General features: G+C 39.7%; 3 protein-coding genes across 17 annotated transcripts in view; 1 reads left to right on the top strand and 2 right to left on the bottom strand.

Moving 5' to 3' along the window:
* Positions 1 to 12,937, bottom strand: part of LOC307179413 (uncharacterized protein) — a 22,800-nt gene extending 9,863 nt beyond the window's left edge. Inside the window, exons 1-6 of one of the 6 annotated variants that reach the window (XM_079908513.1) lie at positions 12,817 to 12,937; positions 10,960 to 11,122; positions 7,803 to 8,016; positions 7,382 to 7,440; positions 4,831 to 4,957; positions 3,682 to 3,777 (exon numbers count right to left, since the gene is read on the bottom strand). In XM_079908513.1, coding sequence (XP_079764639.1) covers positions 3,682 to 3,777; positions 4,831 to 4,957; positions 7,382 to 7,440; positions 7,803 to 8,016; positions 10,960 to 10,992 — 529 coding nt within the window. In that variant the 5' untranslated portion in view covers positions 10,993 to 11,122; positions 12,817 to 12,937. Of the gene's footprint in view, positions 1 to 3,681; positions 3,778 to 4,830; positions 4,958 to 7,381; positions 7,441 to 7,716; positions 8,017 to 10,959; positions 11,123 to 12,812 lie in introns of those variants that run through there. The other 5 variants (XM_079908515.1, XM_079908516.1, XM_079908517.1 and 2 more) reach the window with 5 other exon arrangements.
* Positions 12,938 to 17,578: 4,641 nt separating this feature from the next.
* Positions 17,579 to 32,927, bottom strand: ZNF383 (zinc finger protein 383). 4 transcript variants are annotated; one of them, XM_079907005.1, is made up of 6 exons: positions 32,635 to 32,927; positions 28,504 to 28,681; positions 27,220 to 27,308; positions 24,909 to 25,035; positions 24,505 to 24,600; positions 17,579 to 19,697 (listed from the first exon to the last, which is right to left on the bottom strand). In XM_079907005.1, exons 3-6 carry the CDS (start codon positions 27,226 to 27,228, stop codon positions 18,502 to 18,504), a joined length of 1,428 nt encoding a protein of 475 aa, XP_079763131.1. In that variant the 5' UTR covers positions 27,229 to 27,308; positions 28,504 to 28,681; positions 32,635 to 32,927; the 3' UTR covers positions 17,579 to 18,501. The 4 variants fall into 4 exon arrangements, with proteins under 4 accessions (XP_079763131.1, XP_079763132.1, XP_079763133.1 ...); XM_079907006.1 differs by having other exon boundaries at positions 27,220 to 27,276; XM_079907007.1 differs by lacking the exons at positions 27,220 to 27,308; positions 28,504 to 28,681.
* Positions 32,928 to 44,422: 11,495 nt separating this feature from the next.
* Positions 44,423 to 65,594, top strand: LOC307178593 (uncharacterized protein). 7 transcript variants are annotated; one of them, XM_079906866.1, is made up of 5 exons: positions 44,423 to 44,479; positions 44,735 to 47,849; positions 55,356 to 55,482; positions 59,480 to 59,572; positions 60,843 to 65,594. In XM_079906866.1, the coding sequence occupies exons 2-5, from the start codon at positions 47,772 to 47,774 to the stop codon at positions 63,170 to 63,172; spliced, it is 2,628 nt and encodes an 875-aa protein (XP_079762992.1). In that variant the 5' UTR covers positions 44,423 to 44,479; positions 44,735 to 47,771; the 3' UTR covers positions 63,173 to 65,594. The 7 variants fall into 7 exon arrangements, with proteins under 7 accessions (XP_079762992.1, XP_079762996.1, XP_079762993.1 ...); XM_079906870.1 differs by lacking the exon at positions 44,423 to 44,479 and having other exon boundaries at positions 44,651 to 45,046; positions 47,652 to 47,849; XM_079906867.1 differs by lacking the exon at positions 44,423 to 44,479 and having other exon boundaries at positions 44,651 to 45,046; positions 46,442 to 47,849.
* Positions 65,595 to 72,089: the final 6,495 nt, after the last annotated feature.

Raw genomic sequence — 72,089 nt, 5'->3', positions numbered from 1 at the left:
ATCATAAAGATCAGATCAGAAATAAATGAAAAAGAAATGAAGGAAACAAGGGCAAAGATCAATAAAACTAAAAGCTGGTTGTTTGAGAAGATAAACAAAATTGATAAACCACTAGCCAGACTCACCAAGAAAAAAAGGGAGAAGACTCAAATCAACAGAATTAGAAATGAAAAAGGAGAAGTAACAACTGACACTGCAGAAATACAAAGGATCATGAGAGATTACTACAAGCAACTCTATGCCAATAAAATGGACAACCTGGAAGAAATGGACAAATTCTTAGAAAAGCACAACCTCCAAGACTGAACCAGGAAGAAATGGAAAATATAAACAGACCAATCACAAGCACTGAAATTGAAACTGTGATTAAAAATCTTCCAAAAAACAAAAGCCCAGGACCAGATGGCTGCACAGGCAAATTCTATCAAACATTTAGAGAAGACCTAACATCTATCCTTCTCAAATTCTTCTAAAGTATAGCAGAGGGAGGAACACTCCCAAACTCATTCTGCGAGGCCACCATCACCCTGATACCAAAACCAGACAAAGACGTCACAAAAAAAGAAAACTACAGACCATTATCACTGAAGAACACAGATGCAAAAATCCTCAACAAAATACTAGCAAACAGAATCCAAGAGCACATTAAAAGGATCATACGCCATGATCAAGTGGGGTTTATCACAGGAATACAAGGATTCTTCAATATACACAAATCAGTCAATCAGTTTGTTAATACACCATATTAACAAACGGAAGGATAAAAAACATATGATAATCTCAATAGATGCAGAAAAAGCTTTCAACAAAATTCAACAACCATTTATGATAAAAACTCTCCAGAAAGTAGGCATAGAGGGAACTTACCTCAACGTAATAAAGACCATATATGACAAACCCACAGCCAACATCGTTCTCAATGGTGAAAAACTGAAACCATTTCTTCTAACATCAGGAAAAAGACAAGGATCCCCACTCTCACTACTATTATTCAACATAGTTTTGGAAGTTTTAGCCACAACAATCAGAGAAGAAAAAAAAATAAAAGGAATCTAAATCGGAAAAGAAGTACAACTGTCACTGTTTGCAGATGACATGACACCATATATAGAGAATCCTTAAGATGCCACCAGAAAACTAGAGCTAATCAATGAATTTGGTAAAGTAGCAGGATACAAAATTAATGCACAGAAATCTTTTGCATTCCTATACACTAATGATGAAAAATCTGAAAGAGAAATTAAGGAAACACTCCCATTTACCACTGCAACAAAAATAATAAAATATATAGGAATAAACCTACCCAAGGAGACAAAAGACCTTTATGCAGAAAACTATAAGACACTGATGAAAGAAATTAAAGATGATGCAAAGAGATGGAGAAACATACTATGTTCTTGGATTGGAAGAATCAACATTGTGAAAATGACTATACTACCCAAAGCAATCTACAGATTCAATGCAATCCCTATCAAACTACCAATGGCACTTTTCACAGAACTAGAACAAAAAATTTCACAATTTGTATGGAAACACAAAAGACCCTGAATAGCCAAAGCAATCTTGAGAAAGAAAAATGGAGCTGGAGGAATCAGGCTCCCTGACTTCAAACTATACTACAAAGCTACAGTAATCAAGACAGCATGGTACTGGCACAAAAACAGAAATATATATCAATGGAACAGGATAGAAAGCCCAGAGATAAACCCACACATATATGGCCACCTTATCTTTGATAAAGGATGCAAGAATATACAATGGAGAAAAGACAGCCTCTTCAATAATTGGTTCCGGGAAAACTGGACAGCTACATGTAAAGGAATGAAATTAAGACACTCCCTAACACCATACACAAAAATAAACTCAAAATGGATTAAAGACCTAAATATAAGGCCAGACACTATAAAACTTAGAGGAAAACATAGGAAGAACACTCTTTGACATAAATCACAGCAAGATCCTTTTTGACCCACCTCCTAGAGAAATGGAAATAAAAACAAAAATAAACAAATGGGACCTAATGAAACTTAAAAGCTTTTGCACAGCAAAGGAAACCATAAACAAGATGAAAAGAGAACCCCCAGAATGGGAGAAAATATTTGCAAATGAAGAAACTGACAAAGATTAATCTCCAAAATATACAAGCAGCTCATGCAGCTCAATATCAAAAAAACAAACAACTCAATCCAAAAATGGGTAGAAGATCTAAATAGACATTTCTCCAAAGAAGATATACAGACTGCCAACAAACACATGAAAGGATGCTCAACATCACTAACCATTAGAGAAATGCAAATCAAAACTACAATGAGGTACCACCTCATACCGGTCAGAATGGCTATCATCAAAAAATCTACAAACAATAACTGCTGGAGAGGGTGTGGAGAAAAGGGAACCCTTTTGCACTGTTGGTGGGAATGTAAATTGATACAGCCACTATGGAGAACAGTATGGATGTTCCTTAAGAAACTAAAAATAGAACTACCATATGACCCAGCAATCCCATTACTGGCATTTACCCTGAGAAAACCGTAATTCAAAAAGAGTCATGGGGCTTCCCTGGTGGCGCAGTGGTTAAGAATCTGCCTGCTAATGCAGGGGACACAGATCCAGGAAGATCCCACGTGCTGCAGAGCAACTAAGCCCATGCGCCACAACTACAAAGCCTGCCTTCTAGAGCCCGCAAGCCACAACTACTGAACCCATGTACCACAACTACTGAAGCCTGCGCACCTAGAGCCCGTGCTCCGCAACAAGAGAAGCCACCACAATGAGAAGCCTGTGCACGTCAACGAAGAGTAGCCCCCACTCACTGCAACTAGAGAAAGCCCACACGCAGCAACAAAGACCCAACACAGCCAAAAGTAAAGAAATAAAATAAATTTTTAAAAAAAGAATCATGTACCACAATGTTCATTGCAGCACTGTTTACAATAGCCATGACATGGAAGCAACCTAAGTGTCCACTGACAGATGAATGGATAAAGAAGACGTGGCACATGTATACAGTGGAATACTACTCAGCCATAAAAAAACAAAACTGAGTTATTTGTAGTTAGGTGGATGGACCTAGAGTCTGTCATACAGAGTGAAGTAAGTCAGAAAGAGAAAAACAAATACTGTATGCTAACACATATATATGGAATCTAAAAAAAAAAAAAATGGTTCTCATGAACCTAGGGGCAGGACAGGAATAAAGACACAGACATAGAGAATGGACCTGAGGACACAGGGAGAGGGAAGGGTAAGCTGGGACAAAGTGAGAGAGCAGCATTGACATATATACCCTACCAAATGTAAAATAGATAGCTAGTGGGAAGCAGCTGCATCACACAGGGAGATCAGCTCAGTGCTTTGTGACCACCTAGAGGGGTGGGATAGGGAGGGTGGGAGGGAGACACAAGAGGGAGGGACTATGGGGATATATGTATACATACAGCTGATTCACTTTGTTATATGGCAGAAACTAACACAACATTGTAATGCAATTACACTCCAATGAAGATGTTAAAAAAAAAAAGAAAAAAGATATTTGCCTCCAATCAAATAAATATTTAAATATTTTCAATTAAATTATCAGCATAAAAAGTCAAATAATATATATTTTTGAAGTTGCTACCCATCCCTTCATGGATTCATAGGGTTATTAATGGCATTTTCTCCTGGCTGACTGGTTCTCACCTGAATAGGAGCTTCTTGGTATTTTTTTCTCCATCCACACATCATCTTCTTGTTCAAAATGGGGAATCATTTCTGGTTTGGACAGCAGATGTCCTGCTTGAGGGGAAAGACTGGTGGATTAGGGCAATATGATGTGGACAAGGACCCTGCCACAAGTCAATCTTATCACTTGGTATTCGTGAAGGTCCTATGAAGACTGGGAAAGGTGAATAAAACCACTGCGCATCAAAATCACATTTTATATTTATATATATGTAGACACACACACACACAAACACACACACACACACACACACGCACATAAATAAAAAAACAAATATTTTCTTCCCCAGAGAAAAAAATGGTTCCAGGAATTTCAGTGAAGAGGCCTATTTGCAATATACAACAGTAATAATTCTCAGTGGGGTGAGCAGGCAGTAATGATTGTGTGTCCACCAGAGAAGCACTGCCCAAAGTGTGGTTTGAAGAGACTTATCAAAAATGCAGACTCCATCCCAAATCCACTGAATCAGCAGCCCTGGTGATAGAACGTAGGGACGTAGGCTTTTTGGATAACATTTTATTTTAGAGAAAGATAGCAAGAGTGATACACAGAACAGAATGCCTGTAGAACCCTAACCCATAGTCACCAATTGTTAATATTTGGCCCATTTACTTTGTTATTCTCTCTCACACAATTCTTTTTTAAACCACTTAAGAGAAAGTTACAGGCCCCATGGCTCTCTATGACTAAATTCTTTCAGTACACATTTCCTAAGAACAGGGACATTTTTTTCCATAACCACAGTACAGCCATCAAAATCAGGAAACTTAACATTGATGCAGTATTAGTATCTAGTTCACAGTTAATTTGTAAATGATGCCAATTGTCTCAAATATGTTCCGTTTAGCACTATTTTCCTAGATATTTTCTATCTAGAATAAGACACTGCATTTAGTTGTCTTATCTCTTTAGTCTCCTTTAATTTGGACAGGAACTGGCATTTCTTGCCTTCACCTCAGGTATTTCTATGCACTCTCAAATCTGATACCCACTACCATTAAGGGATCTGGAATATGTGGACCCCCAAATGCAAATCCCCTCAGGATTTACTCTATACAACTGAACCCGAGAGAAAGCAGGTGGGTTCAGGAAGATGCTGTTCTCACCCAAGGAGATGAGATTCCCATAGTTCTCCAACATCACTTCTCTGTACAGGTGCCTCTGAGAGGGATCCAGATGCTCCCACTCCTCCTGGGTAAAGTCCACAGCCACATCCTGGAACGTCACCAGCTCCTAAAACAACAAACAAAGTCACCCTCACACATACCCATTCCCACAGAGGAATGCAGCTGACAAGCAACAGTGACATCCATAAGTGGTCCTGAGAGTTTCCAGGGTCCTGAGTTAGACTAACTTAGGCACACATCCATGCACTTGATTGTGTCATATCATGTAGAAGATTGAAAAGATGCACGAGGTACATTTTTTTTTAACGCTTCAGCCCTTAAAGTCTCTTTGGGTGATAAGACTCAAACTTCAACCACAGTACACCAAAAGCTACACAATTTCAGAGGTGTCATCCACACAACATTCTATGAATCAGAATAAGCTTGAGATTTACTTGGGGAAGGGTCCAGAGAAGGACTCCAAGGTGGGTTGGGGCCATGAGGGCAGGTACCATGGAGAAAGCCAGGTACCAGCCTTGTGGGATGGTTAAAATGTGAATAGAGGGAAGGGAGGTGGGGAATTCCAGTTGGCAAGAAAAGTGAGTGGATAGTTGTGTGGGAAGGAACAAGACATAGATCAACAATAAGGACCCTGGTTAATAAGAAATGCTATATAGGAAACATCCCTCTGATAATTATATATTAACAATGTTTATTATGGGCCCCAAATCCCCACTCACACATTCACAATAGAAAGGATATATGAACACTGGCAGAATCACATGAAGGACTAATATTCAGTACCAATTCCCAAACTGTGGTTCAGGGACCCATGAGGTTCCCCAAGACCCTGTCAGGGGGGTCTGTAAAGTCAATATCATTTTCATAATAATTCTCAAGGCTTATACACTCTCATTCTCTTACAACAGTATGGAGGCTACATGTCGTGTGATCTTGCAACTGAGAAAATGTTGAAGCAGATGTGAGATTCCAGCTGTTTTCTATTAGGCCAGACATTAAAGAGATTAGCAAAAATATAAAACATTTCCATTCTTCTTTTTTATCTTTCTTTTGTTTTGGAAAATTAAGTATTTTTCATAAAATGTGACATTAACTGTAATGGATTAATTTTTGAATGGATTAATAAATATTTTAAATTTTTGTTAGCTTGAACCGCCAATCTGGTAATATTGATAACACACATAATGAAAGCCATTTTTTAAAGTGTAAAGGGGTCCTGAAACAAAAAGTTTTAGAAACTACTGCTATACTGAAATGAAAGTAAACAAACTACATATACATGAAACAATATACTTCAATCTCACAACATAATATTGAAAAAAAACAAGCACAAAAGAGTACTGTATGTACTCTTGATTCTATTTAAAAAGTTCAAAATCAGACTAAACTAATCTACAGTACTAGAAGTCAGAATAGTGGCTACCATTGTGGGGATGACGGGGTTCTCTACTAGGAGGGGTTTGTTCAGAGCTGAAGCGAGAGGAGAAGGCACAGAACAGCTATAGATTAATTTAGCCTGTTCTAGAGCTTCATATTAATGGAATTGATACCAACTGGGGTTCTTCCCCAATCAATAGAAATTGACTAGAGGCCAGATAAGAAATTCAGGCTAGGCTTTATTGGGGCCCCTGCTGCAGCAAGGAGGAGCAAAAACAAACAACAGTTTCCCTTGCTCCCAGAGCGGGGGAAGGCGAGCTGGTTCCTTATATGGGGTGAGGGTAAGGGTGTGTCCAGGGGTCGGGCCAGAGGGGTGGCTTAGGTGTTTTGCCCAACCCTTTGGTGGTGCTGAGTGCAGGGCACATGTGCAGTACCCAGCTTTTGCTCCCAGCTCTTCAGAAGTGGCAGATGAGTTTTTTTGGTCTTTTTGTATCTTTTGTCCAGAATTTGCCCCAACTGCACATGCATGCAGTTATTTTTAGTCCCTTATAGTTCTTTGTATTTTGTTGCTCAAGGAGACGTTTGTCCAGGTACAAGCACTGCAGCAAAAGGTCGAGGGCCCAGCCTGTCTCAGTCACATAGTATGTACTCTTTTGTGTCTGGCTTATTTTTTCTCAGCATAATGCTTTTGAGATTCATTCACGTTGTTATATGTATCAGCAGTTGTTTCCTTTTTTTTTTTTAATGAGTAGTTCTTAATTATATGGATTAACACATTTTATCCATTTATCAGTGGATGGACATTTGGGTTGTTTTTAGTTCAGGGCTATTATAAACAAAGCTGCTAATAGTCACATACAGATTTTTGTGTGGACATCTATTTTCATTTCTTCTGGGTAAATACAGTGGGATTTCTGGGTCAATGGTAAGTGTGTGCTTAATTATATAAGAAACTCTAAAACTGTTTTCCAAAGTATATTGCACCATTTTGTCACTCCTACCAGCAATGTTCAGACTTTGTTGAGAAACTGGAGTAACATATGTCTAGCCCAGGGCCAGCACAATATACATGTTATCTTGCTCTCCTTCCCCAATCCCCAAAATGAGGTATGTGGGTGATATTTTGAGGGAGAGAAGGTGGACTCTAATTTACCTGTAATTTGGGCATTTCCTCCTCTTCCTGAAGAAGGGCAGAAACCTCAGAAGGCAGTGCTGGGTAAGAAGAAAGAAGCAGTGAAAAATGAACTTGGCTCACTGAAGCAGACCAGTATCTTAGTTACCAAGAAGGGAGAAGGGGCACATTGTATTCAGCTGGTAACACTGGTCCTTGTTTACCATTACCTGACTTTTCTAGGCCCTCCCCTAGAAAGTCTTTTCCTCTCTTTCTACTTTTACAGATGGCCCTTCGACCCAGACACTTTCTCCCTCCCTCCTTGCAAAAACCTACTGAATACCTACTGTGTGCCTTGGTAATGATTTAACTCTCACCTTTCTCCTTACTCTTTGAGGTCACACCAGCTTCTACATGGTCCCACATCTTGCCCTCCCTGTTAGGAGGGGAATCCCCTCAGTACCAGCAGCTCTGCTGAGGGAATCTCTCTTCAGCCTCTCCAAACTCCACCTGGAACATCCAGAGGGAGTTTCAGGAGATGTTGTCTCCACCAAAGATGGAACTCCTGCATGTGGGGAACCTCCTGCAGCCTTCATGCTCAGGTAGCTGTTTTGTTCCTGTAGGCAGGAGAGGAGATGTCCCAGCAGCCCGGACTTCAGGCTGGGTCCTGGACTTCTCTATTTAAGTGAGAGCACAGTTAATAAACTAAAGCACAGTTAAGGTGATAAACGTTTACTAAGCATCCACTGTGTACAAGGTATAACCCTACTTCCTAGGGGTACCCAGCTCTGACTTTCTCAGGACTGTAGCTTCACAGGTTGATCAAGTCACAGGGCAGCAAATTCTGCCTCCTCTGTGAAGATTTCCTGGAAACCTCCCACTTTGGGGATACAAATCCACAATTCTCAAAAGGTGAACTGGTGAAATACTTGAATTTCTCTTTTTAGCTATCAGATCAGTAAATGTTTTAAAATTTGAAAACCTTAACACTAGTGAGGCTGTAGGAAAATGATCAGTCTCATATGCTGTTAGAACATAAATAGGTACAGTCTTCTGGGGGGGAGCAATTTGATTGTATCCTTCAAATTGAGGGGGCAGGGAGGGTCAGGAAGCAGGAGTTACAAAAGTGAACCAGGAAACTTTGGGAGGTGATAAGATACATTGATTATCTTGATTGAGATGATGGTTTTATGAGTGTATAAAAATGTCAAAATTGAATATATTCATATATATTCATGAATATATATATATGAATATAAAATTGAACACTTTATGTGCAGTTTATCATGCGTCAATTAATCCTCAATACAAAAAATTCAGTTCACTAAAAAAAAGTTTTTTAATGTACAGAACACCTTTGGTCCCACACTTGCAATTCTAAATGTCAGACTTGCACAAGAGCATGAAGATATGAGTGCAGAGATATTTATTGTAGTTACATTTGTAATATTGAAGAACTTTCAGTTATCTGAAAGTACACCCACACTGGACCACACAATACTGAATATCTGCTGAAGAATGACGCAGCTCTGTATATACTGACAAAGAAAGGCAACTTTAGTGTAACTTTACAGAGAAAGCAGCCAAACTGTGTTAAGATTTACTTTTGTAAATTTTTTTTTTAAAGTATGAGTATTTTACATCGATGTAAATGATTCTCAATGCATTGGATGGGAAATTGGACACAGGATAATTCCACGTTCAACTCTATATCCAATTGTACTCTTCTATTTACAACAAGCAATATGTTTAACAAGCAAAATATTAAGTTATTTTCTTTTTAAACAAATATAAACTACGGAATAAGAAGTGACATAACAAAATGTTAAGGTGACAGCTGGATGAATTTCAGAGATATTACGCTGAGTGAAGGGAGTACAAACTGTATTTATGCAGTTATAGAACTGGCAAAACTAATCAGAAATAGTGGTTGCCTATGGGGGAAACTGGGAGGGAGCACAAAGGGAACTTTATAAGGTGACAGACATATTCTGTATATTTACTTGGGTGGTGATTTCACTGCTGTGTATATATATATGTAAAAATTCACCAAGATGTACTTAAGATTTGTGCAATTTATTGCATGTAATTTACATCTCACTTTTTAAAGTTTTTGCAAAAATTTAATAAGGTATGGTGATTCTAAAAAACTCTAATTAGCAAAGTCATGCAATAACACCCAGTTTTTTGTTGTTTTTTTTTTTTTTTTGTGGTACGCGGGACTCTCACTGTTGCGGCCTCTCCCATTGTGGAGCACAGGCTCCAGACGCGCAGGCTCAGCGGCCATGGCTCACGGGCCTAGCCACTCTGCGGCATGTGGGATCTTCCAGGACCGGGGCACGAACCCGTGTCCCCTGCATCGGCAGGCAGACTCTCAACCACTGCACCACCAGGGAAGCCCTTGAATATTTTTGTTTCATTCCATCTTCACTGTGATCACCCCGATCCAGGACACAATCAGCTCTTATCTGGACCACTGTGGCCATCTTCTATATAAGATTCTATTCCCTCCCTGTCCCCATTTTGATATGCCTTCCACATGATAGTGACATCCAGCTTAAGAGATCTGTTCCCTTCCTCTCCAATCCTCAAATAGAAAAGTTACAGTGGAGAAACCTGGCAGACTCAATATTAATTAAGTGATCAAAGTTAGTATCATAATGAAACAAATCAATATTCTGTGCCAACTGATATGACAAATTGAGGACACATCACTTCTGTGTTACTCCTGCCAGAAGTGTGTAATCTTAATCTAATCATGAAGAACCAAAAGACAAATCCAATTTGAGGAACATTTAAAATAACAAGCCTGTACTTTTCAAAAATGTCAAGATCAATAAAGACAGAAATGTTAAGAAAGTATTCCAGATTAAAGAAGACTAAAGACATGTAAGGGCAGGGGGTGTGGGGCATAAAGAAACTTATTAGGACAACTGGCAAATGTTTATTATTATAAATTGGAGATTAGACAATGGTACTGTATCAATGTTAAATTCCCTGAATTATACTATGGCTATTTAAGGGACTGTCTTTGTCTTTAGGAGATGCATGCTGAAATAATTAGGGGTAAAAGACGATGTCTGCAACTTACTCTCAAATGATTCAGAAAATGACAAATACACATATAGAGATGGAATGATAAAGTAACTGGCAAAATGCTGACAATTGATGAATGTGAATGAAGGGTATACAGGTGTAATTTGTGCTATTCTTGCAATTCTTGTTAATTTAATACCACTTAAATTTTAAAATCCATTGCAGTAAGGAAAACAAACAAACCAATCACCTCAACAAGGCCTACAAGTCCTCAAGAAAAGACAATACTTCCCAATGTACACAGTGCACACCAGGGCATGTGGAAGAGAGGGTGAACCATTTGTGGACTAAATTAATGGAAAGTAGGGGCAAAGGTTAAGGTGTGCCAAGAGCTCTGATACCGATGGGGTCAAAGGGGGAGGTAAATTGAGGAGAGAGAGTGGGCTTTCCTCTAGAGTTTCCCAAAGCTGTGCCACGTTTCATGTTTGTCTTAGAGCCTTGGTGGGCACTTCGAGGCAGTGAACAAACATGTCATCTAACTGGGGACAGGGATTACTGCATGAAAGAGGTTAAAAATCACTCACTGAGGGTCTTGCTGCCAGGAATCCTGGGGCCATTTTCTCCTCTTTTCACAGATCTCTCAGGGCCAGCAGATTCCAAAGGGGGCAGAATGGGGAGCCAGGAGCAATGAGGACTGAGTCACATGCCAGAAATCTTCATACTTAGTCTCTGCAGATCCACCCTTACCTAAAGGAAAATAAAAGAGCCATGAGCCAACCTTGACCTGAAAGACCAAGGAAAATGTAGAGCATGTTCATCCCGCAACCTCTGCACTCAGAGAGGCTTTGCAGAGTTACAGCCAGGCCTGTAACGTACGAGTCACCTGTGATACCAAATGCACAACTGGGACACCTCCACCTTTAAAACCTGGAACTATAACTTCCAAAGAGACAACAAAGGAAATACAACTCCCCTACAGCCCTCACTGGCCAACAGTGTGGAGAATTCTCTTTTGCAGATAACTGTGGAGGTGATTATAGGTGTGATATTCCTGGCTTTGCTACCCCAGAGGCAAGTACCCAGGGGGAGGTCATTTAACTCCACAGCACCTGGGAAGCTTACAGAAGCTGCTGACCACTTTAAGCTCTGCGGTTTCTCAGATGCAAAGTGGCAGCAGGCCTTTGGCAATTCATAGAGGGCCTGGCTGGGGGAAGAGCCCACCCTGGTGGCTAGCACAATCTGTCCATCCCTCTGATAACACACCCCTTGGCTCACTTATAGAAAAAGCTCTCTGAGTCAGAGGTGACGGTGGCCTCACAGGAGCATCTACAACAAAAGGGGGGATCCAAGACTCTGGCCCCCCTCCTCAAAGTCCAAGTCACCTCCAAACTAAGGGATGTCAAAACATATTGTCACCATAAAGACCAAGACTCATGACCCTCACTATATCCCAAACCCAGGGGCACCCACTTCCTAATTCCTCCCCACATCTCCCAAACCCAAGCATGCACAGATCTAGTTGCCCAGACAAACACCTCAGAACATACAGCCCCAATATGCTCCCCCAGTGAACTAAGAATGCCGCCTGCCATATCAGTAAACAAAGGATGTTGTGGCCAGCAAGCCAGTACCCACTGCAGCCACCCCCAACTGTGAACCCTGAAGGGATTCAGGATGGAGAAAAGCAGGATACTGGCCCTAGATAGCTAAGGTGCATATCAAAGGAATGATTTCAATGAGCCCAGACTCTCGCATCTTCCCATACATAGAAAAGTGCTAAATTCATTAACTTGAGATGTCTGGTTTTTTCCTAATTAACAGTAATCTTTTGATGTTCCGACTGCCTGGTTTTTGTTGCAAACCTCCCCCCCTTACCTCTTCAGAGCAGTCCCTCAGAGCAGCGGTCCCCAACCTTTCTGGCACCAGGGACCACTTTCGTGGAAGACAATTTTTCCACGGGGTGGTGGGAGGGTACGGACATGGTTCGGGCGGTAATGCGAGTGATGGGGAGCGATGGGGAGCGGCATACAAAGCTTCTCTCCCTCGCCGGCTGTTCACCTCCTGCTGTGCGGCCTGGTTCCTAACAGGCTGCGGACCGGTACCCGGTGGCGGCCGGGGGGTTGGGGACCCCTGCCTTAGAGATAAGAGGCTGGGTCCTGGTCTTAAGTCCTCAGAAAGCTCACCAAATAAAACATAATTCTCAACTTTTAGGCTGTGCTTTTTTTTTTCAGTCGACACCCCCAAATCCCTGGACCCTGCCTCACTGTCCTGTCCCCACCAACCTGGGGTTGCAATGCACCAGAGGAGCCTCCCAAACCAAAATGCCCGTCATGGGCTGTCGGACCCCGCGACTCCCGGACCTTCGGTTTTCACGTTCCCCCTTCGCAGGACCCGGGGACCCCTGGCTATTCCTGCTGTCCTCAGCCAGCGAGGGGACTCACCTCTCTAGGCCCGGAGGTCTTGGGCATGGAGGTCGCCACAGGGTCTTCACGAGCCGCTGTTTCACGGAAGCAGCGTGACCTATCCGCGCCGCGCACCCAGAAGGCCCAGCCGTTGGTGCCCGTGCGCAAGCAGAAGACGCGGCCAGGCGGCGGAACCACATCTCCCAGAAGACCTTGCGCAGGTTGGGGCGCTCTCCAAGCCCCTCCCCAAGGCGCGATGGGGGCGTGGCGAGGCCGTCACAGGTGAACTGGAGGTCTCACGTGGAATCATCCACCTTGCTAGGACTGGACATGCAAAACCACATGGGTGCCTTCGCCCACCGTCTATAACCAGGAATGAATAAATAAATAAAGAAGCAAACAGTAATTTCTGTATTTAGGCATAGCTATATTTAAACTAATATCCTTTCACATAAATATTTGTATTTTCTTAACCTACTTTTTAAATCAGATGTATATTGAACATTAAGGGGTTTTCCAGAATATTCTGTAAATTCTACATGCCACTTATGTAATTAATGTTTCTCTTTATCGTTAGGTTGTTTCCAATGACTGGTATTACAGGCCACAGTCACTTGTGTTTGGCAGAGACTCAAAGGCAGGCAGGGGAGTGGCAAAACTTCATAGTGAAAAAAGAGAAGGCTTCAGGTATATTCTGAATGGAGGTTATTGGCATAGAGAAGCTGGAGGTGGGCCAACTACAAGCAGTGCAACTTATGTGATTGGTTTGGGGGTAATGGTTTGGCTTTCTCTGGTTGGTTCTGAGTTGGAAGCAGAGGCAAAAAATAGGGAAGCTGGTATTGACCAAGTTCTGACTGTTCTGGGCTGATTGCTGCCAAAGTTGTAGTTTGGTTTTCTGGTTGGAAACCAGTTGTTTACTGCAGAGTTTGTGGGTCAGAGTTCTGTTGTCGTATGCAATCTGGTATTGTTTTTGTATAACCAGTCTCTCAAGTGGTTTCAAACAACAGCAACCATTTATTATCTTTCATGGTTTCTCTGGGTCAGGAATTCAGAAACAGCCTATCTGGACAGCTCTGGCTCCACTGAACGTGGAACAGTGTGAAGTTCCAGGAGCAACTGGGAGCTGGCTGGACATCTCTTGTTTCATGTAATCTCAGGGTTTCTCCAGGTGGTATTTCTGTGTAGGCTATAGTTTAAGCTTCTTAATAGCATGGTAGCCTCAGACATCTTACATTGCAGCTCAAGGTTCTCAAGGCAAGAGTCCCAAGAAAGATCCAGATGGAAGTTGTAACACCTTTTATGTCTAGCCTCAGAATCACATAACATCATTTCCACTTACTCACAGTTTTAAAAGCCCATCCAGATTCAAAGGGAGGGGACATGGACTCCACTTCCTGATGGGAAAGTGGCAAGGTTCTGGAAGACCATGTGGAAACAAAAATATAGTCATAGCCATTTTTGGAAAATACGATTTGCCATAAACTGCAAGCAGATCAAAGCAGAAGAAGAAGTTTTAATTTTCAATCTGCCATGAAGACCGCATATTTATATTACTGAGCTGAAGCCATTTGTAGTAAGTAGGAGTGATCAGAAAAATCATGATCTCTCATGATTAAATTTTAAGAGGATCAAAGAAGATCTAGCTCCACTGAGCATGTTTAAAGAGACAATGAGAGACAAAAATGAAGCTGTTTTCTTTTTAGCCTCTTGAGTATTGGGTCCAAAGTGATAATAATTGATAAAGATTATTCTGCACAATTAGGGTATTATGGCTAACTGGGGTCAATCAAAAAAGCCACAAAGAACTTCCTTATGTTCTCCATGAAAAAGAGATCTGGGACTTCCCTGGTGGTCCAGTGGTTAAGACTCTGCACTCCCAATGCAGGGGGCCTGGATTCCATCCCTGGTCAGGGAACTAGATCCCTCATGCCACAACTAAAGATACCACATGCTACAACTAAAGATCCCGCATGTGGAAATGAAGATCCCGCGTACCGCAAATAAGACCAAGCACAGCCAAACAATAAATAAATTAATTAAAAAAAAAGAAATGTGAGAAAGTTGGTTTAAAACAACAAGCATTTATAGTCATTCACACATCTGCAGGTTGACTGGGGGTTAGCTTTTCCTCGCTGGGTTAAGCTGAGGTGATTTGACTGGGGCAGCTCTCATTGTCTCTGGACAGTAAGGTAGCCAGGGCACATATTTCTCATGGCAGTGGCTAAAAATGAAGAGGGAAAGTGGAAATATACAAAACCTCTTAAGGCCTAGGCTCAGAATGTGCACATTGTCCAAAGCAACTCACATGGCCAAATCCGAAATAAAGGGCAGGGAAACTATATCTCGCATATAGTGCACTCAAGGCAAGAGTGTTGTGACTGATTGGTTTTTTTTTTTTTCAAATAGTCGCAATAAGATCTCCCTATCTCACATATTCTTTCAATATGACTTTGAGAAGAAGGGAAATTCAGTGGTCCCTCTCCTTGAACTAGTTGAGCCTGTGGTTGGAAATGATAGTATATGACTTCCAAGGGTAGGTCACAAAAGGCAATATAGGTGGGCACCCACTCTGGAGCCCCTGAAGTGATATGGCCACTCTGCTGTGCCCAGGGCATGTGGATGGGGATTCAACATGAGAGACCAGTGCCAGACCCCAGGCCCATGTGCCTGGGCTGTGGCTGTGACCTAGAGACACTGCCAGTTCATGGGACCCTCCAGTTTTTGAAGCTGCTACTCTGCTTGAGTTAGATCTCACCCAGCACTCTATCTTTCTCTATGTACTTTGTGCGGATATGTTTTGGAGCATTAGTTAGGAGTCTATGGGTGAAATCTAGCTTTCATTCATCGATGAGGACTTATTCTTGACACAAGTATTTTAAAAGAAAAATCTTTACATTTTTGACACAAGTATTTTAAAAGAAAAGTCTTTTACAATAGCCTCAGTGGTAGTTAGTTCTGTTCCCACTACTGCTTCTTTTTGCGGTACGCGGGCCTCTCACTGCTGTGGTCTCTCCCGGTGCGGAGCACAAGCTCTGGACGCGCAGGCCCAGCGGCCATGGCTCACGCGCCCAGCCGCTCCGCGGCATGTGGGATCCTCCCCCGGGGCACGAACCCGTGTCCCCGGCATCGGCAGGCAGACTCTCAACCAATGCACCACCAGGGAAGGTCCTCCACTACTGCTTCTTGTTTTGCCCTGTTACAAGTAGAGAGTGACAGTGCTTCTAATTCTGAGCCTGGAAAAGGTAAAGATTGGAATACTAGAAAGGATCACCTCAATGTGGCAGGGAGAGCTCATGTATGGGTTGATCTGACCATGAGCTCTGTAAGTCCTGCACCGCATCTTGGGGGGCTTTGTTCACCTGGATGTGCTCAATGACCAGAGAATCTACATCTAAGCCCTTAAGTTCAGCATTACTCTCTGCATTTTTGAGCATGTGCAGTAAAAATTCAGCACTCTCTTTGGGCCACCGACCCTGCATTCAGCCCCAGTGTTGGGCCTGGGCACACCTACCACCTCCACCTTTGTAACGATGGAATAGCACACATTGCTTCTTTAAAGTGACATCCTTCAGATACTTGGTGGCTTTTCAGATATGCATACCCTTAATGGCCTGGGCAGTTTCACGAGTGTTCTTAAAGTGAACACAAGATTTGAACCTCTTGACTTGCATGATTTTGTGGCGTCTTCTGGGCCAAGTGAATAGTGAGCCATTTTTAGAGGCCAGGTCATCTCAGGCCACTTCCCGGAAAAGTCTAGTATTTTAATGTATGCATGCACACTGGGTTATAAAACTTCCAATACAACTTTGGCTGCCACTCACAGGTTTGTTTTTTTTTAATATTTATTTATTTTGGCTGGGCCAGGTCTTAGCTGTGGCACACAGGATCTTCATTGCGGCATGCGAGATCTTTAGTTGCGGCACACAGACTCTTAGTTGTGGCATGTGGACTCTTAGTTGCAGCATGCATGTGGGATCTAGTTCCCTGACCAGGAATTGAACCCTGGGCCCCTGCATTGGGAGCACGGAGTCTTACCCACTGGACACCAGGGAAGTCCCACAGGTTTTTCAATTGTGTTCTCATATTCATTCACGTTTAAATAATGTGTATATTAAAGTTTTAGTTCCTTAACCCATGTTAACCAAGAGGGGATACTAAATTAATATTCAGATATTTGCTGGCCATCCTTTTGTTACTGTCTCCCCCATTCTAGTCAAATAATGTGCCCTGTATATTTTCTTTTTTGGAAACTAATTATTAGGAAAAATACTCTTATCTCTTCCTGCTTATTTGACTGTGCTTTCAACTACCCATCATTGTATCCACAGGGTATTAGTCTTTGTGCAGCATAGAAAATAAAGTCTGAACGTAGATTACCCACGCAAACTTTTTTTTTCCCCTTTTGAAATTTCATGTAGAATAATGAGTGATGGGGAAAGCTTTCCTATGTTCATTACACTTATTTCTCTTTTTTCATTATTAATTCTTGGATTTAGACAAAAGTAAACAACATGGTTAAAATCCTTTCCACAAATAATAATGATGATAATTATGAAAATGGGTGTATCAATGATAATAGTGGACTTTTACTAAACATTTACTACATGATAGGAAAAGTTCTAAACACTTTATTAACGCATTGAATCCTCACAACAAACCAATACATAGAACGTGATTATATTTACTAATACATAAAAAATAAAATGTCACTAACATATATAAGTAAAAAGTTTAAAAAACCTGGAAGCATAAATAATACCAGTAACAGTAGTTAATTACCTTTCTAGTATGAGCTTAGGGTTAGGGTTGATGAAAAGGAACAAAACAGTTTATAAAGGAGAAAATATGGATAATTTCAGCAACTAAAATAGATGTTTTAAAAGGGAAAAAACAAGCATCCAAAGATAAATTTTGGGTCATATTAGTCAGGGAAGATTTTATAACTGAAAACAATTAGATGCAACCATAACATGAATAATAAATAAGGTCATTTAAAAAAGTCATTAAGTACATCAATAAAGATAAAAATCTATATTTACTGAAATGGCAATCATATTTTATAGCATTATAAAAGCCAACACATGTGTATCAGGTGAAGGTGCAACATGTGTACCATGACTACATTTTCTTTAAAAACAAAGTCTGGTAGGATTTGCTCTACCAACTTGAGAGTCATCATCTATAGTTTGTATAATTACAATTAATCTTGGCTTTTTTAATTTCTAGTTTTCTGATATTCTCTTTTATAATAAAAAATATAAATTTGTGAAATGAAACAAAAAGACTAACAGTGACTTCAAAAAAAGGTTATATTGTAATTAATTCTACAAGGAATTACAAAATACAAGGTCACACAATTTAAACAGTGTGATGTTGGTATAAGCACAAATATATATATCAGAGAAGAAAGCATAGCCTTAAGACTCAAGCAAATATAAACAGGAATATAATCTATCTCCAAGAAGGTAGAACAAAATAATAGGAAAGGAAAAAATTGTTGAACTGCTATTAGTACAAGATGGGGTTGGGGAAGTAAGGGGGAGAGACAGGCAAATGTCAATTTATAATCCAAATTCATAACTTAGAGTAAAATATATTTGGATTAAAAAGAAATATAAAATAAAATTAAGAAACAAAAAATAGTGAAAGAGGGTAACTATCACACATGAATTTTTGTTGTTGTTGTTTAAAATATCAGGAAGGTGACAAGAGCTTTAGTCTTTATTATTCATCAGTATGAATTCCCTGATGACGTATGAGATCTGAGCCACTACTAAATGCCTTTCCACATTCCTTACAGTTATAGGGCTTTTCACCAGTATGAATTCTGAGGTGTCGAGTAAGGTTTGAGCATTTATTAAAGGCCTTTCCACATTCATTACATTCATATGGTTTTTCATCTGTATGAATTCTCTGGTGTTGAAAAAGCTGTGAGTTCTGAGTAAAGGCCTTCCCACATTCAAGACATTCAAAAGGTTTCTCACCAGCATGAATTCTCTGATGCTGACGAAGTTGTGAGCTCTGAGTAAAAGCCTTCCCACATTCCTTACAATCATAGGGTTTCTCCCCAGTGTGAATTCTCTGATGATTAGTAAGTGCTGAGCCACTACTAAAGGCTTTGCCACATTCTTTGCACTCATAGGGTTTCTCACCTGTATGAATTCTCTGATGCTGTACAAGCTTTGAGCTCTGAGTAAAAGCTTTGCCACATTCCTTACATTCATAGGGTTTCTCACCTGTATGAATTCTCACATGTTGAAAAAGTTGTGAGCTCTTAGTAAAGGCTTTCCCACATACTTTACATTCATACGGTTTTTCACCAGTGTGAATTCTCTGATGGTCAATAAGATTTGAGCAATAACTAAAGGCCTTCCCACATTCCTTACATTCATAGGGTTTCTTACCGGTATGAATTCTCTGATGTTGAGAAAGGTATGAGCTACAGCTGAAGGCCTTTCCACATTCTTTACATTCAAAGGGTTTTTCACCAGTATGAATTTTCAGATGTCGAGTAACATGTGAGCCACAACTAAAGAATTTCCCACACTCCTTACATTCATAAGATTTTTCGCCAATATGAATTCTCTGATGTTGAAGAAATTGTGAATTCTGACTAAAGATCTTTCCACATTTCTTACATTCATATGGTTTCTCTTCACTGTTAATTATTTGATGTAGAGTAAAGAATGTCTGTTGAATAGATGTGGGCATGTATTCATGAGTGAATATTTCTTGGCTGAAATGCCCATTTTGATATCCCACTTGTCTTTCAAAGTGGTTTCTATATTCCAAAACATCTCTAAAACTGGAGTATTCAAGGCCATGCTTTGTAAGTCCCATCATCTCCCTCTGGCATGATTCTATTTCATAAACTTCCTTCTTTAGTGATAATAACTTGGTTTCACACATTGATTCCAGATCTGAAAGAAAATAAAATGGTAAATATTCTTCCCCCACCTCATTTGTGAAAAGTTAAACTTTTATAATAGAAGTGGAAAAACTAAAGTGAAAATAATATCTGGTAGTGAATGACATAGAGTTCTCAAGTATATCTGTTTAATCTGAAAAATGGACAAGAAATGCACAAAATTAAGGAGATATAATGCAGGAAGCAGCAGGAGGAGACTATGGAAATAGGAAACCACAATGATTCTCAAATACTGATGTGGATCAGAATCACCTGAAAAGTTGATAAATATACAATGCTTGGGCATATTAAAAGATGACTAGTTTTATATACATCTCTATAAGCTTGTATGTATGTGTATGTAAGAAACAGAGTACATCATCATACTATATATATTACAAAAAGTGGACAATTTGTTACCTCCATTAAAGGTCTACTGAGAGGAATAAACGCATATAGGGGGAGATTCTTGGGCTCTGTAGTATAATAAAGTATGAATTTGGTCTTTGTCCCCAGTTCCTAACACAGAGCTTGAAAAACCCTTTGAATTTCCTGAGTGATAGCAGTGTTTTCATTATGCTAATGAGGTGACTCATGGTGGACCCCTAGATAGTTTTAGGATGGGGAATGGTCACTAGAAAGACCCAGCATATGATTAGAGGATTGGGACTTTCAGCTGCTTGACCTCTGGGGTGGAGAGAGAGGCTAGAGATTGAGTGGCCAATGCCTTAATCAATCATGCCAATGTAATTAAGCCCTGATAAAAACTCTGGACACCGAAGCTCAATGGAGATTTTTGGTTGGCGAACACACTGAGGCGCTTCACCAGGAGGGTGACACACTTTGACTTCACAGGGAGAGGTTATGGAACCTCTGCCTCCAGAAGCCTACCCTAACTCATCTGATATGTATCCTTTACAGTAAAACTGCAATTGTAAGTACAGAGCTTTCCTAAGTTCTGTGAGTCATTCTAGCAAAGCCTGCAGGGGCCATGGAAATCCCAAATTTATAGCCAGTTGGTCAGAAGTGTGGGTGGTCTGAGGAACCCCTGAGACTTGCAGCTGGTGTCAGAAGTGAGGGCAGTCTTGTGTAAGACTGGCTGTTAACCTATGGGGTCTAAGCTAACTCTGGGTAGTTAGTGTCAGAATTAAACTGCAGTACACCCAGTTGGGGATAAAACAGAATAGGGTCCATAATAAAGGGCATACTAGATGCAACTTAAAAGCGATTACAGAGGGTCAGCCAGATGGGGGAACAGCCTAAGATAAGTCAATGAACTGATTTGATGTGAGTGGCAGATAGGGAAGACTCAGAGCATGCTATGTTCTGGGGATTCAGTGAAAATACTGTTTGCCTTGGAATTCTGTGATGCTGATCTTAGGACAAAGGAGAGACTTGCTCATGTACCACTGCAGTGACTGAGAGGGGAGACTCCTGAAGTTTAAGGCAGACAGAGAGAAAAAAGACAGTGCAACAGCAAAGGAAACAATAAACAAAATGAAAAGACAACCTATGGAATGGGTGAAAATATTTGCAAACAATGCCACCAACAAGAGCTTAATTTCCAAAATATACAAATAGCTCATACAGCTCAATATCAAAAAATCAACCCAATCGGGACTTCCTTCGTTGTCCAGTGGATAAGACTCTGTGCTCCCAATGCAGGGGGCCCGAGTTTGATCCCTGGTCAGGGAACTAGATCCCACATGCTGCAACTAAGAGTTCTCATGCAGCAATGAAGATCCCACATGCTGCAACTAAGACCCTGTGCAACCAAATAAATAGATAAATACTTTTTTAAAAAATCAACCCAATCAAAAAATGGGCAGAAGATCTAAATAGACATTTCTCCAAAGAAGACATTCAGGGGACTTCCCTGGTGGCGCAGTGGTTAAGAATCCGCCTGCCAATGCAGGGGACACAGGTTCGATTCCTGGTCCAGGAAGATCTCACATGCCATGGAGCAACTAAGCCTGTGCTCCACAACTACTGAGCCTGTGCTCTAGAGCTTGCAAGCCACAACTACTAAGCCTGTGCACCACAACTACTGAAGCCCGCACACCCTAGGGTCCGCATGCCACAACTACTGAGCCCATTAGCTGCGACTACTGAAGCCCACACGCCCCAGAGTCCATGTGCTGCAATACTGAGCCCGCATGCTACAACTGCTGAAACCGTGCACCTAGAGCTCTTGCTCTGCAACAAGAGAAGCCACTGCAATGAGAAGCCCGTGCACCTCAATGAAGAGTAGCCCCCACTCGCCATAACTAGAGAGAAAGCCCATACAGAGCAATGAAGACCCAACACAGCCAGAAAAAAAACAAAGAAGACATTCAGATGACCAACAGGCACATGAAAAGATGCTCAACATTGCTAATCATCAGGGAAATGCATATCAAAACCACAATAAGATATTACCTCACAACTGTCAGAATGGCCATCATCCAAAAGTCTACAAATAATAAATACTAGAGAGGGTGTGGAGAAAGGGAACCCTTATACACTATTGGTGGGAATGTAAATTGGTGCAGGCACTAGGGAGAATAGTATGGTGGTTCCTTAAAAAACTAAAAATAGAGTTACCATATGATCCAGCAATCCCACTCCAGGCATATATCCAGAAAAGATGAAAACTATAATTTGAAAAGATACATGCCCCCCAATGTTCATAACAGCACTATTTATAATAGCCAAGACATAGAAGCAAGCTAAATGTCCACTGATAGATGAATGGATAAAGAAGATGTGGTATATATATATATATACACACACACATACATACATACACACACAATGGAATATTACTCAGCCACAAAAAAGAATGAAACAATGCCATTTGCAGCAACATGGATGGACCCAGAGATGATCATACTAAGTGAAGTAAGTTAGACAAATACTGTATGATATCACTTATATGTGGAATTTAAAAAAATGATACAAATGAACTTATTTACAAAACAGAAACAGACTCACAGACCTAGAAAACAAACTTATGGTTACCAAAGAGGAAATATGGGGGGAAGAAGTTTGGGATTAGCAGATAGAAACTACTATACATTAAATAAACAACTAGGTCCTACTGTATAGCACAAGGAACTATATTCAATATCTTACAATAAACTATAATGAAAAAGAATCTGAAAAAATATATATATATGTATAACTGAATCACTTTGCTGTATACCAGAAACTAACACAACATTGTAAATCAACTATACTTCAATTTAAAAAAAGAACAATATAAGGGAAAAATAATTCTCAGGAGTTTCATACAAGGATTGTAAAAAATAATAATAATAAGACACAGTGCAAGATACTACCATGGAAAGATGACAGGAGTCAGAAGCAGATTGATGAGAGCTGAGTCCCATCACTGAGAGTTACTTACTATAGGTTCCTAGGCAATTATTTAACCTTTCTAGTCCCCATTTCACCTGTAAAAGGGAGATAATCCTTAATTCATGATTACTAAGAGTGTGAGGAAAAGTGTAAGTGAATGTCTTTGAGTAAAGTGTTCAGTATTTGATAACTATTATTATAAAGCAATTTCTTACCCAAAATGGAGATTTTAGGCAAATTAAACAGTGTGAAGATATCAAAATGGAGCCTATTAGAACATCTCAAGCCAGAAACAGGGAATTCATTTCAGCATGTTCTTCTTCCTCCTACCTCCATAGGATCTTTCAGCAACTTTCATCTAGTTAAGCTCTTCAGTAGCTTTTCTATCTCCACTGCCAATACCCTATCCCAAACCAGAATCATCTGTTACTCAGACCACTCAAGTAGCCTCCTAACCCAGATCCCCACCAAGTTTGCACAGTCTTTAATCTCTTCAGGCACAAAAATGACATTTGGCCTGGCCTTCCACTGCTCAAAATCCAAACTCCTCATAACCACTGGCAAAGGCTGAATAATGTGGTTCCTACTTGTCTCTCCAATCTCGACTCACACTCCACTCATGCTTGCTCTTGGGCCCCAACAACGCTAGCTTTCTTTCAGTTCTTCAAACACACCAAGTTTTCCCCTCCTAGAAGGGCCTTCACAGGGGTTCTTCCCTCTGCCTGGAGTTTTCTTCTTTATAAACACATTAAAGAGTAAGACCTAGCAGTGAGCCTAATACTATAGTAATTCTGAAATAGTGATGAGCATAAATGGCATTTCAATACGTCAAAGCAACAATAAAATGATATGAAAATATCTGATTTCCATTCATGTCAAAGTCACAGGAACTACTAACACTACTACGGTTTGTTGCATATACCATAACAGGAAGAAATGCTAAATTTCAATTAGAGGATACTAAATATAAAGATGCATTTTTTTCTTTTCATCCAAGTTCATGAACTCCCTCAATTCTATCCAAAGGAACCCAAATCATTGGCCAGCAGCTATAAGGAAGACTAGTACTTGGAAGGGAGGGGCAGTGCAGATACATGCAGACATGCGCCCACGCGCGCACACACACATATACTATTTTGGGAGTTGTAACAGAAAGTCTTTAGATGAGTCGAAGAGGAAGAAAAGCTAGCAAGGAACTGAATCTAAAATATGGGTAAAAGAGTTTTCTTTGTGGGGGATGTGAAGGGCACCTTCTACTTGAAATTAAGAGGGGGAGTGGAGAAGAGTAGTAGAAAGCAGTAAGTGAGGGAAGGAATGAAACAGGTCATTTGTAAACTCGTGCTAAAAAGACTTAGTTTTTCCCACAGGCCTATGGTTTTATGGGAGCTTCCAAGATAACATCTCAAAGGTGCTGTTTCTTCACTGATCAACTGAGTTATTGCCTGTAGTGCCCTGCTTCTGTCCAAGCAGTTCTCACTCACCTGAACACAGGCCTCTTGTCAGCTCTCTGCCAATCATCCAGGGCTCTTTCCCCTGTTCCAATAAGGAGATAACTTGAGGCTTAGGAATGTAAAGTCCTGCTCACAAGAAAAGATATGGAACATGGTTATGCTGTGGGTAAATCTGATCCAGAAGTCAGATCCAGTCCCTTGATGATCAAGGAAGAGATGCCACTACAGGAACAGTCAAACAAAGAGGATGAAGCTCAGCCACAGCCAATTGGAGCTGCCCATTTCCCACTCTTCCTTTTCATTTCAGTTCAAACCATTTACTTGGGAACAGGGAGCAGAAATTCAGCGGGTAGCTCGAAAAGCAGCTGAGAAATTCACTGTGGAAGAAACAGACATTCCAGAGAACTCAAAATTACTGGGATAGATGCCCTTACCCACTGACACCAGATTGCTATAGTTCTCCAACATCACATCTCTGTACAAGTCCCTCTGAGCAGGGTCCAGGAATTCCCACTCCTCTTGAGAGAAGTCTACAGACACATCACTGAACATCACTGATCCCTGAAACAACAGACACGTGTATTATTTGTATAACAAAAAGAAATATTTCAGAGACTACTGTGCTTATATTTGGGAGTAAAGCAAAGAGCAATTATATGGGTGTCACTAAGAACCAGAATCTTTAGATCCTAGAAAGAGGTGCAAGAGTTGTCAGTTTATTTTGTATTAAAAAAAAAATTCCTCACTCAGTCCATAGAAAAGGCCTAGAAACAATAATTAACCCAGTAGTGATGAGCATCCCTAGTGTCTAGATTGTAGTCTCTAAGTATCGTATTCAAATAAAAGTAACCAAAGTTGGGAAGGAGACAATTTCAGAATTGAGTCAAATGCACAGGATGAGTCTGAACATTCTGTTGTATCAGAAAACAAGAGAGCTATCAAAAACTACTAGAATCATGTTAAAAGGACGCAGGAGCCTACTTGAAAAGCCTCCCATTGGCCAAAGACAGCATAAATTGAGGATCAAATGTAATGGACTGATGAGATCAAAAATGTTTAAATCCATGAGCTCATAACAATATTGAACAAAAAATTACTAGCCATCTTTGTAGGATTCTAAGAAACCAACTCATTATTTTAAAAACTGGTAAATAAGGGGTAAGAATCAAACATTCTTTTCCATACAAACTGTCCTTTAGGGTAATCAAACAGTTGATGAGACATTTTACTTTACAGATAGTACTCTGCCTAATCTATGAAGAAGGAATGACAGAATTTAGATATCATTTTGCAACCTCTAATGAATTAATAAATCTAGACAATAATCATCACTGGTGGCTAACATTACAAAAGGAAAGAGAACCAGAAATAATACGCCCCCTAATGGAATCACACATCACCACCTAGGAAATATTCCTGACCAAAAAATCCCAACTGAACCTGACCATGTTTCTAGACCTAACTACTGACTCTCAGGAAACACTTAAATGATACCAGAGAGAAGAAATCAGCAAAATCTAAACAGTGGACAAATGAATCTGTTTTTCTTTCCCAACAAAAACTGCACAGAAAGAAAAGAGATGGAAGGGGTACCTACAAAGTAAGAGACTGGAGAGACATATTAACCAATTGCAGTGCACAGTCCTTCTCTGGATTCTAATTCAAATAAATGATTAAAAAAGTAGACAGTTATGAAAATTTGAACACTGACTGGATATTGATATTAACAAATGATTTTTAACTTTTTCAGATGCAATAATGGCATAATGATTGTTTTTTTTAAAAAAATAAACCTTATCCTTGAGAGATACATACCAATTTGAATTTGCTTCAAAAAAATCCTGTGTGTGGGAGTGAGGTTAAGGGAGTGTGCATGGAAGAAACAAGTAGAGGTATGGATGAAACAAGATTGACTGTGGGTTGATAATAATTGAAACTTAATGGTGAGCATATGGTAGTTCACAAGACTACTTTTTTGTGTCTGGAATTTATTATAACAAAGCTTTCTAAAGAAGGTTCTTCTGAGACCTCCGATCTCAACAATTTATGAAGTGGCTGAACTCACTATAATCATCCATCATCCTTATCCTTATTTCTGAGATAAAGAGAATTGGTGATTCATTTGGAAATTCCTCATGACTCACACTTCCTGTTCAAACTTAAATTCGACTTCTTCATGGATACCCTAAAAGAGTCATAGAGATCTGCCTGTATCAGCTACCAACCCAACAATCCTCCAAGCCCCATAAACCAGGAGGCCTTGCAACACTCTAATATTTGGAGCTACCAATACCACCTCCCGTCCTATTTTACTGGAGAGTACTGATCTGTAGAGATAATCTTGGCTTTTCCATGTTTGTCTCAGCTAAGCAACTCATACCTCCACCTTGTCAAATCACTGCCCAGACAGGACAAGTTTATTCTACAAATCTACTCTTGTTTCCTTTAAGAAAATGCATTTCTTCTCCATCATAGTCCCTGGGAAAGGGCTGAGAAAAGAGATGCTCAATTATTTACTGAATGAAAATATTAAAACTGAGTCAAAAGAAGAGGAGCACTTAGGAATGATAATAGGATTATCTGACTAGAATGAGAGGAAATAGGGACCAGGACCTGAAGGAACCCTCATAGCCAGAAATGTCAGGAGAAAGAAAGCAAATGCTCACATGCCCTTTAAAAAAAATTTTTTTTTTCTTAGAAAGAACTGAATGTCAGGAAGGTAAGAAAGAGCATCAACTAACTCACCTGGGCCATGGCTTTCAGTATTACAGGAGATGATCACTCCTCCTTGGGGCTGTTCTCCTGGAAAAGGATAGTGTTCTGAGAAGGCAGGCCTGGGGAAGCAAAGAAATGCTCTAGAAACAACACTGGCTTTACAGTTTTCAGTCTCTCCAGGCAAAACTACCTCTACTTCCCTTGGTCTTAGTATATAACTCTAGTGAGTGGGACTATGGAATAAATCCCCCTCCTATCTCAGCTCCAGAAACCCCAGGCTTTAGCTGCAGTAAGATGGATCCTGGCTAGTCGATCCAAAGAAACACAGAATCCTATTGCCTCTCCTTCACCCAAGCAACCCAGGTTCCTGTCTCAGCCAGTGATTCAAGCAAGACCTTGCCCCATTTCAGTGCTGTTGTTGCTCTGAACCCAAGACAGCGCTGCTATGACTTGCCCTGAGCAGATCCCTCCTCTGCAGCCCTCAGGTCCCCAAGCCAGACTCACCTAAATGGTGCTTTTGGCCAGGAACACAGTTCAATCTAATTAGAAGGACTAAAGACTTCCCTAATCAAGTCTCATTTCCCAAGCCTGAGAAAGTCAAATTCCCCCACCACACCCCTGCACCCATACCCACACTGAGGCACTCCTCATCCTTATGTTCTAGCTCTGATTTGCTAAAAAACAAAACAAACAAACAAAAAACTTTGCTTATGTGTTTTACCCACACAAAACAGTCAAAATGTCAACTTTTCTAGCTCTGGGGTAAGATCTTTCTTACCTATACATATTTATATAAATTTCTCTTTTTTAATTTTAATGCTTTCATTTGTTACATTTAAATCTTTAATCAATTATTATTTTATTTTGGTATAATATTATTTGGTAAAAGACAATGGAATAAGATTAGCAATTATAATTTTATTTTAGTATAAGAAATAAGTTAAGAATCCTACTTCATTTCCCCCCAGAGAGGGCTACCCTGGTGTACCTAAAACACATGCGAATAATATTTCATAAGACATAAAATGCACCACTATTTTATATGCCACTAAGGAAGAAAGAAACTATTTAAGATATAACCTGATTTCAGGTATGTTGAAATGAGGAAAAAAAGTGAGCCTTAGAATAGATGACTATGGAATGTATTTTGTCTACTGATTTAAATGCTACCCTTATCATAGATGATACATGTTTAGATTTATTTGTGATTCTATTTTGATTCAGTGATCTCTTATTATTTTGCCAGTACCACATTCTCTATATAATTTAAAAATATGTTTTAATGTCTTAATAAAAGCTCCCTCTACTACATACCAATTAGAATGGCCAAAATCCAGAACACTGATAACACCAAATGCTGGCCAGGATGTGGAGCAACAGGAACTCTCATTCATTGCTGATGAGAATGCAAAATGGTACAGCCAGTTTGGAAGACAGCTTGGCAGCTTCGTACAAAATCAAACATACTCTTACCATATGGAGTTGATAATACCTAGTGGGATGGAGAAAAAGTTCAGGAAAAGGAAAGAGAAGCAATCATCAAAGCTATCTCACTGCAAACTCCTAGCTCAAGGAGTCAGAAGGTTAAACTTTTTCTTTAAAGTTTATGGTATTGATTAGTTCGGTGAAATGGACACTTTATTATCTAACACTGACTGAAAAGCTTATCCATGGGCAAGAAATCAAATGGCCCCCAGAGAAGCTTGATAGTAGAAGTTATGGGAAAGAACAAAGCAATTGTTTTCTAGTTGTTTCCTATGGAGTACTGCTTTTCTAATAGATTTAGGAAAAAAAATGTTAAATAATACTGTTGATAGTGCCTTCTCCCTGATATTACTATGAAGGCTTCTAGTATTTCACTATTAGGTATTAGGTTAGTTTTTTTTTTAACTTTTTAATACAGAAATTTCCAAACATACATAAAAGTAGAATTTAAATAGTATAAAAAACCTTCCATGTGCCCACTAACTGGCTTCAACAATTATAAAGTCACAGACAATATTGTCTTATCTAGATTCTAATCCACTAATTTTTATTGAGATATACCTCACACACCATGTAAGTTACTCATTTAAAGTATATAATTCAATGTTTTTTAGTATATCATCACAATCCAATTTTAGAACATTTTCATCTCCCCTAAAAGAAACCCCATTAAGAGTCAATCCCAGGACTTCCCTGGTGGCACAGTAGTTAAGAATTCACCTGCCAATGCAGAGGACACGGGTTCGATCCCTGGTCCAGGAAGATCCCACATGCCATGGAGCAACTGAGCCCGCAAGCCACAACTACTGGGCCCACGTGTCACAATTACTGAAGCCCGTGCACCTAGAGCCCATGATCTACAACAAGAGAAGCCACTGCAATGAGAAGCCCGCACACCACAACAAAGAGTAGACCCGCTTGCCACAACTAGAGAAAAGCCTGTGTGCAGCAACGAAGAGCCAATGCAGCCAAAAATAAATAAATAAATTAAAAAAAAAGAAACTGAGTTACAAAATTAAAAATCTATACTAAAAACAGAAATCAACACGTCTGATGAAGCTGAAAAGGTACTCAGCTTAACGATCACCAGCTCAGGTTCTAATGCTCTTATACTGTACATCCTAGTCCCAGGTACTGACCAAAAACTGGGAGCTCAGCTTTAAATCTATCCTGTAGTGTTTTTTCTTTCCTCATATCTAATTTGGTAATTTGTGTCTTATCTCCCCTTTTTTCTTTAAGTTTTTATAGAGGTTTATCAATTTTTATTGATTCCCCAAAATAAACTTTTGGAGTTATTAATTTTCTCAATTATATATTTACTTTATATTTCAATATACATAAATTTATATTGAGCTCTTATTCTTATTATTTCCTATTTTTTGTTTTCTTTGGGTTTAATTTAGTATTCAGTTTTATTTCCTTAACTTCTTGAGATGAAAACATAGATCATTAATTTTTCAACATTCTTCTTTACTAGAATATGCATTTACAGCTATATATTTTCTTTAGGTTTAGCTTTAGCAACACCCCACATTTTGATGTTATATTTTCATTATCTTTCAGTTCAAAATATTTTTAATTTCCATTGCAATTTCTTCTTTGATTCACCAGTTATTTATAAGTACAATTGCTTAAATCCCAAACATTGGGATATTTCTAAATATCATTCTGTTATTGACTTCTGCTGAATTCCACTGTGGACAGAAAACATACAGTATTATTTCAATCCTTTGAAAGTTACTGAGATTTCTTTTATGGTCCAGCACATGATCAATTTGGATAAATGTCTCATATGCATCTGAAAAGGATATATACTGTAGTTGTAAGGTACACTGTTCTACATATATCATTTAAGTCAAGTTTGTCAATCACACTGCCCAAATATTATATAGCTTTACTCAGTTTCTACTGATTGTTCTATCAGCTGTTGAAACAAGTGCTAAAAATCCCCCACTATGATTGTGATTTGTCTACTACTTCTTTTACTTCCGTCAAATATACTTGAAGTCATTTTATGAAGGTCTATGTATTTAGAACTGTAATATCTTACTAGTAGTCTAACCTTTTTATTATGAACTATTGTTCTTTATCTCTAGTAAAGCTTCTTGTCCCACAGTCTAATTCCCATACAATGAGAGTGAGTCAGGAGTGTAAATTGATACAACTATTTAGAAAAACTGTCAGTATATATTAAAGCTGAATATTTGCATAACCTATGCCACAGAAATTTCACTCCTAGGGATATACCCAACAGAAATGCATTCATATGTGCACCAAAAGACATGTGCAAGAATGTTCATAGCAGCCTTGCTCATAATAGGTCCAATCTGAAAACAGCTTAAATACCAATAGATAATGGAAAGGATAAATAAATTGTGGTATGTTCATACAATGGAATTTTAAGCAACAACAATAATAAATGACCTATACTACATGAAGCAACATGGATGAGTCTCACATATTCATACTACATAATATTATTAAGTAGTACATTCATATTACATGTAAAATGTAATGATGAATAAAAAGAAGTCAAGCACAAAAGAGTGGATATTGTGTGATTCTACTTATATAAAATTTAAGAACAGGTAAAATTAATCTATGGCTATAGAAAACAGAATAATTGTTATCTTTGGGAGAGGTGGATAGTGAGTGGATGGAACAAGAATCGGGCTTCTAGAATGCTGGTAATGTTCTACTTCCTGATCTGATTTGAGCTCTGGTTAAGCAAATATGCTCATTTTCTAAAATTCATCAAGTCATATACTTTCATTTCTGTACTTTTTGGAATGTATGTTATACTTTTAAAACCACGTGATATATGAGAAGAGTCATCAAAAATTAAAATACCAAGTGACCAAGTATTAGAATACAGGATGACTGTGCTTATAATCTGCTGATAAGAATTTAACTGGTACAACCATATTGAAAATCAGTCCGGCATTATCTAGGAAATTTGAAAATACACACGTATCTTATGGCCCAGCAATTCCATTGGTATGTTTATACCCTAGGAAAGCATGCATAGGTGCACCAGGGTACTTATAAAGCAACAAGGAAACCCCAGCGCACCTTGTATTTGGCTTGGTCAACAGCCATTCCTCCTTCTCCCTGGGGACCTTTCTGAGAAAAGCAGAGCTGAGGAAGGAGAAAGGAATCATGAAATGCCAGGCCCTTCTCGTGGCTCAGACTGATCAGATCAGAGGTTACCCTGGACCCACACCTGCCACCCATGGAGAGGAAGGATGGAGAAAGGTCAGAGGAGTCTAGGCTGTCCTGAGCATTCCTGGTTTCAGAAGGGGAAAAGTCTGCGGCCCACGACCAAAATCTGTCCTGACCTAACACATCAACCACTGGGACATACACACTGTTAGCCTGGCACAATTACAGGCACCCTCCAACCGCACACTCAGTGCCACAAAAAGTTACATGATCACACTCACACATCCTCACACAGTCAGACATCAGTACACTTAGTACTGCTAACATTCATAAAACCACAATCACACGCAGCCCTCTGATAACACAGCCATAGCAACATAATCACAGATTCTCAGCACTCCCCGCCGCCCCAACACACACAATGATACAAAGTTGTATGGACACACACAATCTCAGTCCCACTACGGAGGCACAGTCACACCTACACACACAGAGTCGCACACTTTCACAGTCACACACCACAACGAGGATATCCACAGTCACACCTGCACACAGAGCTCTGCGCGCATGGTCAGTCACAGTGACACACCCACCACAGGGATATACAATCACACGCGCACACAGCGCGCACAGTCACATAAGGTCACAATCGCACACATGGAATCCCACACTTCCCCCTCCCCCAGTCTTATCAAATCATACAGGCCCGAGACTCCGGACCCGCCTGGACCGTCCCTTCAGACTACTAGGGGTGCACCTCCGAAACCTAGTCGAGCCCCCGGGACCTAGGCTGCTCACCTTGCACTTCCCCTTCCCCGGAGGCCTAGGGTCCCGCAGGCGAGTGAAGGGTCAGCCCTATACCCGCCAGGGTGTCTGGGAAATGTAGTCCGGAGCCAGATCCGCTCGAACAAGATGTCACTCGACCCTCGGATTTTCTGCACAGCCTGGGCCAAGCCACACTTCTTCTCGCCTCTCGGAATTGCTGCCAGGAGGCTGGAGATCCAGATACAGTCCCCACACCCCGGAGACAAGCTTCCTCCTAGGGCCCGGCCAATCTCAGGGAGCCATAAATTCCCTGAGAAATAGAAAAATGTCGCTGGATTCGCGCCGGAAGTTGATTGGAGCCGCAAGAGCTTCTGGGAAATGTAGTCTAGAGCTGGAAAGGTGAGGCGCTCGCCCACGTAGAAGATTGTCTTGGTTGGCTGCTTGCACAGAGCTTTCCGCAGTGAAGGACAGAGTGGCGGCCAGGACTATTCTAAGAGTTGTACCTCACTCTGAGAATATTCCGGACTGAGGAAGGCGTCATTTTTGCCTTCCTCCGTGGATTACCGTGGTGTGGGACCTATGCTGATCGGGGAGCGGTAACCTAGGGGTCTCAGACCCGAACCGCGCCAGGGAAACTAAAGGAGAGTAATCAGACAGCCTGGAATGGGGCTGATGGGGACGGGTTATCAGGAGCGTCCAGCAGTGTGTTTGCTGGGGATGGTAGTGTTGACTCTGATGATGGCCCCACTGTGTTAAGTCCATAGGTGAAATTGGATGAGTTACCTCATTTTCTTCATCTGGAAAACAGTGGTACTTCAGGGTGCATGTTCTGGTACCATCAGTTTTATTTGCCTTTTGGAAAAGCAAACCAATTCGTCTGACACAGTTTCAAACTTGTGTTTTATAAATCATATCTCTGTTCCTTGTATGGCTGTGGATCCCACACCCTTCCATGCCTTAGGGATCTTGTTTTCATGGGTACAGTTTGTTTTCCAAGAAAACGCAGAAGGCTGCAAATAAGAAAAGAGTTTATTTGGTGGGGTGTTAGGAATTGCACTTCTGGAGACAGATTTGGGTAAAACCGAAAGAGTGTTCCAGAAAAGAGTCAGGGGCTTATGAAGGCAAACCCCACAAAGTTATTAAAGTTGTCTGGAAGGAATTATGATTAACTCTAACCGCAGGAAAGGAAATGCTTGTCCTTAAGGGATAGGCTGTCACTGAGTTATTTTAGGGGAAGTGTCTTCCAAGCATCTTGAGTTTCTGGAAGTTGAGATTCCATCTAGGCTGAGGCACGCATGTCATACTTCCTCCATGGCCTCCCAGCTACGTTTTAGAGAGCTCTCTTCATAATACCGACTCCATTTTGATTTTCCTTTCACAAATTTCTACCTTCCTTTGCAGAGTTTAGAGTTATATTTTATTCCTCTCCAGTCTTCCATGGTTTGATCCCTGACTCCCCAAACTCGGGAGGGCGGGAGGGAGGGGGAGGAAGGGTTCATTACAGTAGTACAACAGCTTAGATATGAATCTTTTTTTTTTTGCGGTACGCGGGCCTCTCACTGTTGTGGCCTCTCCCGTTGCGGAGCACAGGCTCCGGACGCGCAGGCTCAGCGGCCATGGCTCACGGGCCCAGCAGCTCCGCGGCATGTGGGATCTTCCCGTACCGGGGCATGAACCCGCGTCCCCTGCATCGGCAGGCGGACTCTCAACCACTGCGCCACCAGGGAAGCCCTTAGATATGAATCTTATCCCTTTCACCTCTTGGAAACAATTAAAAGTCACAAAAAGGGACCAAAACAGAAAACTCCAGTTTCTGTGAAGTTTGGAGAAAGGAAAAGCCCATGAACTCCAAAATACACATGAGCACTTCCCAATACAGTTGATATTAGGTAAAAGCACGCTAAAGAATGAGGACTGGTGAACAGAAGTGAGAGTGATGCTTAGGAGCTAGTAAATCCTATTAGAGAAGACTCCAGACATAGGGGGAAAGATCATTTCAGGAAGACTAGGTGCTTATCTTGAAAGATAAACTTTGGAGAGGGAACTGCCATGAAGAGAGTAGAGGGCAAGCAGAGTAACAGATGGAAGCCATGTGCCAAGATCAGGAGTCAAGTTTAAGGGAAATTGATCCAGAAAACTAAAATATGTCTCAGTTTTGACTGAAGTTATTGGTCTGTAAGCTAGAAGAAGACTCCAGTATCAGAGAAAACCTACAGTTGCTTAAAGGAGAGAAACTTAGATTAGTGTCAAGTTTCTACTCAATAATATTTAGCACCAGAAATCAGTGGAACAAAGCCAAAAGGATAATCAAGAGAGTGAATGCCAATTATTTTTGTTCACAAGCTGCAATTCAGGTATAGATATAATTTAGGGTCACCCTAAAATGAGGATGTGAATTAGGGTGGCTTGAGAGCCAGGGACAGTAATATAAAGGATAGGGTGGTTTATTTTAGTAGAATAAACAGGATGATGATTAATATGTAAAAATAGCTAAAAACAAAACAAATGAATAAAAAAGACACTAAAATGTTATGAGTGGAAGAAGATGGAGGAAGTAGATAGAATGAGTAGGACCTGATGGAGCAAAGTTTGCAGGAGAAATTCTTAGACAAGAAAGAAGAGTATGGATGCAGCAATTACAGAGGTGAGGGAAGAAAAGAACTGTGGGGAACAGAGTAAAATGTGAAAAAAAATGGCTTGTTAGGAAGATTGTATGCTTCAGATTATGACAGGCCTGAGATTCAAATCCCAGTTCTGAAAATTAACTATTTGTGACCTTGAGCAAATGACTTGTGTTCTATGCACAACATCATCAAAAATCTTGATAAAAGTATCTTTTTCTCATGAACATCATATGGATCAGGGAAAACGTGTGGATTAGTTTATACAAAATAAATGCTCAAAAGCTATTGAACACTTCTCAACTAATTCTTTGAAGCCAGTATCGCCCTGATGCCAAAATCAGACAAAGAAATTAGGAGAAAAGAAAACTAGAGGCAAATATACTTTACGAAGACAGACACAAAAATTCTCAAAAATTACTAGTAAATGGAATCTAGCAACATATAAAAAAGATTATATGCCATAGGGCTTCCCTGGTTGCACAGTGGCTAAGAATCTGCCTGCCAATGCAGGGGACACAGGTTCGAGCCCTGGTCTGGGAAGATCCCACATGCCACGGAGCAACTAAGCCCGTGTGCCACAACTACAGAGCCTGTGCTCTAGAGCCCTCATGCCACAGCTACTGAAGCCCACTCACCTAGAGCCTGTGTTCTACAACAAGAGAAGCCAACGCAATGAGAAGCCCGCGCACCACAATGAAGAGTAGCCCCCGCTCGCTGCAACTAGAGAAAAGCCTGCGTGCAGCAACAAAGACCCAACACAGCCAAATAAAATAAATTAATTTTTAAAAGATTATATGCCATAAATAACCAACTAGGATTTATTCCAGGAATACAACGATGGTCCAATATATGAAGACCAATCAAAATAATACATCATATTAACAGAATAAAAACAAAAGCCATATGATCATCTCAGTAGATCCAGAAAAGCATTTGATAAACCCAATAACATTTCATGATAAAAAACAAAACAACTCAACAAACTGGGAATAGAAGAGAACTTCTTCAAACTAATAATGACACCTGTGAAAAATGCACAGCTAACATCATAGTTGATGGTAAAGGGCAGAAATTTTTCTCTTGTGCTAAGTGCGATACATTGAATGTGTCCCCCCAGAATTCATATGTTGAAACCTAATCCTCATGTGGTGGTATATGGAGGTGGGTCCTTTAGGGTTAATTAGATTATGAGAATAGAACCATCATGAATGGGATTGGTGCTCTTAAGAAAGAGACTTCAGGGATCTCCCTTGCCCCCCTACCATGTGAGGACACAGCAAGAAGATAGCTGTCTGTGAACCAGGAAGTGGGCTCTCACCAGATGTGGAATTTGACAGCACCTTAATCTTGGACTTCCCAGCTTCCAGAACTGTGAGAAATAAATGTTTGCTGTTTGGGTCACCCAGTCTATGGTATTTTTGTTATAGCAGTCCAAAAGGACTAAGACAGTCAGGAACAAGCCTGTTCAAGAATGTCCATTCTCCCCATTTCTTTCTTTCTTTTTTTTTTTTTTTTTGCAGTATGCGGCCTCTCACTGTTGTGGCCTCTCCTGTTGCGGAGCACAGGCTCCGGACGCGCAGGCTCAGCGGCCATGGCTCACGGGCCCAGCCACTCTGCAGCATGTGGGATCTTCCCGGACAGGGGCACGAACCCGTGTCACCTGCATCGGCAGGCGGACTCTCAACCACTGCGCCACCAGGGAAGCCCCCATTCTCCCCATTTCTACTCAACGTTGTACTGGAGATTTTAGACAGGGCAATTAGGCAAGAAAAAGAAATAAAACGAATCCAGATTGGGAAGGAAGAAGTAAAACTCTGTTCACAGATGCCATGGTCTTATTCATAGAGAATCTTAAGGGATCCACACAAGTGAATGCACCAAGGTTTCAGGTTACACGATCAATATTAAAAATCAATTGTGTTTCTATATGCAAACAATGAACAATCCAAAAATGAAATTAAGAATACAATTTCATTTTATTCAAAAACTAGTTACGGATAAACTTAGTAGAAGAAGTGCAAGATGGTGTTTACTAGAAACTGTAAAACTTAGTTGAAGGAAATTAAAGAAGACCTTAAAATGAGAAAGCTTTCCCATATTCATATATTGGAAGATTGAATATTGTTAAGAAAGCAATACTCCCCAAACTGACATACAAATTCAGCACATTATCAAAATCCCAGCCTGATTTTGGTAAGAATTGATAAGCTGACCCTAACATTCATATGGATTGAAAGGGACCCAGAAAAGCAAAACAAAGTTGAAGGACTCACATTTTCTGATTTCAAAACTTACTACAAAGCTACAGTAATCAAGACAGCATATTCTTGGCACAAAATATAGACATCTAGCATTGAGAATGCAGAAACAAGCCCTTATATTTACAGTCAACTGATTTTCAACAAGAGTGCCAAAACAATTTAATGGGGGAAAGAATAGTCTTTTCAACAAATGATGCTGGGACAACTGGATAGGCACACACAAAAGAATGAAGACTTTTACCTCACACCATGTATAAAAATGGACTCAAATGGATCATGGATCATAGATCAAAACGTCAGAGCTAAATCTATAAAACTCCCAGAAGAAAACATAGGACTAAATCTTTGTCACCTTTGGGTTGTACATGGCTTCTTTTATATGCAACCAAAAGCACACATGACAAACAAAAACAGGTAAATTGATTTCATCAAACTCAAACAATATTGTACTTCAAAGGACACCAGTAAGAAAGTGAAAAGACAACCCACAGAAAATATTTTCAAATCGTATATCTGATAAGTAATTTTTATTCATGATATATGAAGAACAGTTACAACTCAATAAAAAAACAAATAACCCCAATTTTTAAATGGTCAAAGTATTTGAATAGTCAAACATGCAAATGACCAATCACCACATTAAAAGATGCTCAACACCGTTAGGTGTTATTTGTATTAGGAAAATGCAAATCAAAACCAAGATGAGATAGTATCTCACCCACACTCAGATGACTAAAAATAAAAAGTTTGTAAAACTCTAGAGATTCATCAGCATCAAACCTAATATTTGGAAGTCTTTTTGTTGCCAGTCGTCATTTTAACCCTTCCACCATCCTGAAAAGGTTTACAGAATATCTGAAGAGTCAAATGAATTAACAATGTAATTTTTTAAAAGGGCTCCCACGTAGAAAGAATAAACTTTTCTCATTTTCAACAGCTTTTCCCCACATTGTGGACCTGACAATTAGGACAGCCCTTAACCACCTTGAACTTTTTGGAACTCATCAATCATGCCTGATAAATTCTCAGCGTTCTTTTTTTTTTTTTTTTTCTTACCTCCTGAGTTATACCAAGAAGGTGAGGGAGCAAGACTTTGGGGTTATCAAGTGGTCACCTGGGAAGCAATAAAGATGGTCTGGTGGAAAGATGCCCTGTAGACCCCAAAGTTTATGGATTTGGAATCTAGCCTTGGAGAAAAGAAACATTAAAAAAAATCAATAAATAAAATCCCAGAGAATACTGATCAATTGACAAGAATACAAGGAAAAATAACTGAGAATGACAAATGGCTGCAGCCTTAGCTGTGTTGAAGGCAACCCAGGGACCATTCAATTTTTTTAGCTCCTACAGAAGTGAGGAAACTGACAAGAGTACAGAATTTCTGTACTTGTTGGAGCCTAATCTTGGTTTTTCAGTTGCTTATAGACATGAAGAGCCCCACGACCTAAAAAGAGACCATGTGAATAATAGCAGGCTTTTGAGACATAGAAATTCACACTCTGGTGAGACAGCCATGTCTTCCACACATGTCCATATATAATCTAGCCAAACAAAACATTTATTACAAATAAATTGCCTTCTTATCAAGCAACATAACATACTTTTTATCTTAAACATTTTTACTTTTTATGTTAAACATTTACTTTTTATCTTAAACATTTTTAGACATACACAAAAGTAGACTGAATAGTATGAACATCCCCCTCTCACCCACCCAACCCATGTACCATTCAGCTTTAACAGTTATCAAACTTTTGCCAACCTTGTTTCAACTAGTCTTGTCTGAATTTTTTTTTCTGTAGTATTTTTAAAGCATATTCCAGACACTACAAATAAGTTTTTAAGTACAAACAATGTTTCAATGACAATGTAATTAAAGCTTTAAAACTCTAGTTTTTAATAATAAATTCATCTTATTGAATTTTTGTATTTGTAAATATTTATTTTACCATCATGGCTGTAGAGTTATACATAGATAGAAATAAATAAGTACTGACACAGCTGAGGTGTTTTTTTTTTTCGGTACGCGGGCCTCTCACGGTTGTGGCCTCTCCCGTCGCGGAGCACAGGCTCCGGGCGCGCAGGCTCTGCGGCCATGGCTCATGGATCCAGCCGCTCGGCAGCATGTGGGATCCTCCCAGACCAGGGCACGAACCCATGTCCCCTGCATCGGCAGGCGGACTCTCAACCACTGCACCACCAGGGAAGCCTGGCAGCTGAGGTTTTTGTGGTAACTATCTCCTCTCTCTGAATTTTAATTTCTCTAGAACTCAATATTGTATTAGTCTAACATCCGAAAGATAATTAGGAATTTTTGAAAATATATTTAGGATATCATAGTAAAGAACACAGTCATTGTTGATATAAGAATATATCAAAGAAAATAGCACTTTAAAACTTAGATACATAGATAGTGTAACTATAACTGTATAGATTCATATAATTTGCACTATTGTCTGAGGTTTACAAGAATCAATTTATAAAGATGAATTATTTCAACCACAACTCAGTCTAGTTGTATACCCACACTTATGCATATCTATACTTATGTAATCCTCAATATTAGTGCTTGTAATAACTTTTCTGGTGATAAGGCAAATGAGTGGTAAGCATGTTCCATTTAATATAGGCTTTTCTGTTGCAACAGTATAGTCTTCTATGAACTAAAATATTATTTTATCTCCCTGCCTCTGGGAGAAGAGCTTAAAGAGAATGAATGGAACTATAATTATCAGGGCATAACATTATTAAAGCAGTGAATCAGAAACATAAACGTTTTAGCGGTTATAGGTAACATCCAGAGGATATAGCAATGATCTCAGAAGGTAAGACCCAATGTCCTTTAGGACTCACTTGTGAAAACTAACAATGGCCAAGACTGTTTTATGGCTTAAAAGGCTATTGATGTTCTCTACAGCTGCAGCAGAGGAGGGTCATGGGTTTTTCATAATCTTTAAGCATTTATCCAAGGATTTACTTTTATTATCAACTTGAAAAAACATGTTGAAAAAAAACGAAGTTTTTAGCATATGTGCTCAGATACTCTCACCAGCCATTCTCTATTTTTATTAGAACATGGTCACATTTGTTTGAAAGTTAATTTTAATAAATTATTTTCTTGAAATAGCATACGGTATGAGGTTAGTCCAAATTGCCTTCTTGGGACTTCCCTGGTGGTCCAGTGGTTAAGAATCCGCCTTCCAATGCAGGGGACACGAGTTCGATCCCTGGTCGGGGAACTAAGATCCCGCTGCCTCGGGGCACAGCAACGAAGACCCAGCGCAGCCAAAAAAAAAAAAAAAAAAAAAGCAAAATAAAACAAATTGCCTTCTTATCAAGCAACATTTATAGACTAATTCTTCCTTTACCATTATTATGGACTAGTGCTTTAAGCATTTATTCTTAAACAGATTAACTTTTCAGAGTCAAGTTTCCTGTTCCTCTGGTTTGTTAGCTTTTACCTCTTTCCTCTCTGCCCGCAAAAAAAAATTCTGTTCTTTTTTACCATCAGTTAATTTGGTAGAAGTAAATCCCTGTTCTTTACGGAAATACTATAGCATTATTCTTTTTTACTTTTAAAATTAATAAATACTTAGTAAAATATAAGAAAATGCAAACTTGTACCAACTAGAGAAAATTGCAGGTTTGCAATGTGCATACTTTACTGTATCATGGACAACTTTTCTTGTTTGTAAATATAAGTCTGGATCACAAATTTTTAGTTTCATAGTATTCTGTTGTATGGATTTGCTATCATTTATTTAACCAAAATCCCAATGATAAACATCGAGATTGTCTCAAAAAATTTTTGCTATTAAGAATAAAACCTCACCACTTCACACCCACTAGGATGGCTATAATAAAGAAGATAATAGCAAGTGTTAGCAAGGACATGGAAAAGTTGGAAACCTTATACACTGCTGGTGAGTATGTCAAGTGGGGCAGTTTTTTTAGAAATCTGTTTGACAGAACTCAAAATGTTAAACATAGAATTACTATTTTAGGCCCGTGGCAGACTAAAGTCTCAAAATAACCATCTTATTGGGGTTTGGGTGCCAGTTTCTTTTATAGCACAGAGAGGAGGGGGAGATGAGGAAGTAAAGTAAAAAGGCCATACGTTTTGCAAATATCACCCAGAATGGCCAGCCTCAGGGAGGGGATGTGTTCATTTCTTCTTTCTTGCAGCCATCCACAGGTGGAACAGGTTCCGGATGTTTCCCTGAACAAAGGCAGTGTTCCCCAGGGCAGGCCATGATGCACAGACAGTATCCTTTTAGTGAACAAAAGCAGCAGAAAGCAAAGATTAAAGCAAAAGAAACAGAACCAACCTGTAGTCCAACTCTTCCTTGTTACAATTTAACGAGGCTTCTCTGAGCCCTCTTCTGGAGTAGACCTTATCCTTGGCCTTCTGTCCTTGGCCGACTGCCAAACCAGTTTAACAAGAATCTCCCCAACTCTTGATACCTAACCAACTTCCTCTTAGTAATTTTCCATCCACTGACTCCCTCGACCTGCCTATTAGCTATAAATCCCAAGCTGTCCCTATTGTATTTGGAGTTGAGTTCATTCTCTCTCCTACTAGAATAGACTCGACCCCTATTGCAATAGTCTGGATAAAGTCTTCCTTGCCTGTTTAAATTGTTCAGTGCAATTTTTCTTTGACCCTTCCATCCTCAAGGTCACCTCATGATCTGAAATGCCTACTGCCACTACAGCAAACACATACACATTCTGGGAAGGAGGAAGGAAGAAAAAGGTTGTAGAGGATAAAAAGTGTTGACCTCTCACTTGGATCCCCTCTCTTCAAGCAGTCTTCTCAGGAAATATCACAGAAAGTAGTACACAACACTTTTGCTTCCATCTCAGGGACCCAAACTTAATCACATGGACACACCCAGCTTCAAGAGAGGCAGGATAATCCTTCAGCTGAGCACATTGCTGCTTCAATTAAAATCTGAATTCTGTTATTTAAGATAAAAAAGATAGTATATTGGGTAGCATGTAGCTGTCTCTGCCACAGGTGGTGGGATTGAAATTAAGTAAACCATATAGGAGTTATTATAATTCAGATAATTTATGTATTTTTTCCAGCCTTATTGAGATATAATTGACATATAACATTGTGTAAATTTAAGATGTACAACGTGATGATTTGATACATGGATATATTGAGAAATGATTTCCATGATAAGGTTAGTTAACACATCCATCACCTCACATAATTACCTTTTTTTTAATGTGTGTGTGGTAAGAATATTTAAGATCTACTCTCTTAGCAAATTACAAGTATACGATACAGTATTGTTAACTACTGTCTTTACAACTCCCACCCATAGTCCCCCAAAAGCAGGGGATGGGGGTGGGGATGTAATACAGTGCTGAAGTGTGCAGCCCTCTGTTACCCCGCACCCCGTTACCAGGCAACAGTTACCCCGAGACCAATAATGCAGAAGGTTAGAGCACCATAAGAGGTCCTGCTCAGCCACTGGTCAGCGCCGCAGTGGGCCCCTCCCCCAAGCAAGGAACTGTCCACAGGTGACCATTAGAGGGGCACTGAGCCAAACGTTGCGGGAGTCGGGGTCGTCAGGTGGAGAGTGAGGTAAGAGGGAAATCCAGGTCCTCTGCCGGGCGCCTTCCAGCTCATCCGGCCTCGAGCTGGCGGGTGAGTTGGGGGCCCAGGGAACAGGCTGGGGCTGTGTCCTACAGGGCTCCAGAGCCCTTGCCAAGACCACCCACTGGCCGGGCCCAGACCCTGAGGTGGTGGCGAACCTCTCCTGCGTCCCTGCCTCTGCGACCTAATGGCACAGGCAGTCTGCATGGGAGACGGTCTGTGGGACCTAGCCCCCACTGTTAGGGCGGCCTGAGGAGCCTGAGGGCCAGCTGGGTCCTGGGGGCCTGGCTCCCTCAGCGATGACAGCAGCTAGACAGGGTCTGAGGAGCTCGCCCTGACGGAGCCACCAACTGAGAACTGCCTTTTCAGCCAGGCCTGGGCACTGGCGGGAGGACCCAGACTGGGTGCTGGACGAACACTCCAGGGCAGGGTAATTTCCGCCCCCCACACACACAGGGACCCCCTTCTCTTAGCCAGGCCTGGACCCCGAAGGCTGAAAGTTGTGCCTTGGGACCTTTCCCTTTCTTGTCAGAACAGAGAGTAACATTTGTTTGGTGGAGATTTACAGGAACATCGTTACCTGACTTTGACCTCATCTCAAGAATAGAGGATCTGACACCAAGAAGCTTCCAACAACTAAGCATGCCCCTCCTTCACCTATCCTATAAAAGGGCTTTGCTGAAAGCTTTTAGAGAGTTTGGGGTGTTTTTAAAGGCATGAGCCACCTATCTCCTTGCACGGCCCTGCAGTAACCTTTTCTCTGTTCCAAACTCTGACGTTTTGGTATTATGTGGCCTCACGGTGCGTCAGCACACGACTTGTGCTATGGTAACAGGGAGAGTGTTAGCTGCTCCAGAATTTCCATATAGGAGAAGCTAAGGGAGCAGTCAGACTGGACTTAAGGCTTCATTTATATAGTAAGGACATTGTTATTACTTAGATTTTAATTTACAAATAAAAATAGCAGTTTTCCTTAAGTGCTTTTAGTCACATGTTGACCATCTTAAAAACCGTTATTATTTTTTATTATTGCTGCCTACTATTGTTTTACTTGCAGTAGTTAAGGTGAAGGCTAACGAAGATTAATGGGGATTTATCAAGTCTCCATTCGCCCCACCAGCCCTTTAGAAGGTGACAACTTCCTACGGCTGTATCTCTCTGGAAAGGATAGGACTACTCTGAGTTCTACCCTATTTCCCCCAGTTCTTTCTCACGTTAAGGGCTGTACCACCTTTCCTGCAGCTAATTGCCCGTTCTGACATTTCTCTGTTGCCAAGTGTTTTTGTCCAGGGGCAGACCTCTCCATTCTCCGAAAAGTGGATTGTAGCACCCTGACTTTCCCCGCCTCGTCTCCTGGTGGTTTCTCCCAGGATCCAGCCTTGGTACGTAAGACGTTTGTCCTTCTCCCTTGGTGACATTTTTCTTTCAGGCCCTCCACATTCCTGGTGGTTTCTCCAAGCAGGTAATTGCTCTCCGCGTGGTGCTGATTCCTGAGGGGCAATTTAGGTTTTTCTAAACATAACATGGAGCTCGGGACCCCATCTCCAATACCTTCCTCCTCCCGGAAGCCCACCTAGTCCAGGGCCACACTCCCACATGCTCTGTGGCAACCCCTGCCTCGCTCTAAAAACCCGCAGGAGGCCTCTTCCTTCGCTGTACGGAACGGATACGCTTCCAAGATGGCGGTCCGCGCGCAGAAGCACACTGGGTGCAGCCATGTTCCCTGCCCAACAGCGCCTCTCAGGGAAACCGCGCAAGGTCCCTAACAAAGTCTGTTCGCCGTGTTGACTGTTGGCGGAATGCGGCTTCCAGGGTAATTCAGAGCATGCGCAATACCAACAGTCCGTATGGTGCTAGCGGCCCGACTGGAAGCGGAAGTGGCTCTCGGAGGCGTTTTTGCGGCTTGTGTCAGGAGCATCTTCATACGCTAATGCCGAGAGGTCTCTGAGGTGATTTTGGTTGCTCTTAATTAGGAATTCTGTGGGGTCAATGATGGAAGGCTTGTCCGTGGAGTTAGTGATGGTGGTTTGGGGATTCAGTGGTGGGGGGTGGGGTCTGTGGCATCCGTTATTGGGTGTCAGAGAGAGGTCAGTGATGGGGTCCTGGGCAATGGTGAATATCTTTGAGATGAGTGATTGGGATTTGGGGGCCCAGTGATGGGAGTCTGTGGTCAGTGATAGGGCCTGGGGCGTCAGCATGGGGAATCTATGGGGTCTGTGATGAGCTTGCTTTTTAAATACAAGCATTTTCTTTATTGCTCCCATTTCAGTGTTTGGGTTTTTGTTTTTTGAATTTCAGTTAATGTTTTCTTTGACCCATGAATTATTTAGAAGGGCATTCTCTATTTCAAATAATGCCTCTGGGTGACGCTCGAGTGTAAAAATTGCTTATGGCCCAGTTCAGGGTCAGTTTTCATAAATGTCACATCTATTACATAAAAATAATTGTATTCTTTATTAATTGTATTGTATTGTTTCATATAGATTGCATTATATATATTATTTTGTCTGCTTAATTAATTACCGAGAAAGGTAAACTCACACTGGAAAAGTTATTTATCCTCTTGCCCTTCCTTCAACCAGTTTCTGCTTTATATATTTGGAACTATTATTAGGAGCAGTTATGTGTATTTTCAATAATAGATATAACTAAATAACTCAAAAGATATTATAGCAATTTAAGCACCCACCAGCAATTTATAAAAGAGCTCATTTTCCAAAATGCTTTCCAGCATTTAAAAAAAAGTTTTTACAGTTCTGAGGGAAAATTATATCTGATTGGTCTAATGCACTTTCCCGTCAGTAATGTTGGCACCTTTTGGGTTAATTGCCATCTAAATTTACTTTTCTGTGAATTTTCATGTCCTTTGTCTTTTTTTTCCCCTGGGCTTTTATTTGTTTTCCACCTGATTGCTAGATTTTTTTTTTTTTAACAATAAGGATAACCTGTCATCACATATTGAAACTTTTGTGTATATATATCTTCATTTTTATTTTTATTAGGTGTATTTTAACATATAATTAGGAAATATCGAATCAGAAATATTTGGTTTTTCTTTTATAGTTTCTGGGTTTTCTCTCATGTACAATAAGATCACTCTGACTCCAACAGAGTGTTATACAAACGTATACTCCTAAAATTTATTTTAATATTCTTTGAGATTTTTAAAATACATATACTTAAAATATTTACTCATGTTGGAATTCAGTCTAATGTATAGTGTGCAATGGAGATCTAGTTTGTTTTGTTCCAGGTGGAAGGCCAGTTATGTCAGCAGCATTTATGCAATGAAAGTCTTGTGTACACTCAATTGAATGTCACTTTTTTTTTTTTCCGGTACGCAGGCCTCTCACTGCTGTGGCCTCTCCCGTCGCGGAGCACAGGCTCCGGACGCGCAGGCTCAGCGGCCACGGCTCACAGGCCCAGCCGCTCCGCGGCATGTGGGATCCTCCCAGACCGGGGCACGATCCCGCGTCCCCTGCATCGGCAGGCGGACTCTCAACCACTGCGCCACCAGGGAAGCCCTGAATGTCACTTTTGTCACATACCTAAATCAGTATTGTCTGTTGTTTTACTTGCTTTGATTATATTTTTTTTATATTAACTTTTAATATCTAATAGTGCATAGTAATTGCAGATATTTATTGGATGCTTTTTGTATTCCAGGGAAGTGTTGAGTATTTTGTAAGCATCATCTCATTTCATTTTCATAACTCTATGAGGTAGGCACTTTCATTCTCATTTTTGAAACTGAAGCTAAAAATAACTTATTCATTTTCTCATAGCCAAAAAGTAGCAGAGCTGCAATTCAGATCTTCAGTAATGTCACTCCATATCTCATGTTTTTTTCCCATATTTTACCATGACTAATAACCTATCACAGGTTTTGTTAAACTTCATGTTCTCCACAGCACTGGTTCTTAAAGTATGGTTCCTGGAACAGTAGCATTAGCATCACCTGGGTACTAGTTAGAAATGCACATTCTTGGGCCCTGCTATGATCTTAATGTTTGTTCTCCCCAAATTCATATGTTGAAATTCTAATACCCAAAAGTATGGTATTAGAAGATGGGGCCTTTGGGGGATGATTAGGTCATGAAAGTAGAAACCTGATGAATGGGATTAGTGCTCTTATAAAAGATACCCCACAAAGCTTCATAGCCCCTTCCACCATGTGAAGACACAGCTAGAAGGTGCTGGCTATGAACCAGGAAGAGAGCCTTCATCAAAACGTGATTATGGACTTGATCTTGGACTTCCTAGCTTCCAGAGCTGTGAGCAATAAATTTCTGTTGTTTATAAGCTGCCCAGTCTGTGGTATTTTGTTAGAGCAACCCGAATAGTCTGAGACAGACCCTACCCTAGACCTACTGAATCAGAAACGGTGGGAGTGTGGGGATTTTTAACTGTATTTTAACAAATCTTCCAGGTGATTCGAATGCACACTCAAGCTTGAGAACCACTGTCCTGTGGTGTCTAGCTCAGGAAACTACACCTTGGAGTTCACTGGAGATGTTTATATGATGACTGACCATGTGGACATTATCTTTCCAGGGAGCCCCTGGGTCAGATCTTCCTCCAGATTCCACCTCACCTCTTCTTAGCAGCTCTGCTTGAGTTTACAGATGTCCACCAAACTTTAGGCTCCTGAGAGAATAAAGGTTGAGACCCAGCATGACCATGCCAGCTAATTGGACCTCTCACCAGAAATCCCTGGGCCTGGCTCCAGAGGAACATGGCAGCTCATGTGAGGTGAGGAGGAGGAATTCTAGGGGGTGGAAATTCATTCTGGGAGTAGTTTGATCTTTACAACAAAGTTTTGTGTAAAGATATCTAAAATTATTCCCAACGTTGTTTTTGGTGTTTGTTTTATTTTGTTTACCATATTAACCTTGATGTCTAAACCCATCGATGACAGTAAAAGAACTGAAAATTATAAACATAGATTCAGACATCAAATGTATTAACTACTCACAGCAAAACAATGTTCAAAAATAATCTAGAAAAATAACTTATCTCAATTTAAAATCTAGATGAAAGGGTGGATTTCTAGGAACATACTAAATTTCCCATCAAATCTTTAATTACCATTTACCATGTTTTCACTTGTAGTTGTTAAGATTTTTACTTAAAAAATTCTCCTTTTAATAAAATTAGGATTGCACCTTTGGAGAGATTTGTTTGCATTGATTTTATTCTGCTTTTGGAATGTTAACTTTGTGTATGTGTGCAAATTTTATGTTTAATATTTCTAAATGTTACAGAGTCACTTGAAAAGAATATTTCCAGATATGGACTTTGTTATCAATAAAATATGTAGTTAGGAGGTTTTTACAATGTGGCTTGTTTTTTCCTCTTTATCTCCTGGAGCTGAGAGATATTATTTAAAGTTTCCCACCATGAGTATATTTCTATCTGTATTGCCTATAGTTTCTGTTTATAAATTTTGATGCTATGTAATTTGTTGCAGTGATAGTAATGACATCTCAAGTTCATTTTGGATTGTGTCCTTGTCCTGTTTAATATCTTTTCTTAGAATTCAGCTCTGTCTGATATTAAGATGGAGGCTGTTATTTCCTTTATGTTGGCATATCCAAATATGCCTTTTGCTTATCCTTTTACTGTCAGCCTTTGGAGTCCTTGTGCAATTTCTCTGTACAACAGTGGAAAGATGCTTTTTATGGTACACTTCTGATGTGGATGTTTCTTTTATGTATCTTTCACTGTATACTCTGTATTTTTTGCTTTTGTTTTTGTGTCAGTCTGGTAATTAGGAGGGTTTAGATTCTCTTTTGTTTGGTTAGTTCTCTTAGTGTCACCCTTATCACATTAACTTTTTGAACTAAATCTTTTACTCTTTTAGACAATATCTATTAAATTTGTACTGTGAATAATGATAAGAGTTCTATACTACTACTTCAAGGATTCTTTTGTTTGTTGGATATTTTTATTAAACTCTATTTTTGTTTTTTTTTCTATTTTACTTTAAAAGTCCTTATTTCCATTTCATGTTGCTTACTTGTCTTAATCTGCTCTTGCCACTTTTTGTGTTTTCATAGAATGTTTTTATTGCTTTCAGAGAGAACTTCATTTCTGTGCTACTTTTTCTTTCTTTTTTACTTCTTTACTGAGTTCTGCCTTTTTTTTTTTCAAAAATTCAAATAACCATTTTCTTAACCTGTTTTTTCATTATTTCTTCTTTGGACTCATATCCCTATTTATTTCATTAAGTAGTTGATTGTTGTAGTGAATTCCTTGAATTCATGGTGAATGTGTTTTATTGTGTGGCAATTTATTTCTAGCATGTTCCTTTTAATCTCTCTCTTTTTTTTTCATTCTTTTTGCTTATAGTATCTTTGTACATTAGGAGATTTTTATTGTTATTTTTGAGTAAGGAGATTTTTCCTGGACAGATTGTTTATAAGAACCTCATTTGGTGCGGAGTCAAAGCTACGAATATGACATCTTCTTGATTCCCCATTTAATTCTTGATGACATAGGGTTTAGGGGCCAGGGTTTTGATGTGAGTAGGTTGTGAATATGCAAGTGTATGAAAGAGAAAAATTAGAGTATATGTATTCTTTTCAAGTATATAAGGAACATTTTCAAAGAAATGGCAATGTTCTAAGCCCCATAAACAGAATCAACACATCACAAAGAAGCAAACTGTAATCTCTGAACATAGTTAAATGAAGAAATAAAAAAGATAGCTTTTGGGCTTCCCTGGTGCTGCAGTGGTTGAGAGTCCGCCTGCTGATGCAGGGGACACGGATTCGTGTCCCAGTCGGGGAAGATGCCACATGCCGCAGAGCGGCTGGGCCTGTGAGCCATGGCCGCTGAGCCTGCGCGTCCGGAGCCTGTGCTCCGCAACAGGAGAGGCCACAAAAATGAGAGGCCCGCGTACCGCCAAAAAAAAAAAAAAAAGATAGCTTTCAAGCATCAAAATTTTAGACATTAAAAACACAAGTATTTTTAATACTTATCCTTAATACTTTCTCTGTCCTGTCCTTCCTGCATGCTCATTCCCTACCCTGAATTCAGTGACCTGCTCTGTATATTCAACTCCTGAATCATCATCTCCCTACTAGCTCTCTATCCACCTGCCTAGAGTCCATCCTTGTATATGTTTTATCACTTAAACCTTAGTATGTACAAAATATATTATTTATCTTTTTCCCCCAGCCCCCTCCTCTAGTCCTTAAATTCATCTGTGACCTCAGAATCTACAGCAACACAAAACTGATGACTGAGAGTTATCTGAGTCCTTTTTTCTCACCTTCACACTCGGTATCACTTTTACCTCCTTAATAATTAGTATCAATCTCTTCTATAGCCTTACTACAGCCTTACTTTAGATAAGTAAGAAATTTGTATTCTCTCACCTGAATTGTGCAGTGGTTCTCGTGACTTATTTTCTGGTCTTGCCCATTTCAAAATGCTCTGTTACGAGAATAAATAAACTTTCTTCAATATATTTTTTCAACGTTTTATTTATTTTGAAATAATTATAGATTCAAAGAGCATGCAGAATATAGTACGGAGAATTCTCCGATAAATTCCAGTTTATTGTGATGCATGATTCTTTTTATTCATTGCTGGATCCAATTTGGCAATATTTCATTTAGGATGTTTGCATCTAAGTTCTCAAGAGATATTGGTCTGTAGTTTTCTTTTTGGTACTGTCTTTGTAGTGCTTTGGTATCAGCGTAATAATACTGGCCCCAAAAAATTAGTTGGGAAGTGTTTCCTCTTCTTTTAATTTCTGGATGGGATTGTGTAAAAATGAGACTAACTCTTCTTTAGAAGTTTAGTAGAATTCTCTAGTAAAACTATCTCGGGACTTCCCTGGTGATCCAGTGGTTAAGACTCTGCTTCCACTGCAAGGGGCACGGGTTTGACCCCTAGTTGGGGAGCTAAGATCCTGCATACTACATGGCGCAGCAAAAAAAAAAAAACAAACTATCTGGGCCTGGAGACTTTTTTTTCCAGAAGCTTTTAAATTATTAATTTAATTTAATGGTTTATGGGATTATCAACTTATGTATTTCATAATGTTGAGTTTTGGTAGTTGTGGTTTTTGAGGAATCGGTGCATTTCTTCTAAGTTGCTGACTCTATTAGCATAGAAGTTTTGTATTCCCTTATTTTTCTTTTAATGGCTGCCATATCTGTAACGATATTCATTCCTGACATTGGTAATTTGTATCTTTTTATCTTTGTCAGTCTGGTTGACTACTAGGTCAGTCAGCAAGATTTATCAGTTTTATTGATTTTTTTCAAAATAATTACATTGTGTTTTATTGATTTTTCTCTAGTTTTTTTTAATTTTGTTTTCAATTTCCTTGATACCTGTTTTCTATTATTTTCTTCTTTCTGCTTGCTTTGGGTTTATTTTGCTTTTCTTTTTCTAGTTTCTTGAGGTAGGAATTTAGATTATTGACTTGAGACCTTTCCCCTTTCCTTTTTTAAAAAATTGATGTGTACTTGACGTATAACATATTATTTTCAGGTATACAACATTATTCAATATTTGTATATATTGTGAAATTATCACCATGATAAATCTAGTTCTCATTCATCACTACACATAGTTACAAATATTTTCTCTTGTGTTGAGAACCTTCAAGATCTCTCTTAGCAACTTTCAAATATACAATCCAGTATTAACTATAGTTATAGTTACCATGCTGTGCATTACGTCCCCATGACTTATTTTATACCTGGAAGTTTATACTTTTGACCACCTTCACCCATTTTACCCATCACCCGCCCCCTGCTTCTGGCAACCACCAGTCTATTCTCTGTATCTATGACTTCAGTTGCTGGTTTTTTTACATTCCACATAAAGTGAGATCATGAGGTATTTGTCCTCTTTGTCTGACTTATTTCACTTAGCATAATGCCCTCAAGGTCCATCCATGCTGTTGAGAATGGCAAGATTTCCTTCTTTTTTATGGCTGAATAATGTTCCAGTGCATATATAAATACCACATTTTCTTTATCCATTCACCTATCATTGGACACAGGTCGCTTTCATGTCTTGGCCATTGTGGATAATGCTGCAGTGAACGTGGGGGTGTGTATATTTATTCAAGTTAACATTTTCATTTCTTTTGGATAAATACTTAGATATAGAATTGCTGGATCATATGGCAGTTCTATTTTTAATTTTTTGAAGAGCCTCCATAGTATTTTCCATAGTGGTTGCACCAATTGACATTCTTCCAGTAGTGCACAAGGATTCCCTTTTCTCCACATCTTTTCCAGCACTTATTATTTCTTGGGTTTGTGGGATTTTTTTTGTTGTTGTTACATTCTGACAGGTGTAAGGTGATATCTCATTGTGAATTTGACTTGTATTACCCTGATCGTTAGTGACGTTGAGCACGTTTTCATTATCTGTTGGCAATCTGTATATTTTCTTTGGAAAAATGTCTTATTCAGATTCTCTGCCCATTTTTTACTTGGATCATTTGTTTCCCCTTTTCTATAAATTTCCCTTTCAGCATCCCACAGATTTTGATACATTGTATTTTCACTTTTTTACAGTTCTATGTATTTTCTAGATTTCTTTTGAGGATTTCTCTTTGACTTATAGGTTATTTAGAAGTGTGTTGATTAATTTCCAGGTATTTCCAGACTTTCCAGATAGCTTTTGTTACTGTTTTCTAATATAATTCCTTTGGAGATTTTTCTGTTGTCTTTCTGTTATTGAGTTTTAGTTTGATTCCATTATTTTCAGAGAATATACTTCATATTATTTCATTTCTTTCCAGTTGAGATTTATTTCACAGCCTAGGATATGGTCTGTCTTGGTCATTGTTCTATGGATGCCTGAAAAGAATGTGTATTCTGCTGTTGTTGGTTGGAGTATTCTATAAATATTGATTAGATCCTGTTGTTTGTTTTTCTATATCATTGATAATACCCTGTCTATTATTTCTATAATTTACTGAGTGTGGGCTGTTCAGGTCCCTATAGATCCCTTTTTTAAGTGTTTGACTTCAGGTGGAAATAGCCATTCCTTTAATTATGCATTTCCAGATTAGATTTTTTTAATATGGAAGATCATGTTTTTTAAAAAACATTTTGCTATGAAAAAAATGTAAATGTATTGAAGAGTAAAGAGAATAGTATAAGGAGCCCATGTATCTATTGCACCTATCACTCAGCTTTATTAGTGATCAACATTCTGTCATTCTTATATTGTCTAAAACTACCCTCCTTCCCAGCTGCTAGATTATTTTAAAGTAAATCCCGAAAACCATTTTATCTATGACTACTTTGATGTATATCTCTAAGAGATGAGAATTCTTTTTTTCTTCCTTTTTGTTTGACATAACCATTAAGCCATTATCACACCTAAAACATAATATCAATAATTCCTAGGTATCATCTGATACCCAGTTATTATTTGAATTTGAAACATGCCATAAATATCTTTTTAATGTTGGTTTGCTTTAATTAAGAGCCAGACACGGTCCACAAGTTGCATTTGGTTAGTATGACTCTGAAGTCTCTTTTAATAAAGATTCTCCTCCATATTTTTTCTGTTGTAATTTATTTTTTGAAGAAACAGGTCATTTTCTGCCTTCTGGATTTAGCTCATGTTTTGGTCTTGATATTGTTCAACATATTCCTCTATACTGCATATTACCTATGAATGATTTGTTGGATCTGGAGGCTTAATGAGATTCAGGTTGTATTTTTCTTTATATTTTGTAAAAGTACTTAATGGGTGGTATGAAATTAATTACTAGATCATGTCAGGAGGCACATAATACATGGTTATCTCTCTTTTTGTGATGTTAAAATTGATGAGTGGATGCCATTGTTACTAGCTGACTCATCCATTTTAAACTTCTTTTCAGCCTTTCACCTGAAACAGTTGAGCAACCCTTAATGATTATTGTCTAAACTCATTATTTCATTAGGAGTTATGAGATGATAGTATTCTAATTCTATCCTAACTTCTTCATTTTTTAGCCAGAAATCATTTTATAAGGAACTGTTCCTCATCATTTATTTGGTTATTCTGCAATACAGATCTTATACAAAAAAATGTTTAATATAAATCTGACTACCTTAATTACCTTTACTTAAAATGGAAAATTCATACTTGTTCTATGAGCAAACTGTTTTTCCCATAACCACCTTCCTGGCTTGTCATGCAGACTTCTCTTCATTTACATAGAGCTATTTGCTATTCTCCAAACTCATCATGTATTTTCCTATAGCCACACCTTTGCTTGTCTTTTCTGGGAAATGACCTTCCTCACCTCCCCATTCTGTGTTATACTTCTCATCTTCCAACTTAAATTCCTCAACTAATAATAAACTTACACCCCCATGTGGAATGTATTTTTCCTTTTGGGGGACCTCAGTGTGTTCCACATAGAGATTTACTTTTTGACACTTCAGTGAACTTGTGTCTTCTTTTACTTTTCTTTTAAAACATAGGTCTTGTTTATTTTCCAAGTCTTTTAAGTTGCTAGAAGATTAGAAACATAAATAATTCATATTTGTGTTCCCAGGGCTAGCATAATGGCTGGTCCTAAATTGCTCAGAAATTGTATCACAGGTCATTCATCCAGTTGCTAGAAAGCTACAAGAGAGCCTATTTCAATCTTCAGTTTTGAAAAACGAGTAATTGACTGACCATAGTATAGAACAATAGCAGAAATTCTTTACTGGCTTTCTTTCTTCCATAAAATATTATGTAAAGCTAGATATTTAATATACACCCTATATGCAATACCATTTTTTAAAAAGTTCCTGGATTACACAGGTGTATACACTTGTCAAAACTTCAAATGGTACTCTGAGGACTTGTGCATTTCATTGTATGAAAAGCTTACCTAAAAAAGGTAAAAAAATGTTATACTCTACTTAATGATTTGCATTCTGAAGTATTTAAGAGGAAGTGTACTGGCATCTATAGTTTACTTTGAAATGCACAAAAAAGTAATATGGATTGATGGATGGGTAAAAGGATGGGTAAATGTGTGGTAAAACAACTAGAGTAAATTGTTAGGGATAGATTCTAAGTGGTGGTTATATAGGTTTTCACTACACAATTATTTTAAATTTTCTGTATGTTTGTAAAATTTCATAATAAAATGTTAGGGAAATGGGGGGTGAGTTTTTAAACAGAGGAGGTAAATTAATAACAACAAAACCTAAGTTCCATATTCCTAAATATAGTCTCTCCATCCCCCAAAACTAACTATTCATGCTGAACAGGAATGTGCCCTTACAGGGATCAGTGTCCTTCAGGGATGTGGCTGTAGATTTCAGCAGAGAGGAGTGGCAGCAGCTAGACCTTGATCAGAAAAACCTGTACCGGGATGTGATGCTGGAGACCTATAGCCACCTGCTCTCAGTAGGTAAGCACAGTTACCTGAGTGTCTGAAAGAAGGGCCCCACTGAGAGTGTTTTTATTCTCAGTTGCTGAATGCTGTGAGACACCTGACTTATATGATGGTTTTGTCCTTGATTTGTCCAGGATTCTTTATCCCTTTTGGGCACTCTGAATTTTACAGTTGACCCTTGAACAACACAAGGGTTAGTGGTGCAGATCTGGCACAGTTGAAAATTCACATACAACTTTTTTTTTTTTTTTTTGCGGTACGCGGGCCTCTCACTGTTGTGGCCTCTCCCGTTGCGGAGCACAGGCTCCGGGCGCGCAGGCTCAGCAGCCATGGCTCACGGGCCCAGCCGCTCCATGGCATGTGGGATCTTCCTGGACCGGGGCATGAACCCGTGTCCCCTGCATCGGCAGGCGGGCTCTCAACCACTGTGCCACCAGGGAAGCCCCACATACAACTTTTGACTTGCCAACACTTAACTCCTAATGGTCTACTGTTGACTGAAAGGCTTACCAATAACATAAAGTCAATTAACGTATATTTTGTGTGTTATACGTATTATATACTGTATTCTTACAATAAAGCAAGCTAGAGAAAAGGTTATTAAGAAGATCATAAGGAAGAGAAAATACATTTACTGTACTGTATTTATCAATACTGTAAGTTTATGTCATCTATTTATAAGGTGAATCGTCTGTCAATGCCTACATCAATATTGTCTTAAATGATACAAAGCACTATAGATGTTATATATATTACAACACTAGACATCAAAAATGAAAAGGTAATGTGAAAAAGAAATTCATATTTATTTATAGGTGTAATGAATGATTCATGTATTGATAATGAAGAAGTAGCAATATGATTGCTTTATGGTAGCCTAGTGTAATTGATATGATGATTTCATGGTAGCCTAGCCTATACAGTAATGAATAAAGTGTTATAAAATTTTTATGGCATACAGTATTATAGTCATATTCATAATGCAGTATTGGAAACATTGTTACATTAAGAAAAAAAACACCTGTGATGATAGGCTGATACCCAGTTTCTCCAATTACAAGAGAGGCATACTGTACAATAATGCACTTCTTGGAAAGCAGAGTTATAAAACAGTAAGAAAACTAACACTTATTAATTTTATATTAAATGGCACTCACCTTATGCCTATGTAAGGATAGGCTGTCCACCTCAATACAAGTCTTGTACATGGTGTTCTACGTGATGAATACTTAGTCAATGATGATGACGATGACACACAAACTCCTCATACAGTCCTTGCCGCACAGTTATTAGACTTTTACAGGAAGACACATGTATACACAACAGATAAGTTTATTAACTGTACAGCATGATGATTCTTTACTCCTTTTTAAGTGAAAGTGGATCATCATAAAGGTCTTCATCCTCGTTGTCTTCACATTGAATGGGCTGAGGAGGAGAAGGAAGAGGAGGAGTTGGTTTTGCTGTCTCGGGGATGGCAGGTGGAAGAAGTGGGGGAGGTGGAAGAAGTGGGGGAGGTGGAAGAGGGGAGGCAGGAGATACAGGCACACTCGATGTAACATTATGGAAATACATCATAATTTCTAACTTTTTTGCTTTTTCATTTCTCTAAAAATATTTCTATATTTTTATACCAACTCTTCTTCCACCATTTGCTTTAGTTTCAGTGCCCATATCATAGAAAGGTCCATGTGGTAAAAGAAGTCAAAAGCAGTCTTAAGTAAATCTGAACCCTTCTGCCAGACTGTCTAATGTCAACTTGTTTTCTGGCACTGCTTCTTCATGTTTTCTTTCTAATCATCTGGCATTGGTTCGAAAGCCCTCAGATTCATCAAACCTCTGCTGTGATGTCTATTAGCTCTTAAATTTCTCCAAGATAATCCTCCACACCCTCACCCCCACCTTTTTTGCCTTATTCACAATGTCTTTCTTGATTTCCCTTATTTGCTCTGTTGTAAATCCTATGCAGTCATACACAACATCTGGACACAGTTTTTCTGGCAGGAATTTATTGTTTCAGGCTTGATGGCTTTCATGGCTTTTTCTATAACAACGATGGCATCGTCAGTGGTGTAATCCTTCCAGCCTTTTATGATGTTCTCTCTATCAAGTTTCTCTTCCACAGTGTTGACAGTCCTTTCCATAGACTACCATGTGTAATAAGCCTTAATGGTCCTTGTGACCCCCTGATCTAGGGGCTGAATTAGAGATGTTGTGTTTGGGGGCAGGTAGACCATTTCAATGCCTTTGGTGTTGAACTCATGGGGTTCTGGGTGACCAGCGACATTGTCCAATATCAAAAGGCAGTCCCTTACTGGCTGGGTACTTACTGACTCCAGGGACAAAGCATCAATGGAACCAATTCAGAAAGAAAGTTCTTGTTGTTCAGGCCTTCTTGTTTTACAACCAAAAGACTGGCAGCTGGTGTTTATCTTTTCCTTTCAAGGCTTAGGGGTTAGCAGCTTTATAGATAAGGGTTGTCCTAATCATAAACTTGACTGCACTTGCACGAAACAGGGGAGTTAGTTAGGATTTAGGTTCCTGTCCTGGTGCTCGCTTCTCTTTCTTAGTCCTTTGTGGCATTTTTTCCAGAATATGGCACTTTCATCTGCATTAAAAACAAGTTCAGGCAGATATCTTTTTTCTCCTGAATGATTTTCTTTATGGCATCTAGGAACTTATCTGCTGCCTTTTGGTCATCAGAAGCTGCTTCTCTTATCTCTTTTTAAAGTCAAACCTCTTTCTAAAATTATCAAACCATCCTTTACTGGCATTAAATTCTCTAGCTTTAAGCCCTTCACCTTCCTTTTGCTTTAAGTTACCATATAATGACTTTGCTTTTTCTCAAATCATATTAGAATCTATAGATATGCTTTTTTAAAAATATATTTATTTATTTATTTGGCTGTGCCAGGTCTTATTCGCAGCATGCAGGATCTTCGTTGTGACATGCGGGGTCTTTAGTTGCAAATGTGAACTCTTAGTTGTGGCATGTGGGATCTAGTTCCCTGCCCAGGGATCGAACCCAGGCCCCCTGCATTGGGAGCGTGGAGTCTTAGCCACTGGATCACCAGCAAAGTCCTGGAATGCTTTTCTTATAACAATCCTGTACCCACATAAAAACTACATTTTTAATACAAGATAAAAAAAAGTGTTTCTTAAAAAGTGCATGGTGGGAATTCCCTGGCAGTCCAATGGTTAGGACTCTACTCTCTCACTGCTCAGGGCCTGGATTCAGTGCTCCCTAGTTGGGGAACTAGGATCCCACAAGATATGCAGTGCAGTCAAAAAAAAAAAAAAAAAAGATGCAGGGTTTTTGTGTCTGCTGGTATATGCTTCATGTATTTCTTTTTTTTTTACAATGGTTTTTACACTTAATTCATTTATCTTGAAATGGCTGGCAACAACAGCTGCAGACCTCAATCAAGCAATTCAGCTTTTTCTTGTAACGTCATGAATTTTCTCTGTTCTTGGGAGCATTTCCAGCATCGCTAGTGGCACTTAGTATGTTAGTATAGGTCCCGTGATATTATTCAAGGTTTATGGTATTGCAATAAACATGAAACATATGTGAGAACCCAGAGAGATTACTTTTTACTGCTATACACAATTTACTGGAGAGAGGGACTGCTCATGAGGCAATGATTAGGGCATTTTAAGTGGATATTTACAGCATTGAGCTCACTGCAATAGCAATAGGAGGTGGCTACAAAATTCATGACATACCTAACTTTTTTAAAACATTTTTTGATATTTCTAGGCTATGAAGTTTGTCTGAGTTTTTTCAAATTGTCACAGATCTCCAAAAGATTTTCCAATATTTTCGGTAAAATCCACTTATAAGTTGGACCCATGTGGTTCAAAGCCCTGTTGTTCAAGGGTTAACTGTACTCTGCTCTCAGAGATACACTGTTACTTTCCTGTAGAACAAAGCCTCATTGAACAAGACTATTGGTTGGGCTCTGTAACACAATTAGCTGGACCCACACCCTTTATCATTTCTCATGAACAGGGTATCAAGTTCCTGAAACAGAGGTTTTCATGTTGGAGCAAGGAAAGGAGCCATGGGCACTGCAGGGTGAGAGCCCACATCAGAGCTGTCCAGGTGAGTGAGTGTGACCCAGACTGATGGGAGACGGGGAAGTAAATCTCAGCCATCTTGAGAAAGACTGGCATCTTTGAAATGCTATTAAGCTGACTCTTCTGGAAGGTTCTGATTTTTTTGTATTATTTGAGGACCCTTGATATCGGCCTTTCAAATAACTAAATGCCTTCTATAAAAATGCCTTTGTCGTTTCTAACTGTCTTCTTCCTTGGCTTTTTGGCGTCTGGATCACATGCCAACCTGCCTCAATGAATATTTTCTTTTTTTCTTGGTTATGCTCCTTTTCTCTAACATTCTTTTTTTCTTTCTGCCTTCCGCACTGTCCAAGATTCATTCTTTATGTATTCAGCTATTCATGGATTTGCTTTCTTTAAAAGTTACTATATGTCACACACTCCCACTCCTGCTAGTCCTCTTTCATTTCTTTCTTTCTCATTGTGAGACGCTTTGGAACTTTATCTCCAATCATGCTCTCTTCCTTTTTTCTCCATAGTCACTGACTTAAGATTTCTCACTTTCCCATTCCCCATGTCTTTCATCCAACTGATGACTTAGAGGTCACTGTTGCTTAACCTTTAGGAGTACCTTTCTGACTTCCTTCCAAGGTTGATTGAGACTTCACACTGACTGGGGGCTGTCTACCTGGTTGGCTGATTTTTGAAATTGCTTTATTTCTGTACTTCACATGATGAGGTTTGAGTTTAATCATGTCTTCATTCAGGACACACTATCATCATCAGTATGGGTAAGGATTCTCTATTATTTTATTTTTTCAATTTATTCATTATTCCTTCTTTTCCCCATACTCATCTCACTTCCCATCATAGGCAATTGTTTTATATGATAGAAACATATTTTTAAGTTCATATTTAAAGTGACTTGGGGTATGTATTATTAGTTTATATAAATATTATTGTGCTATATATCTTGTTCTTTGCCTTTTTTCACTTCCTGGCACAGTGCATTGAGTTCATAAAGTTTATTTTCTAAATAAACTGAATTGTATCCCAGAATGTTTCCTATCACCACTATCACCAAGTCTTCTCAGCCAATGATCCACCCTCACCGTTTTCACTGTGTTCAACCTGGATGAACCATATGACCCTCTTCTCTTGCCTCTGCTAGCTGCTCTTTGAGCTAAAATCATCTCATTCTCCTTTGAGAAGGAGAGTTTCGGTTTCAAACCTCACAGAGAATTTCTGAAAAACTTCTTTCTACATTGAGAGGAAAGGTGATGCTACAAGTGACGTTTTATTGTATTTTATTCTAGAAGAATTGTGGCAGATTGATGACCAGATAGAGAGCTATCAACAAAGAGAAAAATCTTTAAGAGATGTTGCTTTCATCAAGAAAATATTGACTATAAAGAGGGATTATGAATATAAAGACAGAAAAATAATTCATGTGAGCCAAAACATTCCTTTCCCAAAGAGACCTCATCAGTGTGACTTATATGGAAGTGCTTTAAGCCATAATTTAGATTTCCACAGTCATAATAGAAACAGTGGATCAAAGAACATTAATAAGATTACTGAATATGGTAAAATTTCTTCCTGTACTAAACATGAGTGTACTCCAACAGGAGAGAAATTATGGGGCCATAATCAATGTGGAAAAATCCTCAGCTATAAACAAGTACCCTGTCAACATCAGAAAAGTCATACTGGGGCAAAATCTTATGAATGTGCTGAATTTGGAAATATCTTCACCCAGAAGTCACAACTCAAGGTACATCTGAAAGTGCATACAGGAGAAAAACTGTATGTATGTATTGACTGTGGGAAGGCTTTTGTACAGAAGCCAGAATTCATTACACATCAGAGAACTCATACTAGAGAGAAGCCCTATAAGTGCAGTGAATGTGGGAAAGCCTTTTTCCAAGTATCTTCTCTTTTCAGGCATCAGAGAATTCATACTGGAGAAAAACTCTATGAATGCAGTGAATGTGGGAAAGGCTTCTCTTATAACTCAGATCTTAGTATACATCAGAAAATTCATACTGGAGAGAGACACCATGAGTGCAGTGATTGTGGCAAAGCATTCACGCAGAAGTCCACACTCAAGATGCATCAGAAAATTCATACAGGCGAGAGATCCTATATATGTATTGAATGTGGACAGGCCTTCATCCAGAAGACACACTTGATTGCGCACCGAAGAATTCATACTGGAGAAAAACCATATGAATGCAGTAACTGTGGGAAGTCCTTCATTTCCAAGTCACAACTGCAGGTACACCAACGAACTCACACAAGAATGAAACCGTCTATATGCAACGAATATGGGAAGGTATTCAACAATAGTTCCAACCTCAATACACATAAGAAAGTACAAATGAGAGAGAAATCTTCCATATGTACTGAATGTGGTAAGGCCTTTACGTACAGGTCAGAGTTGATTATACATCAGAGAATTCACACCGGAGAGAAACCTTATGAATGCAGTGATTGTGGAAAAGCCTTCACTCAGAAGTCAGCACTCACAGTGCATCAGAGAATTCATACAGGAGAAAAATCATATATATGCATGAAATGTGGGCTAGCCTTCATCCAGAAGGCACACTTGATTGCCCATCAAATAATTCATACAGGAGAGAAACCTTATAAATGTGGTAATTGTGGGAAATCCTTTACTTCCAAGTCACAACTTCATGTGCATAAACGAATTCACACAGGAGAGAAACCTTATATGTGCACTAAATGTGGGAAGGCATTTACCAACAGGTCAAATCTCATTACACATCAGAAAACTCATACAGGAGAGAAATCCTATATATGTCCTAAATGTGGCAAGGCCTTCACACAAAGGTCAGACTTGATTACACATCAGAGAATTCATACTGGGGAGAAACCTTATGAATGCAATACCTGTGGAAAAGCCTTCACCCAGAAGTCACACCTCAATATACACCAGAAAATTCACACTGGAGAGAGACAATATGAATGCCATGAATGTGGGAAAGCCTTCAACCAGAAATCAATACTCATTGTGCATCAGAAAATTCATACAGGAGAGAAACCCTATGTGTGCACTGAGTGTGGAAGAGCCTTCATCCGGAAGTCAAACTTTATTACTCATCAGAGAATTCATACTGGGGAGAAACCTTATGAATGCAATGATTGTGGGAAATCTTTCACCTCCAAGTCTCAGCTCCTGGTGCATCGACCAATTCACACAGGAGAAAAACCATATGTGTGTGCTATATGTGGGAAAGCCTTTAGTGGCAGGTCAAATCTCAGTAAACATCAGAAAACTCATACCGGAGAAAAGCCCTACATTTGTTCTGAATGTGGAAAGACTTTCAGACAAAAGTCAGAGCTGATTATACATCATAGGATTCATACTGGAGAGAAACCTTATGAATGCAGTGACTGTGGTAAATCGTTCACTAAGAAATCACAGCTCCAAGTGCATCAACGAATTCACACAGGAGAGAAGCCTTATGTGTGTGCTGAGTGTGGGAAGGCCTTCACTGACAGATCAAATTTGAACAAACACCAGACAACACACACTGGAGACAAACCCTATAAGTGTGTAGTCTGTGGGAAAGGCTTTGTTCAGAAATCAGTTCTCAGCATGCATCAGAGTATTCACACTTGAGAGAAACATTCTGAGAAAACCTCAGTGAGATCAGATTTTATTTTACATTATGGAATTTGTGCAACAGAAAAATATGCATATTATCGTAACTAGAAATGCTTCATCAGAATGTCATACGTTACTATACAGAAGAGGACCTCTGAAAGGACCCTGAATGGGAGGACCCCTTCCCATATTGTCACCAGCCTCAGTAAACCTTGGGGCATTCATACTGAGAAGGAACTTTGTCAGTTTGGTACATTAGAAGAAGCCTTCTCATGAAAACTGTAACCGAACACTGTTAGCAAATTCTGCACTGGAAACATTATGTGAAGTCATGCTAATGATAATCCTGCTTACTGTGGAATAGATAATATGCCAACAAGTTGAATGGTAGAACAGCATAATATATACGATAACGATAAACCCTAAGTTCTGTGAGATGTTTGTTGCAGAACACATTGCCTAACAGAATTTTGTGTGCCATTCTTCTGTTGAATCAAACATGGTCTGTGTATCTAATCCCCCATTGCATATTTTTATCAAGAAAGGGATGCCACAATAAAAAAATTATTTATGTATACAGATATAAACCTCAGAGTGTATGTTGACTCCCCCATTATCCTCTAGCACCATGAATGGTACCCCCCCTTATTAGCCACCAGTAGAGTGTTTTCAACTTTCACACAGCACATTGTCTTCTGACCCCTATAATTGCATTATGACTGCCTATTCGTGTTGACTACCATTATCTCCCAGACTTACTGACCCTTAATTAGCCCCCAGTATAGTGTCCTGTGAGCTCCCATTACCTTCAGGAAAGCTTCTGAAGTAAGAATGTTCAGGTCACCTCAGTCAACTCTTCACCTCGGTCTCCCTTTTGCTGTTACAGTTTTATAGTGCTTCCAGCTCATTTGCCTTCCTTAATGACTTGACCTTTATAATGACAATAATGAATCAATAACTCATTAAAACAAACCCCAACATACCTTCACTGTCTCCTCTCTACCCATCTTCATTCCATGCACTCTTCAAGGACCTTCTCCCCCATGTGCCTCAAACGCATCAGGTTAGGTCCTGCCTCAGGGCCTTTGCATTTGCAGTGCCCTCTTCAAAGAGAACAGTTCCTCATTATATCTCTGTGGTTTACTCCATTGTGTCTTTCTTCCAATGGCATATCTTCACAGAGGCCTGCCCTGCCCTCCCCTGCCTGTCTGGCTTAAAATTCCATCATCCTCCCCTTCCTCCTTTATCCTCTCCATAGCACTTATTACCATGATGCCCTGTATATTTCACTTATTTGTCTATGGTTCCCACTCTAGAATGTTTTTCCCCATTTTGTTCATCGTTGTGAGCCTAGACCCATGCCTGACATACAACAGTCCTTCTATGAGTGCACGTTGTGGAGTGTTGACCATGCTCATCCCGTGACTTCCCTTTGATCCTTTCTGTATTGCAGCATAAGATGCTCCGATGGGGAGAACCAACTTGTCTAAAACACACAAGGCTTTTTCACCCCCAGTCTTTACCTGGGCTGTGCCTCCTTCCTGTTCTAAAAGTTGTAACATCATTGTAAACCTTTTGCTCTGATGCCAGCCCATTTAAAGAAGGGACTGAGGCACAGGAACTCAGTCCCACATAGATGGGACTTGATGCTTGATGTTTCAGGATTCCCTTCAATGATTCTGAAATACCACAGTCAGTTCCAAAGTGATCACAAAAGAGCCCACTCACTCTGCCCAAGCATGCACAGTCCTGCCTTACCCCAATTGCACCTTGATGGGGCCTTGTCTACCCCATAACCTGACCTACAGACCTGCTTATCATGCCCTGACAGGTATGCCCAAAGCTAATAATATGGAGAGGCCAAGAGCAGAGAAGGGTTGACCTTCCTTAGAAGTTAGGTGTGCAACCTAAGACTGGGGCAGCAGTGGTGCATGCAGAGGGTCTGATTGAAAGCTCAGCTGCTGGGTGGCCAAATGAACCAGCAAAATGTTTCCTTCAAGTCAGTCCATTGGCAACGCTGAGAGTGGGAAACAGTTGGGTTGTACAGAAATGTTCTCACCTTTGTGAATAGCAGCATGAGGGTTGAGAATGGGGACAGAACCTGGTTAAGGGGACAGGTCTAAGGATTTTCCTGTAATCCCCTCACCCAAATTGGGCAGTGATTAGTGACATATCCCATTACCACACCTTAGATCCATGTCTAATCCATCATTAGCTCCCCTTTATCTCACCCCTTCACAGTATCTGATGAGCCACTGTACACCCTTCTCTATGTTAGAACAGTATCTGGTGACCCACTACCCCCTTTTACCTCATTCAGCACTACTTCTGGGGCTTCACTCAGTGTTTTACAACCCACCATTTTCCCCCAACTTAGGACAGTGTTTGCTGATCCCGCAGGAAAGTGTCTGGAGATCTCTCCATTACCCCCTTCTTAACCTACCCCAGCACAATGTCTGGACACCCTCCATTATCCCCCTTTGACTTTACTCCATCACTGTGTTTGTCACCTCTTATTACAGGAAATAGTGTCTGGAGATCTTCTCATTACCTCTTCCAGTTACCTCCAGCATAATGTGTATTACTTCACCACATTTGTGAAACAGTCTGGTAACCTCCATACTCCCTATTTATCCCCACTTTCACCAAATAGTAACTGATGACCGCTTATTACAATCCTCAGAGTAGGAAACCATGATACACCCCACCTAATCCAACTTTTAACATTATCTCCTGATTCTTTCATTACACCTCTATCAGGGTGGCTTGTGTTTCCCTGCATTTGTTGTCCATCACAATGATGGTGACCAGTTATCTTCCATTACTCCACCTAACAGTGTTTGTAACCATCCCCAACACAGTATGTGGTGATGCCCCCTATACTCTGGACACTGGTGTGTGCCATTAACCTGCTTCCCTCTCCCCAGATAAGGGCAATGACTGATAAGGCACCATAAACTTCACATTAGCCATCTCTGTAGGACCCCCATTAACAACTGGCACAAAGTCTGTTGGTGCCCATTACCCACTAATACAGTATCTGTGACTCTTCCATTAAATCCTGGTAATATCTGCTCTTTCCCTATTGGCCCTCAGTAACACAGTGTCTACTGATTCCCCATTGCCCACATTGCTTCATGAAGCCACTTAGTGTGGCTACTGCAAGTCCCCCAGTATTGCTTCTCCAAGTCCCCACTGTTTGCCTGGACAGGAACCCTGGGGGATGGAGAAGGGATGAGGATCAGGTCCTAGCCTCATAGACACCCTCCAGGGAATTGTTGGTCTGGAGTAGGCTGGGGAGGCTCTGGGAGACCCAGGAGATCACAAACAGCTTCCCATTTACTACAAGAGGAATGAAACAAGCAGAATAGTGAAAGCTGTCGATGTGGATTAATATCCAGGTGCCAACCCTGATGCCCAGTAACCTCCCCTGAGCCTCAGTTGCCTCACCTGTAAAATAGAGTTATGGAGGATGAATTGACTTAATATGGGTCACTTGAGGGGAGTAGGGCTAGTGGAGACAAATGAGAGGGTCCCTGTTGTTAATGATATTACTAGTTATAAGTTGACACAAGATCAACCTCTGTATGGCTGTACCAAAACCTCACAGAGGGAAATGTATGTTATTTTATTGTAAATTACTTTCAATTATTTCTCTTTTATATTTACTGTAACATAATATTATAGTACTGAGATATTTTTAAATTCAGCTTTATTGGGGTATAATTTACACACAGTAATAGTCACCCTTAAAAGTGTACAGTTCTGACAAATGTGTACAAATGTAATCAACATCACAACCAAGAGAACTGTTCCTTCACTCCCCTAAATTCCCTCCTATCCCTTTTTTTTTTTTCCTCCTATCCCTTTTTAATCAATCTCTCTATCCACTCCCATCCCCTCGAAATCACTGATCCGTTTCCTGTTTCTATAGTTTTGCCTTTTTTACATGTCATATAAATGTGTGTGTATACATATATATGTAAAAATGTGTCTCCTTTGGAGTCTGACATCTTTCATTTAGTGTATTTGAGATTCATCCATATGGTTGTATGAGATACAAATGGAAGTATGCTGATGAAAAGACATTCAACATCATTAGTCATCAGGAAAATGCAAATTAAAACCATAATGACATACTACTACACACTTATCAGAATGGCAATAAATAACAGTACAAAAGTTGGCAAGGATGTAAAGCAATAGACACTTGCATGCATTGCTGATGGGAATGATATACAATGGTATCTCCACTCTGGACAAAAGTTTCACAAGTTCTTATAAAGTTAACGATATACTTATCCTATGACCCAGCAATCCCACTCCTAGGTATTTATCCTAGAGAAATGAGAAATTATGTACTCGAATGTTCACAGAAACTGCATTCATAATCACCAAAAAATTAGAAACAACCCAAATGTCCATCAGTGGGTGAATAAACACAATGTAGTATATCTGTACAATGGAATACTACTCAGCCATAAAAAGGGTGATTTATGACACCAGAGAAAGGAATGATTCATTGACACAAGTTACAACGTGGATGAATCTCAAAAGTATTATGTTTTACCGTGTGATAATTTAAATTATGTTTGATAAAAGACTTATTAGAAATTAGATTATAAGTATCTATACATAATTAGATTTGTACATTAGTTATAATTTTATACTGCATATCATTATATACTATAATAATGTATATTTGTAATATAGTGCACTGTAATACCATTTATTATTGTATATTCCTTATTACAATAAAAATGTTTATTTTATATGAATGTAATATGTACTGTATGATTATATATTGGAGTATGTAATTTTTTTCTATTTTGTATATCAATCTTTCACATAAAGTTTCAGTTATTTGTATTTTTACATGTTTACATTTAATGTAAAGTTATAACTATAATAAAAGAGGCCATAGGGTCTGAAGAACCTGCAGTTGTAGCTGGTCAACGTTTTTACTATCTGTCAACACGCCCATTCTGGCTGTTCTTAACATGGCTGAAGCCTTGTTTTTCTTTGGGCCTTTGCCTGGCTGTGTTCTCTGAGAGTACTCTGCTTCCCCAGTGTTCATACAGTTTGCTGTCCTCTCCTGTTTGGAGAGTTCACACATACACACACCATTGTATATGAAGTAACACACTTCTTGGGGTCACTTCCTATTTTGTACTATCTTTGTGCTGCAAGTACCACCGTCTGACCTAATATTAAATGTTTCTTTTTTTTGATTTATCATTCCTCCCTCCCCACTGGACCATCACCCTCATTATGTCAGGACTTTGTCTTTCTCCTGCTGTGTCCAAGGCAGCCAGCATGGTTCTAGCACAAAGTAGAAACTCAGTACAAATTTGTTAAATGGATGAATGAATGATAACAATAGCAGTGAGGTTGACCAAGTGCTCCACACAGTGAGCTAAATTTGTGGGGAGGATGGAGGGGGTAGGAGGGTGGGTTGGTTATAGGTCCTCTAATTTGAGATTTAATTCCCCTCCTTATGCCCCGGCACAACCACGCCCTTTCTCCCCTGGCCATCCCATCCTTCCCCTCCCCAGCGTATCTGACCTGCATCCTCCCCCAGCATCCACAAGTTAGCGCTGTGTCTCCTTACTAAGCCTCCTCCAGGTTGTGGTGGGTAGGCTATGTAGAGCAGGGAGGACAATAGTGGGGGACACACAGACAGGGGGCCATCCTGGCAGCATCCACCCCAGCACTTTCAATCTCGTAACCCATCATTCAGTCCAGTCTGTCCTGCCTGCTCTGTCAGAGGAGCCACCAGTGGATATGAAACCCAGGGGACAAGGGGAAGGTGGCAGGGCGGAGGATTCCAGGCCTAGTGTGGCAGGTGTGGACCCTGTGGCTAAGGTCTGGTTAAAGCCAATGTTGTCATGGGCACTTGCCCTAATGTCAGGGTGAGCTGAGACCTGCATCCTCAGCATTCAATAGGGCTACTTGTGCTGGAGTGACTGTTATCTATATTATATCCTACCCCACCTGAGCTCACCCCACTTTCCATACCATATGCCGTACCATATCATACACCATACCATACCACTTATTAACTATTTTACTTAATTCTACAATTATATTCTTATTGAAGTATAATTAATAGTTATAATTTATAACTAATATCAGAATCCTTGTCATTATTGTATGCCTCTAATTATTAAGATACCATGAATAACATCAACTCAGATACTAAGAAATCCCATGTCCCTTCTGCTTTCTGCTACCTTCTGGTTGTTGTTTGCATTATATTAACACAACAATAGCCCCACCCCTAGGGGCAATGTTTTTTCTCCTTTGTGAAATAGGCACAATTAATTTACTCCTTTATTGATATTATTGTGCTATTTTAATATTATAATATTGGACATTGCTACTAAAACAAAAACTGGTGTTCTCTGTTCCCATCTAAGAAAGAGGACAATGTAAGCACAACATTAATACAATCATTTGAATTATATTAAGGTTATGATTATTATTAATGCCAATTCTGAGAACCCATGGTGGGTTCCATTGCACTCTGGAAAGTGGCACATTTATAATGCATTGCTGAGTAGGTTAGCTAACTATTTATTGCTATGTAACAAAGTACCCAAAACTTAATGGCTTAAAACAACAGTAAACATTTATTCTCTTACAGTTTCTGAGAGCCAGGAATCTGGGAACAGCTTAGCTTTTGGTGGTTCTGGCTCAGGAACTGTCCTGAGGTTGTAGTCAAGATGTTGGCCAGATGTTGCAGTAATCTGAAGGCTTACTGGGGTTTGTGGGCTCTGATTCCAAGCTAGCTTACATGACTATTGGCAGAAGGCTTTAATACCTCACCACATGGATCCCACGTCTTCTTGAATGTATTCACAATATGGTGGTTGGATTGGTTACATTGGTCAACCTTATTCATTGTAGAAGAGGACTACACAGAAGTTTGAATACCAGGAGGCAAGATTCATTAAGGGAAATCTTGCAGGCTGGCTACCATGCTGGCAGTGTGATTATTTGCATTTATGTTAATATTATCATAATAATTGATACCACTATTAAGAATGATGACAATCTTGTAAACCAAAGGGAGATGGTCCACACTACAAGGTCTCTGTGAGGTTTAAATGACATGGAACTCAGTACACAGTGCTAATGATGATGATGATGATGATGATGGCAGCAAATTTTACTATTTGAGTGCACTTGTCCCTGCTCCAGGCAATTTAGATCTATAAGCTCAATCCAGTCCACACAACAGTGCTTAAGATAGGCTCAATTATTATTCCTATTTCACAGATGAGGTATCCGACTCCTTAAGAGTTGAGGAGCTTGCTCAAGGTCACAAAGCTAGTAAATAGCACAGGGGGAATTCAAACCCAGGCCAGCTGGCTACAAGGTCCATTGTATTAACCCCCATGCAATGTGACTCTGAAAGGTCATTGTTAGTATGGTCACTCATAGTGTTGTATACAATTATACTCTAGTTATAATGGAGTAGTTATAGTGTGGTTGTAATACTTCTATCTGAAAAGGCTGGTTATTCCTCTACCCCTGTCCCTCACTCACCCTATAGAAACAGTAAATTACTAACATCATTATTATAACTATGCCTATTATAAGAATGATTAACATTTCAATCTTTGTATGATTTGGCTTCATTTTAAAATTTATTTTTACCTGGGAGTCTTTTCCTACCTGAGCTTTATATCAGCATTTAGTGGTGCATGAGGCCAATAAAGAGTAGCTCCATGGAGTCCTATCTAATCCAAGTCCCACCTGTCTTAGCTTGGGCTGCCTAGATGAATACCATAGACTGGGTGGCTTACACAACAGAAATTAATTTTCTTACAGTCTGGGGCCTGGCAAGTTCAAGATCAAGGTGCCAGCCTGGGTGGGTTCTGACGAGGACTTGCTTCCTACCTGGCCACTTCTTACTGTGTTTTCACATGGCCTTTCCTAGGTGTACATGCCTGGAGAGAGCGCGATCTTCCTCTATTCTCTTCTTATAAGGCTACCAATCCTATTGGATTAGGACCCCACCCTTATGACCTCATTTAACCATAATTACTTCCTAAAAAATCCTTATGTCCAAATATAGTCACATTGAAGCATCAGGGCTTCAACTTGTGAATTTTGGGATGACACAGTTCAGTCCATAGCACCCTCCAAAGGACATTATTCTTTGAAATCTGTGGTGTTAACTACAGTCATCAAGGGATAGGCAGTGTCTCTGACTGTACAGCTTCAGCATCAGAGAGTTTGGAGTTTTCCTTGGTTCAGAGAGCCCCATGGTTCTCATGGGTGCAAGCTCCACTGGCTTTCAGAGCTAGAGGTTTTGGAACCTCATCTTTCATGTACAGGTCTTAAAAGTTGGTGCTAGATGTGGGGTTCAAACCCTTTGCACCTCAGGGAGAAGCTCAGGTTTGTGAGTTCCCTCCTCATTGTGGGTCACTGTGGCAGAGGTGGTCTTTATGGCAAGACTGTGTCTCAGCCTCTCCTACCTGTTTCAACGTGGGTTTTTACTCATTCACCCAATGTGTAGGAGCCACTCAGCTAGTTATGGGGGTTCCTTCATTGGAAATTGTTCTGTATGTAGCTGTAGGTTTGATGTGTCCATGGGAGGAGGTGGGTTCATGATCCTCCTAAGTGGCCATCTTGAACCCTACTACTCTAGTTATCTTTTCCTGTGATGTCTTTGTCTGACTTTGGTATCAGGGTAATGCTGGCCACATAAAATGAGTTTAGAAGTTTACCCTCCTCTTCAAATTTTGGAATAATTTGAGAATTATTGGCATTAATTCTTCTGTAAATGTTTGATAGAATTCACCAGTGGAGCCATCTGTTACTTGGCATTTTCCTTCTTGGGAGGATTCGGATTATTAATTCAAACTCCTTAGTACTTATAACTCCATTCAAACTTTATATTTCTTGATTCTGTCTTGGTAGG

Source organism: Stenella coeruleoalba, assembly GCF_951394435.1.
Source record: "Stenella coeruleoalba genome assembly, chromosome: 20".
NCBI classification, from domain to species: domain Eukaryota; kingdom Metazoa; phylum Chordata; class Mammalia; order Artiodactyla; family Delphinidae; genus Stenella; species Stenella coeruleoalba.
The sequence above is the reverse complement of the archived record's forward strand: the minus strand, read 5'-3'. Positions and strand labels throughout refer to the sequence as shown.

What these genes read in the sequence shown, in the direction of transcription:
- LOC307178593 (XM_079906866.1), top strand. Translation starts at nt 47,772, where the DNA reads ATGACCATGCCAGCTAATTGGACCTCTCACCAGAAATCCCTGGGCCTG. An exon ending in TAGCCACCTGCTCTCAGTAG is followed by an intron (nt 55,483 to 59,479) that starts GTAAGCACAGTT and finishes TCTCATGAACAG; the next exon opens with GGTATCAAGTTCCTGAAACA. An exon ending in CCCACATCAGAGCTGTCCAG is followed by an intron (nt 59,573 to 60,842) that starts GTGAGTGAGTGT and finishes ATTTTATTCTAG; the next exon opens with AAGAATTGTGGCAGATTGAT.
- ZNF383 (XM_079907005.1), bottom strand. An exon ending in TAGCAATCTGGTGTCAGTGG is followed by an intron (nt 24,601 to 24,908) that starts GTAAGGGCATCT and finishes TCTTGTGAGCAG; the next exon opens with GACTTTACATTCCTAAGCCT. An exon ending in GACAAGAGGCCTGTGTTCAG is followed by an intron (nt 19,698 to 24,504) that starts GTGAGTGAGAAC and finishes ATTTTCTTTCAG; the next exon opens with ATCTGGAATCAATGTGTGAA.